Source organism: Trichosurus vulpecula, chromosome 5, assembly GCF_011100635.1.
Source record: "Trichosurus vulpecula isolate mTriVul1 chromosome 5, mTriVul1.pri, whole genome shotgun sequence".
Taxonomy (NCBI): Eukaryota; Metazoa; Chordata; class Mammalia; order Diprotodontia; family Phalangeridae; genus Trichosurus; species Trichosurus vulpecula.
In genome coordinates this window covers 302,976,914-303,042,424 of record NC_050577.1, presented here as the reverse complement: position 1 = coordinate 303,042,424, position 65,511 = coordinate 302,976,914, and the positions used below count along the sequence as shown (strand labels likewise).

The following is a 65,511-nucleotide window of genomic DNA, read 5'->3' as shown; positions in this document are numbered from 1 at the left end:
GAAGAAGGAGGAGGAGGAGGAGGAGGAGGAGGAGGAGGAGGAGGAGGAGGAGGAGGAGGAAGAACAAGAAGAAGAAGAAGAAGAAGAAGAAGAAGAAGAAGAAGAAGAAGAAGAAGAAGAAGAAGAAGAAGAAGAAGAAGAAGAAGAAGAAGAAGAAGGAAGAGGAGGAGGAGGATCCTACAGCACTGGAATGGAAAGGGGTTCAAAGAGGATGTAGGGGGTCCAATATCTCCTTTAGGAAGTCAGAGGGGAAATCAGGCCTGGAGGCCAGGCCTCTGGATTCCCAGCCCTCGGCTCTCTGCCTCTCTCTGGGTGGAGCAGGAGTGTGGACACCCAGTGGAATGTTTCTTCCGGCCTCAGACTTGGCCCCGATCTGCCTTTCCAGGCAATCCACATCATGCCCCTTCACACACTTTCTGCCGTGGCCAAATTGGCTTCCTTGCTGTTCCCTTAATTTGGCAATGCTGCCCCCCATTCCCGTCATGCCCTCCCTCCTCTCTTCTGCTTTTCAGAATCTGCTGTTGTTTCAATCGTGTCTGACTCTCTGTGACCCCATATGGGGTTTTCTTGGCAGACATACTGGAGTGGTTTGCCATTTCCTTCTCCAGTTCATTTTACAAATGAAGAAATTGAGGCAAACAGGGTGAAGTGACTTGCCCAGGGTCACACAGCTAGTAAGTGTCTGAGGCCAGGTTTGTTTGAGTCTTGCTGACTACCCGCCCAGAGATCTGTGCACTTTGGTGCCTCCTAGCGGCCGTGTCAGACTCAGTTGGCTACACAAAGCTCTGCTCAGGCTCGACTTCCTATGGGAAGCCTTCCCTGGTGGCCTCAGGTTTCTAAGTGGCCTTTCCCTCCTCAGACTGCCCTGTCTATACTTAGCTCTGTCTAGGGAGTTCTCTCCTGGGAGAGTGTAAGCTCCCTTTTCTTTGTTTCTCTGTTTCCCAGCCTTGAACTTCCATATAGGAGGTCCCAGATAAATGCTTGGTATATTGGGGCACCTGCTTCCTCCTTTGTAGAATGGGCATGCCTCATTTGGCCACCATTTCTGGAGAGCCCTGGGGTATGGTGCTGAGAAGGTTCTATCTAGGGAGGTCCAAGTGTGGATCTCAAGGGTTCCTGCCCTTGGGATGCTAGAAGCCCACAGCAGAGCCCCCTCCTGCCCTCCCAGGCCATTACCCCCTCCCCCATCCCCCACTTCCTCCGAGGTCTCCTCCCCCAGTTCCTGTTCTTGTCCTTCCTTCCTAGACTGGTTCCACCTTGTGGGGTTGCTGCATGATCTGGGAAAGATCCTTGTTATGGCTGGGGAACCTCAGGTAAGATGTCAGAGGCCAGCCCAGGCACTATCTTTGGGGCTCTGGGTTCTGATCTATGATTTATGGATTCTGGGTTGGGGGTTAGAGGCTGGACTGGTTCTGAACTCTGGGTTCTGAGCAGGGCTCTGGGTTCCAATCTGTGGCTTACAGATTATGGGTTTGGGGTTAGAGGCTGGACTGGTTCTGGGTTCTGAGTTCTGAGCAGGGCTCTGGGTTCCAATCTGTGGTTTACAGATTCTGGATTTGAGGCTGGATTACTTCTGGGCTCTGAGTTCTAGGTTCTGGGTTCTAGGCTAGGATGGGGCTTCAAGCTGAGATTTGGCCACTGGCCATGGGCTTGGGATTCCAAGGGTCCTGGGCTCTCTGCCCTGGGCTGTGAGCTCTTGGCTCTGATCCATTTTGAGGGGTGGCTCAGGGTTTCATAACCTATGGCCACAAGTCCATAACTTTGCCGCCTCCCACATCCCACAGTGGTCAGTTGTCGGAGACACCTTCCCTGTTGGCTGCCGCCCCCAAAAATCTGTTGTCTTTTGGGATTCAACTTTTCAGGACAATCCTGACACCAAGGACCCTCGATACTGGTGACCCTACCCCCTCCCCCAGCCCAGAGATCTCCCCAGTTACATAAGCCCCTGCCCAGGGCCTCCCCTTCTCCCACCCGCAGAGATCTCTTGTACAGCCCTTCCTAGAGATCTTTCATACAGAGGCCCCCCAACCAGAGATCTCTTGTGCAGAGTCCCCCTAACTCCTCAGCACACACACATACAGAACCTTTGCTTTATGTGGCTTTGGGATTAGAGATCTATATGAGCTCTATCCAGGCTCTCACTCCTGAAGAGAGGTCTCTCCTCCAGACCCTTCCCCAAATCTCCTCACCCGGAGACCCCTCCACTTGCACATGAACAAAAGTACACTCCCCCTTCCCCCGGGCCTTTGACCTTCTCCTCATTACCCCTCACCATCTTGACTCTTTCCAGCACTGAGTATGGGATGTATGAGCCCCACTGTGGCCTGGAGAATGTACTGATGTCCTGGGGCCATGATGGTGAGACCTCTCCCCTGCCCTCCACTGCCTCCCCTTCCGCAATCACTTAGGAACTGGTAGGGAGCCCCGAAGTGAAAACAAAGAACCCAGCTCCCCTTTTATAGCTCAGGGTCAGGCCTGCTGTCTATGGGCTCCTGGGGAAAGGGGTTCCAGTTTCTGTAGCATGGAGCCTTGTGGGATCTCTGTCATGGTGATGGCTACTGGATGGGGTCCTCAAGGCTCTGTGGGGTGGTTGCCAGGCCTGTGACCATCTGTCTTTATACAGAGTACATGTATCGAATGATGAAGTTCAACAAATTCTCTCTGCCTCCGGAGGTGAGTGGGGTAAAAGCGTCCACTCCCCAGCCTCCAGCTGCTAAGACTGCAAGGTTCCTAGCTGTCACATGCTAGGCTCTGAGCACCAAGTGACCTCTGAGAGGGGGGATCCATGGGCCTGTGGGGCTGGGACATGCTGGGTCCAGGCTTTCTGGGGACCTAGACCTAGAGTTTGGGAAGGACTGATGATGTATTAGAGCCAGCAAGAGCCTGGCAGATGCTAGGTCCCAGTGGGTGGCCTGGAGGTGGCCTTGGGAACTTACCTGGAGATGCCAGGTCCTGGCTTTCCCAGGGCTTGGTAGGGGCTGAGGCCCAGGATCTGGGCTGGAGAGGAAATGAACTAAGAGACATAATTCCTTCCTCCCTCCCTGTCTAGGCCTTCTACATAATCCGTTTCCACTCCTTCTACCCATGGCACACCGGCGGTGACTACCGCCACCTCTGCAGCCCCTATGACCTCAGCATGCTGCCCTGGGTGCAAGAGTTCAAGTAAGGGCTGGGGAGGGGAACTCAGTGCTGCCCCCCCCCCCCCGGCAGCTCAGGGGACACCAGGGCTATCCTGTTCAGGGCAGGATGTGGGGGATGAGCCTCCTGTCTCTCCTTAGGCCAGAAGAAGCAGCAGGGGTCATTCTGGGCCAGGCTTGGGAGTCCTCAGCTCTGGGCCCTATTCTTCCTCTACCCCAGCCAAGGACCCACTAAGGATTGTCTTCTATAAATAAGTACAAAGGGCACCTTGCTGGGTGCTGGGGATGCAGGAGTGAGGAATGGCATAGGCTCTGCTTCAGGGAGCTTCCAGTCTAGTGGAGGGCTGGTAGTGAGAGTCCAGGAGAGAGGCCTGGCCTTGGAGTCCAGAGACCTGCATCCCAGTTACTTACAAGTGGTGTGATCTTGGGCAAGCAGGGAGGCAGCCTGTGTGATAGAAAGGTCATTCACTGGTCCTGGGGTCATGGGACCTGGGTTCAAATCCAAGGCCGACCAGGGCCATGTGGTCAGAAGAGCTTAGCTGTGACAAATTCCCAGTTCGCCCTATGGGAGGCAGAGCTGGAAGAGATCTTAGGTCAATCTCTTCATTTTACAGTTGGGGAAACTGAGGCAGGTTGCTGAGTGACTCCATGGGTTCATCCCTCTAGAGCTGGAAGGAACCTCAGAGACCCTCTGGTTCAGCCTCCTTATTTTGCTCATGAAGAAATCGAGAATCAGGGAAGGAAGACTCACCCAGGGTCACGCAGGTAGCAAGGGACAGAGGCAGAAAGCCCTCAGTCTCCAGGGCCAGTGCTCTCTGCCTCTGAGCCAGGACAGGGCCTAGAGAGGTGAGGCAAAGCCCCCTGGGCTCCCCCCGCCAATGTCCTGAGTGCAAGGTAGAACCAAGGTAGGTCCAGGTGGAGCCCGAGGAGTCAGCAAAGTACAGGCAAGGGAGACAGAGCCAGAGGCCAAAGGGCAGGAGGGAGCCTGAGGTGCAGCTCCTGAGACACTTCTGCCTGTCACTCTGAGCGCCTCCCTAGGGAAACATGCAGCTGATTCAGGGCATCAAAGGCCCCTATCGTCATTCATTCATTCACCTATGGAACAAGTGATTGCTGGGCAGGATTCTGTGCCAGGAATGTGAGAAGTACAAAGATCAGGGGAGGACTCCTGAGGCCATTATCAGCTATGAACACCTTAGCAGAATTTAGCTGGCCTTAAATTAAATGGGACAGAAGCATGGGGAGGTATGAGGAGCCCCAGGCTGAGAGATCAAGGCAGGTGAGGGGTAGGGGCAGGGGCTGCTCCTTTCCTTCCTGGGGATGCCCGTGCCCACTGCCCCCTTCTCTGTACCTCTTACAGTAAGTTTGATCTCTACACCAAGTCAGAGGACCTGCCAGATGTGACCAAGCTGCGGCCGTACTACCAGGGCCTCATTGACAAATACTGCCCCGGGATCCTCTGCTGGTAATGGCCTCTGCTTGTGTCTGGGCTTGCTCCTTGGCCCTCCTACAGCCTCACCAGGGGCAACCAGCTCCCTCCCTTGTACACAGGCCCCTTTCTACCCTTTCCTCTGGGGGTGGGGGTGGGAATTATCAGCCCAGAGACCGCCACTGGCCATCCCCTCCGCTGACCTCTCCACCTCAGTAGCAGCAGCATCCACATCTCCATTATCTTCATACCCCATTGCAAACTCCATCCCCATCACATTGTCATTGCCAGTCAGCAGGTGCCCATCAATTTCCTGCTGTCCATTTTCACTGTCATTTCCATCCAGCTGAACCACATGCTCCCCTCCGACCATACCTGTAGATTCTTAACACTCCTGCCAAGAAATAAAGAACGCATAGAACCCTAGTGTCTTTTCCTTCATTGTGTCTGGAGAATTAGGGGCCTGGGGGTGAGATCTTGGGGTTCAGGACCTCCTCCTGTAGGAAGGACCTCCTAGGACATTCTCCTAGCTCCCCCCCATATTCTCCTTCTTTCCTCCCTCAACCTCAGAGAGCCTCTATCTGATTGCCACTTCACATTTCTGGTGATGGGGCCTGGCACCCCAAGTTTGGCAGTTAGGAGGGTAGGGACTGGGAAAGGGAAGGCAGAGGATGAGAAGCTCTGAGGATCTTAGAAGCTCTAGACACAGGAGAACGGGATCCTTGAGGACCCCAGCTGATGAACATCCCAGAGACTGGAGAGAGAAGGTGCCTCCCTGCAGGGCCTCCCTCTGCTCCTAAGGGTTCTGGGTTGTTTTCTTTGGACTGCCGATCAGCTCACTTCTTTAATGCTGTCTGGGGACCAACCATGGGCAACCAGATCTCACAGACCCAGGGGGCCCAGGCACATTTTCCCAGCATGCCTGGGTAAGGGCTATGGACCAAAGAAGTAAGAGGTAGCCCTCCCCACCCCACCAAGTGTGCCTGTTCCCTTCATGTTGCAAAGACCTGTCAGTCAGTCAATAAGCACATATTAAGCACCACTATGCTCCAGGCATTGTGCTGTACCACAGAGGGTACAAAGAAAGACAAATGCTAGTCCCTGCCCTTGGGAGCTCCAGTCAATTGGAAAGGACCTTAGGGCTCATCTAGACCGAACCTCTTATTTTACAGAGGTTTGGAGAAGGGAATAGGACTCAGCCAAGGTCATACAAGTAGGAAGTGGTTGTTGGTATGGGAAGCCAGATCCTCTCCTCGGGCTCATGGGCAGCTATGGATTCCATGAAGGCAGCCGGGAAACCTCCCTAAGGCAACAGCAGGGTTTTGTTTTTTAATGAGTTTTGTGCGTCATGACGTCTCTTGGCATCAATCAATCAATTGTCAGGCAACTTAGTTAATAGTCAACAAGCATTTCTTAAATACTTACTTTGTGTGAGGCCTGGTCTTAGCAGGATCAGCCCGATGCTGATTCCTTCCTGCAGAGGAAAGAATGTAGGGCTTTGGGGCATTTCCAGGTTGACTCAGTCAAGGCTAAGTTTTCTCTGCCTCAGTTCTAGTGGAACCTTTGGCCATTCGAAAAAGAAGCAACATTCGTTGTAGAAAGGGTTTACTAGAGAAGTGTCATAGTGGATCATCTAAATCACACACACGCACACACACACACACACACACACACATACACATTGAACCACCAATAAACTGAAGAGCAGCTCATTAAAACTTGTCTGGACAAAATTCAACGGAAAAAAACATCTCTTGTTTCATCTCCTCCATGAATTCTTTTATTTTTTAATTTGCAGAATAAAACAAGCATTTCCACAACATAGTATAATAAAAAAGTGATTGCGCATGAAACTGCAAACCTGTTATTTACAACTTGCTATTCCTTGTAAATATTTAACAAAGTTATTTTGTAAATTTCTTTTTTTCCCTTCCCCTCCCTAGAGATGGCTGCCATTAGACACAGACATGTATATCTATGTAAAATTATTCTATACATACTATTTATCAGTTCTTTCTCTGGATGCAGATAGCATCTTCCTTCACATGCCTTTTCTAGTTAATTTGGGTACTTACGGTAGTCAAAATGATTTCTTTGCTCAAGGTCGGTCTATAAACTGTAAACTGTTACTGTATACAGTGTTCTCTTGGTTCTGCTCATTTCCCTTATTTTGTGCAAGTCTTCCCATGCTTTTCTAAGACAATCGAGCTCATCACTTCTTATAGCATGCTAATATTCCGTCATGATCATACACCACAGCTTATTCAGCCATTCCCCAACTGAAGGGCATTCCTGCAATTTCCAGTTCTTTGCCTTTATGAGAAGAGCTGCTATAAATATTTTAGAACAGATTTTCCTTTTCCCTGATCATCTTTGGAAATAGACCTAGTAGTGGTATTGCTGGGTCAAAGGGTATAGGCAGTTGAATAACTCTTTGGATGTAATTCCAAAGCTCTCTCCAAAATGGTTAGATCAGCTCACAGATCCACCAACAATGAATGTGTTTCCACATGCCCTCCAACATTTGTTACTTTCCTCTTTAATCATTTTAGCCAATCTGATGGGTGTAAAATGACATCTCAAGGCTATTTTAATGAGCATTTCTCTAATCAATAATGATTTAGAGCATTTTTATATGACTATAAATGGTTTTCATTTCTTTATCTAGAAACTGCCTGTTTATATCCTTTGACCATTTATCATTTGGGGAATGACTTGTATACTTCTACATTTTACAAAATTCTTTATATATTTGCAATATGAGACCTTTATCTGAAAAACTGTCTACAATATTCCCTCCCTCCGATTTTTTGCTTTCCTTCTGATCTTGGGTACATTTGTTTGATCTGATCTGTAAAAAACCTTTTAAATTTAATGTAACTGAAATTGTCCATTTTACACCTCGCTCTGCTCTCTATCTCTAGTTTATTCATAAATTGTTCACCTCTCCACAAGTCTGACAAGTAATATGTTCCATGGTATTCCATTTTTCTTGTGATATCTCTCTTTATATGTGGGTCATGCACCCATTTTGACCTTATCTTGGTAAATGATCTAAGATTATTGGTCTATGCCCAGTTTCTGCCAGACTGCTTTCCAGTTTTCCCAATGATTTTTTTTTTTACCAAATAATGAATTCTTATGCCCAAATCTTCATTCTTCACACTTATCAAATACTAGACTGCCACATTTATTTTCTGCTGTAAATTGTATGTCTGATCTGTTCTATTGCTCTACTTTTCTATTTCTTAGCCAGTACCAGCTAACTTTGATAACCACTGCCCCATATTGCAGGTTAAGATCAGGCACTGCTAAACCTCCTTCCTTTACATATTTTTCCCTTAGTTCCTTTGGTATTCTTCACTTTTTGTTTTTCCAAATGAATTTTGTTATTAATTTTTCTAATTCAGTGAAATAAGTTTTGGTAATTTAATTGGGATGGCCTTCAACATATAAATTAGTTTGGGTGGAATTGTGACTTTGATTACGTTGGCCCTACTTACCCACAAACAATGAATATTTCTCCAATGATTTAAATCTAATTTTATTTGTATAGAAAGTTTTTTATAATTTTGTTTCTATAGCTCCTGGGTTTATTTTGGAAGGTGTACTCCCAGGTATTTTAGACTGTTGAATCACTTTAAATGGGGTATCTCTTACTGTCTCTTCTTACAGGGTTTTGTTTGTGATATATAGGAATACCGATGATTTCTGTGGATTTATTTTATATCCTGCTCCTTTGTTAAAATTATTGTTTTGACTAACTTTTTAGTTAAACCTGAGATTTCCAAGTATATCATCCTCAAAAAGAGACCATTTTATCACCTCATTCCCCATTCTGTTTCCTTCTATTTCTTCTTTCATCGCTCTTGCTAGGATTTCCAATACAATATTGATTAATATTGGTAACAGCAGGGGCATCCTTGTTTCACACCTGATCTTACTGGGAAATAATGTTTGCTAATAGTTTTATTATAAATACCTTTTTATCAATTTATGGAAAAATCCATTTATACCTATACTTTCAAGTGTTTTTAATAGAAGTAAGTGTTGTACTTTATCAAAAGCTTTTTCTGCATCTATTAATATAATCATATGATTAAAAAACTTTTCTTATTGATTTTCCACAAATTCTAGTTTATCTGTGCCCAAGCTGTGTTTTTCTTTGAGACTTTTCTTGTGGCTCTTTAGAGTTATTTTCTTCTTCTGGGTTTGTGTCTCGAGCCTCTCTCTCACCATAATAGCTTTTTATTTGTTCCTGTTTGCTCATTTTACCAGCCTCTTTCTTGATTTCAGGCTTTATGTTAGGGTCAGGCTCTTTGTCCTTCTACAGGAAATGTCTGAGCCAGTCCTGCTGCCACCACTACCTTCTTAGTCTGAGCTCTATAAGTTTCTGACCTGGGTTTAAGTCTGAGCCACAGACCTTTGGGCTTACCCCATTTGGAGTTCCAGTAGACTGCTGCTGGCCTCAGCAGTTGTTAGCCATCTAGAAAGCCCTGCTGATTCAGAGAGACAGAAGTGTGGGCTTCCCTTTGGTCTGGGATTCCTGCTCTTATTGTACCTCTACAGGTTTCAGATGCAGCTAGAAACGGGAACTGAGGCCCTGCTCTGCTCCTGATGTCCCAGCCACCCAGCTGCTGCTTACTTTTGAATTCTTTTTCTTGCTGAATATACAGCCCAGGGTCCCCTCCCATTTCTCATCCTAGGATGCCACCTTGATACACAGGTCCCCTCCACAGTCAGTCCTGGATCTTTGACATAGAAGTAGAGAGTAAACAACTGAGCTGCCAGTTGGCCCGAGTTTAGGTTCTTCTCTGGTGGATCTGGGACCACTTCTTGCCCAGGTGCACAGCTCCTCCCTGACCTGGAATGCTCAAAGCACTGTTCTGGCCAGACCCAGCCCTGAGTCCTCAGGCCTCACCCTATGTTGACCATGGATGGCAAAATGATTCATTGTGCTTTTTTCTTGGATTTCCCAACAGGATTTGGTTCAGTGCGTTTTCTAGATCTGCTTGGAGGAGAGTTCTTTTTTTGGGGGGTGGTGGTGGTGGTGGCAGAGCTCTCTATTTCTTCCTGCTACTCTACCATCTTGGCTGGCTGCTAATTCATTTTTAAAAGACATTTACTGAAGATAGGAGCAAGCACAGGGGATGGATGCTGAAAACAAGAGTGTGGCAAAGCACTACGAGGCCAAGGCTGGCAATGGTAAAGCTCCCAATGAGCTGACGCCAGGGTAGAAAGCTTAACATTACAAAAAGATATACTGGATTTAAAGATATAGTGGAGGAAAGAGGAGGTTTAAGGGAGGGCTACTAGGACCACAGCTTGGGGTGGATGGATGATTACCAATAACAGAGAGAAAGTAGGCAGAACCACCCACACTGGCAATTTGGCTTCTCTTTTCTCTGACGTGGAAAATATCCTTTGGACCAGAAAGACAGAACAACAATGGCTCAGAGATAATCTGACATCCAAGACTTCTTAGCCTCAGCTTCCTGATCTGTAAAATGGATGGAGATCACGTGTGGTCTTCCCCACTGGAGGACGAGCTTTGTGGGACACGAGATAGAAATACGGGTAGGTAGCTAAAGGGAGCAGACAAGACAAGCCTCCCAGTTACTCAATGTGCAATCTTTACCTGAGCCACCAGGTGGTGCTCCAAGTCCTGAACTAACTGCCCAACTTCCATGCCCTGGCTTATGCCCTCACCCCACCCGATGCCTATCTCCTTCCCCTGCCCTTCCTTGTGGCCCCAATCATTCACAAGTGGACACATTCACTGACATACAAGTAGGCTTTCACCCCTGATCAGTGCCCAGCTCCCTGTAAAGTTTGAGATTTCACCTCCCTAGCCATAGACTCCTGTCATGAGGCCCCCTCCCTGCAAGGATCTTGGTGGGGAAGAGTGTTTCTCCTTTGCCTTGATTTCAAAGTCTTGAGGGAAGGGGAACTACTCACGTCTCCACTCTCCAGCTCTGGCCCGTCAAGGGAGCAGCCCTCCTCTGAAACTGCTTCAAGCATCAAGAGGTCTCTTCTTTATGGGTCTCCAAGTATCTCGGGCATCACCCAGGGTCACTCCTCCCCCAGGCTGGGGCTGGTGTGTGTGTGTGTGTGTGTGTGTGTGTGTGTGTGTGTGTGTGTGTGTGAGTGAAATCTCCAGGGTGTCCAGCCCCACACCATAAGTGCTCTGTGTTTCTCAAGGGGTGACTGGGATGTTTTGTATTCAGAAGGCGCCTCTTTGTTGCTGTTCTTCATTTTTGCAATTTTATTTGATTTCTCCTTGTTTTGAAGTGTCTCACTGTAGCACAATGTCAGATGGCTTTAGGTACCTTATAGTTCATCCCCAGGGGCTACTCAGTCCCATGCTGCCCACCAATTGAACCCTGACAAAGTGGGAACAGTGCCCTGGGGAGGAGGAAGTGGAGAAAGAGGAAAAGGAAGGAGAGGAGGAGGCAAAGGAGGAAGAAGAGGAGGAGACAAGAAAGAGAAGAGGGAAGAAAAGAAGGAAGAGGAGGGAGGAGAAGGAGGAAGAAGAAGGAGGAAGAGGAGGGAGGAGAAGGAAGGAGAAGGGGAGGAGAAGGAAGGAGAGGGGGAGGAGAAGGAGAGAAGGAAGGGGAGGGGGAGGAGAAGGAAGGAGAGGGGGAGGAGAAGGAAGAAGGGGGGAGGAGAAAGAAGGAGAAGGGGAGGAAGGAGAAGGAGGAAGAAGATGGGAGGAAGTGGAGGGAGGAAAAAGAGGAAGATGGGGAGGAGAAGGAAGGAGAAGGGGAGGAAGGGGAAGGAGGAAGAAGATGGGAGGAAGAGGAAGGAGGAAAAGAAAACTCTTGGGCAAAGGGAGTGAAGTGGGGATGCTGCCCTTAGATTTGTTGGAAGGCTGAAATGAGATAAGGTGTGCCAAATAGGACTCAAAAGCTCTAAATGAGTGCCTATGATGACCATTTCCATTTCTGACAGACTTAGATGAGAGGAATATTGTAAAAAGTTTTTTTTAGCAGGGCATTTACTAATATTAGCAAAGCCTCTCTTGCTTTAGAGAAGATGGAAGGAAGTGGGTTAAATAACAGCTGGGAGACCTCAGACCTACCTGAGTAGCTGTGCCCAAAGAGTAGCCATTAATGGTGTGGTCTCGATTTGGAGGGAGGTCTCTAGTGGAGTACCCCAGGGATCTGAGCTTGACTCTGTGCTGTTTCCCATTTTTATCAATTGCTTGGATAAAGGCAGTGGGGCATTCTTAGTGACTGACAATATTGCAAAGCTGGGAGGGAGAGGCATGCCTCAGGAGGACTGAATCATCAGGACACATGGAGGTCTGGATTAGCTGAAGCATTAGGCCAAGCCTAGTCAAATCAAATTACATAGAGGCAATGAAAAGTCTCACATGTAGGATTTGGAAAATGTCCGCTTAAGAAGTCCGTGCTGGGGGAGGCTGCTGAGACAGCTGTTTGTCAGAAAAAGAGCCGGGGGCACAGAGGGTCTGCAAGTGACATGTGAGTCAGCAGGGAAACATGACAGCTGAAAACTCACAGCAATCTGGGGAAAAAAGAAACTTTATTGCCACCTCTTGTCTCTCCAGTGCCCAAGTTTCTCCCTGGGTGCCTCTTCCTGTCCTTGACATGAAGCCATCCCTTACAACAAAGAAGTTTTTTAAAAAAGAGAAAGGAGAAAAATCAGCAAAACCATTGAAGACACTACAAAACCTGGTGATCGCTGCCATGTTCCGTGATCTCCGTACTCTCATTCCTCTCCCCATCTCGCCAAAGGAGGTGTCTTCAGTGAAGTTGTAGGTTACGTTGAAAGGCACAGAATCCAAATAAAAGGAAACTGCCCTGCTTAGATTTCAGCAGGATGATTGCGTTCCATTCTGGGATCCACACCTTAGCAATGACATTGATCAGCCGGACAGTCCCAGAGGATGGCAGCCTGCCTGTTTCAGGGCCTTGACATCCTGCCTGGGAAGACTGACTGGAAAAAGCAGGGAGAAGAGAGGAGGAGGGATGTGTGATAGCTGTCTTCAAGTGCTTCAAAAGGCTGTTCAGCAATCAGACACTTACTAGCCGTGTGTCCCTGGGCAAGTCACTTAACCCTGTTTTTCTCAGTTTCCTCATCTGTAAAATGAGTCAGAGAAGGTAATGGCAAACCACTCCGGTATCTTTGCCAAGAAAATTCCAAATAGGGTCACAGAGAGTCTGACCCAACTGAAACCGCTGAACAACAACAACAAAAGAGAGAGAGAATAACTTTTGACAGAGAGAAAGATGGGAAGAGGAGAAGGGAGAGAGAAAGAAAGGGAAGAGGGAGGGTGGGAAGAAAAGAGACAGGGAGAGACAAAGAGATAGAGAGAGAGGTGGGAGAGACAGAGAAACAGAGGGGGGAGAGACAGAGAATGAGAGAGAGAGAAGAGAGAGAGAAAGAGGGGGAGGAGGAGAGAGAGATAGAGACAGAGAGAGAGACAGAGATAGAGAAAGAATCTTTAGTCAGTCCTGGAAACGGTGTGCAGTGAATAATCTTAACTTGACACTCAAAATAGCCTTGCTAAAATAAATAAATACATAAAACCCCACTATGTTCTAAAAATTGAAAAGCTGTTCCCTGTAGAGTTGCTCCTCTGTGAACCAGTGGACCAGACTACTCCATGCGGAAACTTCCTGGCTTTGGGATCAAACTGTTCACCAGAACTCTTTGAGTCCTCAGCCACTGACTTTCCCTGCTTAAGACTTAAGACTTAAGGCTTCCTGTCATAGCACGAATCAGAATCTCGGTAAACTACATGGCATTGAAATCCTGGCCCCCTGGGCCCCTCAGGGAACCTCCTCCCCCTCCACCCCCACCCCCAGCTTGGTCTCATGGTCATCTGGGCACATCAGGCCCTCCTGCTCCTCAGATCACCCCCAAAGGGGCTACCTCTGCATGGCTAGGTTCAGCTCTTGTTCACTGATCACAGGTCTTTGAGAGGTTAGGGCTTGGTGGCCCCTGTTTCTTTCTCAGGGAATTCTCATGAGCTTCTCTCTCAAGGTGCTCCCCACAAGCAGCATAAGGCCCATGAATGCTGCTTCATGGCACCTCTGGGATCCTCATGAAGTCACTTTGGCCAGCTCTTAGGTTCTTCTCTTAGAATGACTCTTAATCTTCCCTCTTATGAGTTGCATCTTTTTTTTTTTTAATCAGATTGGGGCAAGTAGGTAGAGTGGTGGTAGATAGAGCACTGGCTCTGGAGTCAGGAAGAGGTGAGTTCGAATCCTGCCTCAGACACTAACTAGTTATGAGATCCCTGGCAAGTCATTTAACCTGTCTGCCTCAGTTTCCTCATCAGTAAAATAGCACCTGCCTCCCAGGGTTGTTGAGAGAATTAAATGAGATAATATTTGTAAAGCAGTTTGCCAAGTGTGCTATAAATGCTATCTATGGTTCTCCCTGTCATCATTACTGATACTAGATTTCATTTGCAGCGAAAATGCCCAAACATGTGGCTTCATTTCCCAGGCTGCAGCGCCATCTGTTGTCTACTAGACAGGACTTTACGTTCAGAGTTATGTTTATACATGGTCTAAAAACTGATTCTTTTGTATTTTATTTTTCAATGAACAAGCATTTATTTTCTCCCTTTCTTACCCTTTCAATTTAAAACAAAAGAAGAAAAACAAAACCCTTGGAATAAATATACATAATCGATCAAAATAAATCTCACATCAGACAGGTCCAAAATGTGGGCATCTGTCTATGTCTTAGGTTCATCTCCTCTCTGACAGGAGTGGGCAGCATTTCTTCAGGGGTCCTCTGGAATTGTGGGTGGTCATTGCATTGAACAGAGTTCTGAAGTCTTTCCAAGTTATTCCTCTTTACGAGGTTGCTACTGCGTACGTTGCTTTCCTGGTTCCGCTCACTTCCTTCTGCATCAGTTCATATAAGCTTTCCCAAGTTTCTCTGAAACCATTCCCTTCATCATTTTTACAGCGTAGATGTAGTCCATCACATTTATACAACACAATTTATTCAGCTGTTGCCCAATTAATGGGAAAATGGTGTGATTTTTAGCAGCCTCTGCTGGATTGTTTGTTTCTCTGCCACCAACCACCATGGAATCAGAAAAAGGCCACACAAGACACACAGCTCATTTAAATTTTTTTCTTTGCTCATGGGTGATTGTGGCCAAGAATTCACCACTCAGTGGCTACCTGGTGGTCCCTCTATGCTTAGCTAAGACAGCAGAGGCAGTATATGGTCAGGAGAGAATGCCCAACCTTTCCAGCTTCCCAGAACCAACCAGAAATTTTGCCCTTATCTGGAGCAGCTTTCCAGATCCCAGGATCACTACCATTCCATGATGGGTCCAACCGTTCCCATGATGGGAAGTGGCAGTCAGGATTAAACCTAAGGTCCTCTGCCTCCAAATCCAGGGCTCTTTCTACTCCCTTCTGAAAGTCATTTTGTGCTGCTACAGTGATGAGGCCCTGGGCATGGTTGAGTGCTGTGGAGACAGAGAAGAGGGGGCAGATGGTAGAGCTTTGCTCTGCCCCTTGCTGCCCTCACCTCCATGGCAAAACGATGGAGGGATGACAACTCTTCTTGTTAACAGGTGTATGCTGGACAGCAACTCCAAGAGCAGAGTAATGGGCTTTCACTGTTCCCAATGTCCCCACATGAAAGAACAGTCTCACACTGTCCCCTCCCAGTGCAGTGACCAGGCTAGTTCCCATTAATGGGGACTCCATTATCATTGAACCATGTTTGGAAGGTAATGCTGGAGGATACATGGCCAATGACTTTTTAAGTGCTCTGCAGTCATTAAGCTCACCCTCATTCTCCCTTGGTGGGGCCCACCTGACTCTTCCGTCATTTTTGTTCAGCCAGCCAACCTGAACTATGGCACCAAAGCTGTTCTGGAAAGTTTAGGAATGGTAGTCAATGGCACAATTTCTCTGAGACTATGGGGTTCCATTCAAATAGACCCCTCTCCCAGATTAGAACAATGGCTTTTTTTTAGTATGGGAGTAACTTGGGATCATTGAAAGTTGTTGTACGATTTCACAAATGCAATCCAACTCATTCTCCCATTTAGTTCTTGTTGAAGACCATTGTCCATCCTGTCCACAGGATCCGTTATAGATATATGTACTAATAATTAGTGTTATAGCCAGGACAATAAGTGTGCTTGGCGTTTCCTGTATAGCTAGTTAGGGCAATCTCTTTTAAATCATTATGTATCTATTGCTGATGTGCTGGAGTACTTTGGGGCCTGCTGCAATCAGCCTGATGTCGTATGTCACCAAGAGCATCTGAAGGACCTTGCCATCTTCCAACTGAATCCTTTGAAGGATGGTGAAAGTAGCAAACACCTTTGGGCACCTTTGTCTTTTATATCTGGTTTGATATAATCAATAGATCCTTATGTTTACGTCATTCAGAAGATCTCTGTGACCATAATGAACAGAGACTCTTCTCTAATCTAATGCATTGAAGATACCTTGGGTGATAAGAGCATTTGAGTGTGCATACACATACACATATACACAGATATTTGTATTTATCAAATAATAAAAATAGAAGGATCTGTTTTTCTCTGCTCCTGTCACTTAATTGTATGTCTATAAAGATGTGATCTCCTGTAGAAGACTGTTCCTAAAGCCTCTGCCCCTTGCTTTCTCCTATTTTTAAAAATCAAGAATATTTTCTTTGTGTGTAGATCATTCCCATAAAGAAGTCATAGAAATAGAAGAGAAAGTATATATGCTTGTAATTGCTTATGTCCTCTCACCTGCCTGCTTCCAGTCATTATTTATCTTTTTTCTTTCCAAGAGCTTGAAAATCGATCCTTAATGTTTTCAAAAGTGTGTGATCTCCAGCATGAATTTCCTTTGTATATAATATGCTTGGTCTGGCTCAACAGAATATGTTGTTTTTTCAGAATATTTACTCTGTATGTACAGTTGGGCTTCCCTTGTTCATCACAAGATGTCTTCAACATTTGGAGGCATTTTCCAACTTTAATAGCTTAAAGCCACACAAAGACATTGGAGACATCCTGTTTTGAATTCCAGCATCTTCTTTTATTTTTTTTTGTCCTCTTGAATTGTCTTGTAGCATCCACCTTGTTAGACTTCTCCAGGGGGATGTCCCCTTAAATTCAACATGCTCAAAACAGAACTTAACACTCTCCTCCTCCTAAACCAGCTGTCCCCTCAAATCTCCATATTTCTGTTGAGAACACCAGCATTTTTCTAGTCACCCCGTTTTGTAATCTCAGATTCAGCCTTGACTCTTCCTTCCCTCTTACCCCAAATATCTAGTCAGATGCCAAGTCTAGCTAATACTACCTCCACAATATTGCTACCATTTATCTTATTTGTATGGCCATCACCTTAGTTCAGACCCTCCTCACCCTTATCTAGACTACTGCAACTGATCCCAAATTGGTTTCCCTGCTTCTAATCTTTCCAATCCACTCTCCATACATTCAGCAAAACAATATTTCTAAAACGTGGGATTATGTCATCCCTCTCTCCCTCCACTCAAAAATGTTCAGAATTTCGTTTTACCTCTGGTTCAAAGTACAGATTCCTCAGTCTGATATTTAACATGCTTGACAACCTCTTTTCTGCCTGTCTTTCCAGATTTATTTCATGTTGTTCTTCTGTAAGCTCTAAATTTTTAATAGGTGGTCTTTTTCTCAGCCTTTTGTGATTTTTTTTTTTTTTGTTGTTTAGTAGTTTTATGTTACGTCCAGTTCTTTGTGACCATTTTTGAGGTTTTCTCAACAAAGATACTGGAGTAGTTTGCCATTTCCTCCTCCAGCTCATTTTACAGGTGAGGAAACTGAGGCAAAGAGGGTTAAGTGACTTGCCCAGGATCAGACAGGTAAGTATCTCAAGCTGGATTTGAACACAGGTCCACCTGACTCCAAGTCTGGCACTCTATCCATTTATCCACCGTACCATCTAGTCGCCTAGGTTTAAGGTATTAGAGTTCAAATATGGCAGAGCCACTGTCACTGATGATGAAAATTGTTTGCTGTATATCTCCAATGCCCCCCCAAAGAGGTCTTCTATGTGCCAAACAGCAGCATTTTTTGTACCAGTAAAGAACAGAAAATAAATAAAATGTCCTTCAAAGAAGAGATGACTAACAAATTGTAGTACATGAGTGTAATGGAATGTTGCTGTGTATCAGAAGCAGTGATTAGGATGAATACAGAGAAGCAGAAGATTTATATGAATCTACGTGAAGTAAGCAAAATCAGGAAACAATATATGCAATATAATTGCAGCTATGTAAATGGAAGGAATATAAACGGAACACTGTGTAATTATAATGTTCAAGCAAGCCCAGAAAAAGAAGATAATGTACTTTCCTGCCTTGTTTGCAGCGGTAGAGAAGTATGACTGTAGAACATTACATCAATCATTAGATTCGCTTTTGCCACACTGCTTCTCTGTCTGTCTCTCTCGCGTCACTGTATCTCTCTCTCCTTTCTCTCTCTCTCCTCTATCTCTTTCTTCTCTCTCTCCTCTCTCTCCCCTGTCCTCTCTCTGTCTCTCTGTCTCTCCTCTCTATGTCTTTCCCTCTCTCACTGTTATCTATCTCTATCTCTCTCTTCTCTCTCTGTCTGTCTCTTTGGGGAGGGAGAGCAATATATTGAAAATGAAGGTGATGTAAAAACAAAGATGTCAATTTTTAAAAAAAAAGAATATAGTTCTCTGGAGAAATGTTGGTCAATCTGTTTCATTTTTCATTGATTTGTTGCCCTCCTTCCTCCTTCCACTTTCATCTGTAAATACTCTTAGCTTGATTGGGTTTGTCATTTGCATTCTGTAGACATGTTTTCTTTTCAACATTCTTCACTGTGTTGTGAAGTGATATGGTTCATAACCTTATTCCCTCTCCTCCTAAAATATAAACCGAGTTTATATTTTAAATGAGTATTATCCTGAGCTGCCACATGTCTGCTTGGCAAGGGGATCAAAGGTTTGTTGTCTGAGGTAATTTCTAGGTAATTTTGGCCTCTTTATTGTGATAATTCTTTCATGTCTCTAACTTCTGTAGGAGATGTTGATAATCAGAACCAATGTCTTATTTCATCCATTTCCCATTTTTCAGCATGAATGACTCACTTGAATAGGTCAGGCTGGAGTTGTTATAATTGGCTAGAATGTTTTCTCCTCATTGTGCTTTCTTCCAGATTAGAGTCAATTTTGTTAAACCTTTGCTGTATTCGTTGATGGTCCAAGTGCATACAGAGAGCTGATTCAGAAGTTATTTTAGCATCAGTATCCAGTTGTTTCCTGTTCAGTCTGCCTTCAATTTCATTACTTTGGTGATGCATGGAACTTGTCATGTCCCAAGAGTGCTCATCCTTTTCAGGAATTTGGCTTCTGTGTGGTCTGGCAACCCTTGGCTCCTTTCATTTCTTAGTCTCAAACCATGTTTTCCAACACATTTGTCAACATCCTTTACTTTGAAGTTGTTGAGTATCTATATATATATATATATATGTTAGCTTGGCTTTGGATGGTGTTGATTGTTTCTTGCAGCTCTATCTTTTTATTCTTTGCAATATATGTTGGTTCATGAGGTTCATGACCTTGATGGTCATCTTCTTACTCACTTAGGGGAGTGATGCCAGATGAGACGGCCAACAGTTCGGTAAGATGATGTCTTCTTCACTCTGGGTGTTCCATCAACAAGTAACATTCGTTAAGCTCCTATTATGCTTCTGACATTGTTCCAGGCCTTCAGTACAAAGACAAAAGTTAATCAGTCCCTGGCTTCAAGGAGCTTACAAGGTAGTAAGGACATACATACATACATATATGTTACATGTAATATATATGTATGTATACACACAGAGAAACATACAAAATAGACACAAGGCAAAGTCCAGCAATTCCATTCTGCTCCTCTCCAAGTAGAACCTTCGGGCCTTCCTTCTGTCTAAGCCACACTTCCTTTTGTCAGCTGGCTTCCCTTAGAGAGAAGGCAATCTGGACACCTCTAGATTCTTTCAGTAGGACACAAACTCTCTGGTTGTTGGACAGGAATCTCACATCTAGAGTGCCACCAGTTATTGTTTATGGTTGATCCAAAGACTGACTCATAGCATCTTTGCTGCCTTCCTACTTCCTCATCCACCGTTCCTCAGAGAAGTGGGGGGAGGGTCACCAAAGTCTGATGACCATGATTATATATTTCTTTGAGCCTTGGGTCACCATGGCTAAAGAATTCATCTACTCCTGGTCAATCTCCTGGTGATGAGCCTTGGAAAGCAGAAGTGGACTATCTGGAAGCCTTTCCAGCTTGGCCACAGCCATTACCCCAGCCTCTCAGGTTTGTAACTTCAGTGTTATCCACAGCTCCCTGCTCGCCCCCTTCCCCCACTCCACTACATCCGATCAGTTGCCAGATTTTGTCATTTTTGCCTCACATCTTTCCCTTTCACTCCGCTCGAGCAGCACTGCCCACTATGTGACTCCCCTGGCCTCTTTTCAGGCCCTCTCTTATTACTTCTTACCTGGACTATTGTAACAGCTGCTGTTTACTGCCCCCTTTTCAAGTCTCTCCCCACTTCGGTCCATTCTCATTCAGGATGAAGTGATCTTCCTAATGCAAAGGTCTGACCATGTTGTTCCCTCTCACTCAATAACTTTCTGTGGCTCCCTATCACCGTTATGATCAAAAACAAACTCCTGCATGTGGCATTTTAAGCTCCTGGCTATGTAGTCCTTCCCTATCTATCTGATCTTCTTATACCTTGCTCTCCTCCACACGCTCTACCATTCATCTTCATCACATGCCTTTCATGACACAATACTTCCACCTCCCATTTTCCACCTCCCATATCCCACCTCCATGCCTTTGCTCCAGGTGTTCCCCATGACTGCAGTGCTTCCTCTTCACCTCTGCCTATTTCAAAGCAGAGCTCAAGTGTCATCTCCTCTAATAGCTTTTCCTGATTCCTCTGCATCTCTCCCCAAGCCACCTTGTATTCACTGGGTCTATTTCTACCTCTATCTGGACATGTTGGCTCTTCCATTTGAATGTAAGCTGTGTGAAGAAGGGGACTGTTTCATTTTGTCTAGGTATGCCCATGCCTAGTGTGGTGCCTGGCACATAGTAGGTGCTTAGTAAGTGCTTGCTTGATGGATGGATTAAAAACTTCCAGTGCTTGTACTTCACTGATGCCATAGCTTTCAAGCATGCAGGGTTACCTCAGGCCATGATGGAGTCCAAAGTCATGTGGCTGGGAAGCAGTAGCATCAGGATTTGAGCCCAAGTCTTCTGACTCCAAAGCCAAGGCCCTCTCCACTGTGCCTTCTAAGCCATTCTATTTAGTTGGAGTAGTGAAGACCTACACTAGAACAGGGGACTTGGGGATGGAGGAGAGGGAACAGATGGCTGAGTGTTCTACACTCCCTCCCACAGTCACCCCCCAGGGCTTCTCACCTGGGAGGCAAAGGGATCATGCCCTGGTTTGTGAGGGGATATGAACTCCCAGTGCCGAGCAAGGGGCTCTCAGTGTTCCCACTCTGCCTAGTCAAGTGAGCCCCTCCCTGGGGTCACTGAGATCTCTGAACTGACTGGAATGAGGACTCCAGGTCCTTGCTCAGGGCTATGCGGGGAGAGAGAGAGAAGAGCTGGTGGAATTAGAGGCACCCCGTATCCCCAGTCTTCTAGCTCCTGTGCCCCCCAGGCAGCTGGTGACCCCTTCCCATATACTGTACCTAGACTTGCCCTTCTGAGAGTCCCAGGCCACCACCTGCCCCCCTGCCCACCACCCCAGCCCTGAGGATAAGTCCCCTCTGAGATCATTTGTCTCTTCTGAAATGTCCCCCCGCCCCCACCTTGGATAATGGGTGATAAAGGTGGAGTCTGGGAAGGCAGAGGCTTCAGCCTGGGGGTGGCAGGGGCAGATGAGGATGGCCATCACAGGAGCCCAGCTCTGGAGCTCAAGGGACCTCAGAGACCATGTAGTATGCCCCCCACCCCATTTTACAGATGAGAAAACTGAAACACAGGGAGGTGAGATAACTTGCCTAGATTAACATATAGGACCAGAGATCTAATGATTAATAATAAAAATAATAATACAGCTAGTTGGCGCAGTGGGTAGAACCCTCATCCCGCAGTCAGGAAGACCCAAGTTCAAATCCAGCCTCAGACACTTACTAGCTATGTGATCCTGGGGAAGTCACTTAACCTCTGTTTGCCTTAATTTCTTCAACTGTAAAATGGGGATAATAAGCATTGGCCTTGCAGGAAGACACGTGTCAAGTCCTTTGCACAGTGGTTGGTACCAGCAGCTGCATATAAATTCTCTTCTCCCTGATGATAACAAATACAATTTATATAGTGTTCTAAGGTTTGCAAAACACCTTGGCACTCAACTGGTGTTTATTATGAAGCCCCTACTGTGTGCCAGGCACTGTGCTAAGTCTTTTACAAAGATTATTTCATTTGATTTTCACTGCAATCCTGGGAAGTAGGTGAAATGATTACTGCCATCTTACAGATGAGGGCACTGATTCCCCCCTCCCTGGGCCTGATCACCACCTCCTCTCCCCTGGCAGACTTCCCCTTCTTCCTTAACATCTGCCTTCTCTAGGAACCCTGCTTCTGAGGGCTCAAAGGGTAAAGCAGTGATGGGCGTGGAGCCAGGGGACTAGCCTATATGACTTCAGATAGGGGATGAGGAACCTGTAACTCAAAGTCAAGGAGACAAAGTCTAGCTCCGCCCCACCCCCCCCCCCCCCCCCGCCCCCAGAAAAGGAGTATTTCTGGGCTGGGCTGGTTTGGGAGACAGCTATCCTTCAGTGAAGAGAGGGAAGGACATTCTACGCTCTGAGAAGGCTCTGGTATCCACTCTCTGGAGGTTCCTGCCCCTTTGCTACCCACTCCTTCCCCCACTGCCCCACGTCCCATCCTCTCCTTGCTGGTCTGCATCAGGTACCCTCAGTGCTCTGTGTAGTCTCAGCCCCACTCACTGCCCATTCTGTCTTCACTGCCCATTCTGTCTTCACTGTCCCATGTCGTTCCATTGACCCCACTCCTCATCCTCACTGCCCCCTAGGATTTCACTCACCCCAGTTCCTTGTCTTCTCTAAGCTCCTTCTGATCTCCCTACTCCTCAGTCCCTCCTTCCCAGTGGGATGGGGGCCACTAAACGGGAGGGGCTGGAGGTCAAAGAGGGAGGGACTTTTTGGAAGTTGAGGGAGGGAGGTTTGGGACCCACTCCTGTGAACCCTTCTGTACCCTCCCATACCCACTCTGGCCCCAAACCTCCCCTCCAGGGCAGCCTGTGGATCTGATACAGCAAGCCTTCAGGCCCCTTTGCCTTGACCATGATACGGCTTCTTCCGTCGTCCATCCTCTTCCTGGGCCTTCTGTGCCTGTCACTGTCTGGAGTCTGGCCCAGGTCAGTCCAGCCCCACTGGGCCCCTCAGGCCTTGAGACCCTGAGACTCACTTTCTTATTCTAGAGACACCAAGAACCTTACCCTGGCTCCAGCACCTCCCAGACCCCTTCTCCTTTTCTCACCCTTCAAATCCATTGCTTCCCCCAAACCTTCCCCAAGCTTTGGCTGCAGAGGGGCCATATACCCATTATCCAGAGCTGAGGACAGGGAGGATGAGGCAGGGATGGGAAAGTAGGGGTGCGGAATATCTTTAAGATATTCCCAGTGATATCTTTAAGAGGCCTACTTGGTTGGGGAGAGGCAGAGAAGTCTAAAGTGGAGATACAGGCCCTCAAAGGATGGAAAGGAGGCTGGAAACTCAGTGAGGATGATGAGGTTCAGAGCCCAGAATAAGGGCCTGTCTGGCCCTGCATCCAATCTGGGATCTGGTCCGCGCTATCCCACTTCCTGAGGGCAGGCCAAAAGGAAGCGGCTAGCTCAGGGCTGGATGGTAGGAGGACAGAACTCATCCCACCGAGGGTGAACAACAGAGTATCAGTAGGTTTGAGGCCACAGTGCCTCCCCTAGTCCTTCCCTGGGGGTCTTATGGGTGGCTGGGGGGGAATGGGGCAGGAGGCTAATTCTGGAGGCTGGGACTTTAGTGGGAATGACCCTGAAAGCCTAGGGGCTGGAGGCCTGACTACAAGAGGCTGGGAGTGAGAGCAGGGAGCTGGGGACCTGCCTCCCTAAGCTAGGCTGACAACACCACACTGAGGGGCTGTGGAGCAGAGTTCAGAGATCTGGGAAACAGCCTTGGAGGCCAGATATCTATGAAGAGGGGGGGAAGCTGATCCTGTGAATGAGGCCTGGCCTGAGGTGCTGATGGAAAGGGCCCGTGGGCCACCTTTCCCTCCCAGCCCTCTTCCAGAGAAGGCACTGGACGATGCTGCTAACTACCTGCCGACAAATGCCCTGGAGTTGGCTGAAATGCCCCCCCTCCCTGAAGGAGGCCGAGAAAAGCGCTCCTTCCAGAAGGGTTGCCTCTTTGAAATATGTGGACCTGAAGATCCAGCCAACAACTGACTGGGGCATGAACCCCAAAGTTCCTGCTCCTGGTGACCTTGGCAACCCCAAGTGCTTTGGCTGAGGTGCCCCCAGAGCCTGGCTCTGGCTCCTGAGGTCAGGTGGGGAGCTGGCCCAGAATGGGTTGAGCAGCTTAGGGCCCACACAGGCCAACCCATCAATAAAGACTGACCTGTGTGTTTGCATAAGCATTAGTGTTTTGGGGAGACTCACCAGCTTGGGGAGGGAGAAGGGCCCAGAGTTCAGAAGGAGCAGGGGCTCAGAGAGCTTGGGGGCTTGGGGAGCAGGGTTCAGGGGGCTTGGCCACTCCAGGCTTGGGGAGCAAGGAATCAGGTGTTTGAGGGAGCAGGGAACCCAGGGCTCAGGGGGCTTGGGGGCTCAGAGCCTGGGAGATCAGGAATCAGGTATTCTAGGGAGTAGGGGGATTAGGGGATTGGGGCTTAGGGGCTCAGGGAACAGGGAGTACAGTGAGTAGGAGTTTAGGGCTCAGGTGGCTTGGGGGGGGTCAGGGATCAGGAGTCTGAGGGATTAGGCGGCTCAGGGATTGGGGGCTCAGTAATTAGGGGTATAGGAAGCAGGGGTTCAGGGATCAGGGGGTTGGGGAGGATCAGGGATCAGGAGTCTGAGGGAGCAGGGGGCCCAGGAGTTAGTGGTCTCAGGGGGCTTACGGGCTCAGAGGGCTTGGGGATTCAGGGAGCAGGGAGTACAAGAATCAGGGGGCTTGGGGGATCAGGGCTCAGGGGCCTCAGGTGCTCAGGGCTCAGAGGGCTTAGAGGCACAGGGAACAGGGATAGATTGGGAGTTTGGGGTTCAGAAGGTCCAGAGCAAAGAGCTCCAGGGCTTGGTGAGTCCTGGGCCAGGAGTCCCATGGCAAGAGAACTTGGCTGGGTAGGTGGAGTTGAGGGCCAAGAAGGGATCAGAGGGAGCTGGTCTAAACACAATTCTAGCTCTTAATTCCTTGAATCAGAAGCACAAAGGAGGCCACTGGGAAGGAAGCCGAGCCTCAGACCATTGGGAGGCCTCTTCAGGGAAGGCTGCTGGCTTGGGGTGGGGGTAGGGCAGTAAATGGAAAGGGAGGCAGAGGTCTTCAAGGTTGTGGAGAAAGTGGACCATCTGGTCAATTCCCATGTAAGTAATTCTCCTTGCTAAGTCAGTGCTAAACTCAGCTCTGTCATTTGCACCTGAAGAAGCATATTGTTTTCAGGCCCCTTTAAATGGTGGTACCCTTCCACAGGATTCTCGGCTGCCTCCCCTAGTTATGTCTCTGATGGGGCTTGATGCACAGGAGGAGGGTTAGTGAGATCAGGGAGACTGGCCAGGTTAAGGCGAAGCAAAGTCAGAAGTCAGGGGGCAGTAGTCAGTCACAGGCTGCCCACTGAAGCCCACACAGGCACAAAGGCAAAGTGGGAGAGAGAATAGAGATTTCAGGGAAGAGGAAGCAGGTTGCTCAGCAGGTTGGGTATGGTATCTGGAGCGGGAGCCAAGGGAGGTACATGCACAGAGGTGGGCTGGGCAACCTGTGGCTTTGAGGCCACATGTGGCCCTCTAGGTCCTCAAGAGCAGCCCTTCAACTGAATCCAAACTTCACAGAACAGATCCTTTTATTAAGGGGATTATTAAGGAGATATTAAGGATATCAGTCTAAACCTTAGACTGATAGATTGCTGGGAAAGTTTGTGTTTTATCCTGGAGACAAATGGGAGTCATTGAAGCCTTCAGAGCAAGGGAGTGCTGTGATCACACCTGGACCTCCAAAGATTATTTTAGAAGCTTTGTGGAGGGTGGATTGGAGAGAAGAACAGAAGCAGGGAGACCAAGGAGGAGGCAATCATCCTAGTCCAGGCAAGAACTCGAGGAGATTGGTCAAGTCTTAGCTATCGGGTGAGGGAGAGGGAAAAGATGCTGAGGTGACCAAGTCATATGACTAGGAGGATGGGAGTATTTTGAATGGGAAAGGCAAGTTGGGGGGGAGGGGGAGGCTGGGGAGCATGACTGCTTCTGGTTGGAACATGCCAGCTGGGAGAGATCTGAGGCATCTAACAGGCACTGAGCACCACTGACCTGGAGGGTAGGAGAGATGCTGTCTGCATTTGCAGACCTGGGAATCAACTCAAACGTAACCTTCTTCAGCCACTAATCAATTTGAGCCATCCAACAGAACAAGCAGCAACGAAGTGCCTACTATGTGAATGGTTTGTGCTAAGCATGGGGGTTACTGAGACAAAACCCAAACAGTCCCTACCCCTAAGAAGTTTGGATTCTTCTGGGAGGAGGGGACGGCCTTCCCCAGTCATGGAGCTTAGTAGGGGAAGTGAGCTCAGATGGCGTCCAGCTGAAACCATCTGCTAAAGAAATCAGTCCCAAATACCCAGCATCCAGGCTCTCCCAGAAGACCTCCTGGGCTGCTTTAGGAAGGTTTTCTGACATCAAGCCTAAACCTGCCATTGGCTATGCTGTCAAAGAGGGTTCAAATCTCGCCATTCATCAAAATTCAATCAAATTCATCATTCAAATCCTTGGGCAAAGGATTCGACCTCCCTGGGCCTCAGTTTCCCTAACTGTAAAATACTGAGACTGGACTGGATGCCTCCTGAGGTCTCTTCTAGGAGCCTATGACACTCGAGGTTCTGACTCTTCCCCGGGGGCCAATAACCTCTTCCACTTCGCTTCCGTCTAAATACTTGAAGATGGCTCTCCTGCCCCCGGTGCTCCTGTGTTGTGGAGACAGTGATACTAAGTAATTTTAGAAGGCCAAGGCTCTACATAGACACATTGTGTTCACCACCAAGTCTCATGGTCACTTTGTATCCTGCCCCACCTCCAGCTAAGGCTCTGTACCTAGAAGGAGCCAATAAGTGTTGGTTATTACATCAAGGCTCCAGCTGTGGGAGGTTCGAGGGGTGCCCGCCCAGGCAGCTGCTACAGCCAAAGCCAGCTGGGCCGCCACCAGCAAAGGCAGGGGTGGAGCCCTGGGGAGGACCGGAAGGAGGGGAGCTTTGTCTCTCCACTCTCCGCCCTCCTCTCCCCTCCCTCCCTTAGCGTTCGGCTCCATTCTAACGTGTCCTGTTCTTTCCTCACCCTACTTCCCTGTGCCAGGCACTGGGCACAGGACCCTACACACAGGGCCCCTCTGCCCACCCCCAAGCAAAGCAGGATGACTGGGGACCCATAACCTCAGGGCAGGCAATGAGTTGGCACAGACTGAGCAGCCAGATTTAGCCCAAAAGGGTGTGTGTGTGTGTGGGGGGGCGGAGGTGGTGAAAAAAAGCTGGGCCCAGGACTGGTGAGCCAAGGTGCCAGGGTAGAATTCCTTCCTTGAGGCAGTCAGAGCCTGAAGGCTCTTAGGCAAAGGCTGGGACTGGGAGCCTGGCCTGGAAAGGAGGCTCTGAACTCTCTGACAGAGAGATTGGGGGCTGAGCTCAGGGTTGAGAGTTGGCATCCGCCAGGCTACTTACCCCTCTTGCCTTGGGGATCAGGCTCTCTGGGAGGGACACATTTTCCACACTTCCTGGGGACTTGGTCCCACTCTCCATCTGGGTCTCAAAGGACACTGACTTTCCTATTTGCTCTGAGACCTACCTTCCCACAGAAGGAGCTGCCCATGAGTCCCACATTGGGTGAAAATGGGTAACTCCTACCAGGGTATGCCTAAATGCGCTCTGGACCAGAGATCCCCAAACTTGAGGACTCTAACCCTAACCTCATGCAGGTGGGGCACCAAGGCCCCTAACCCAGTGGGAGGAGGGCTCAGATTAGAGCCCCTCCCTGGCCCCAGGAGGCTGGCTCTACTTGGGCTTCCTGGGCCTGGAGAGGGGCTTTGCAGAGCCTAGGCTGGACTGTATCAGCCCCACTTTTTCCTTTACCTCTCACCTCTGCTCCTCTACCAAAGCCCACACCAAAGGCTCCTTACTGCCCTGTCCCCAAGCCCCATGCTTCCCAAGCCAGCATGCCTTGGCTGTATTCAGGAAGCTCAGGACCTATGCCCACTTGTGCCCTCCCTCCGTGGAACTCCTGACTTGAGTGTGCATGGCCCAGCCACCCTTGCCAGCTGTTGGAGCTCTGTGTAAAGGCTGTGATGAAGCAGCTGGCTGGGTGCCCTCAGCTGCTAGCTGGCCTCAAGACCTAGGCAGCCTGTGCTTCCCTACAAGGGAGACTCAGAAAGCTGTCCTGGCACAGCCCAGAGCTTTCCCATTTAGGTCCCCCAACAACCCCTCCATCCTAATGGATGGAGATCTGAGCCTCTCTTCTTCATACTTCAGTCAAGTTCGACGGTTCTATGTGTGTGAGAGAAGCAGAAAGGAAAAAGGGAGACAAGCAGGGAGGGAGAGAGGAAGAGACAAACAGAGACAAAGACAGGATGCTCCTCTCCCTCTTTGGTAGCGAGGTGGGCCTGGGAGGATAGACAGAAAGACAGACCAGTGCAGTTTGTCTCTCAGACACGGCTAGAATCTCCCCAGGCCAAAGCCACAAAGAGCACACTCCCAAGGCCAGCATGGGGAGGGTGGTGGGGCATGTGTCAAGCACGTAAGCCACCTTGGATTGATTCAACAGGCAGAAGTTGTAGGTCTGGGTGGTCTGATGGCCCCTTGGCCATGGCCGGGCTACCTCTGGAGGTGTGGTCAGTTCTGGGTGCCACCTTTTAGGGAGGACGCTGACAGGCTGGAGAATCCAGATGGCCAGGGTAGAAAAAGGCCTTCAGCCCATTCCACACAAGGGCATCTGGCCTGGAGAAGAGAAGGCTTAAGACATGAGTCCTATCTAGAGCTTCTGGAAGGGCTGGCATGTGGCAGAGACCGTTTGTTGTGCTTGACCCGAGGGCAGAACCAGGAGCAATGGGGGCGGATGGGTATGGATACAGATTTAGGCTCACGTCTGTCTGAAAGAACTGCCTACTAACTAAAGCTGCTGCTCCAAAACAGGCGTTACCTTGGGAGGTAGTGAGCTCCCCATCCCCAGAGATCCCTTATGGGATGGACACTTGCCAGGGAGGCTGCAGAGTGGATTCCTTAAGTGTGTGTTGGACTAAATGTGCCCTGAATTCACTTCCAGTACCTAACTGTCCTTTGTCTGCACAGAGATGGGTCTCCTGACTTGAGCCTGGTCCCCTTCATGCCCAACTGTGCTGAAGCCTGGGAAGGTGGGTTGTTCGGCTCCGTGAAAACACTGACTCTGAACAGCACTGGCACGTCGCCAGCCTGGACCCCCTCTCCAACCCCTCAGCCCCTCGTGATGGGGGGGGGGATGGAGCCTCATAGCCTCTGCTTGTTCAAAGCCCATGCTCCAAGGCCCTGGGGAGGCTGGCAGAGGGGCCCAGAGGCTGAGAGCAGAGCCCAGGCAGAGGCGGGACCAAAGGGGCTTGCTGTTGCCCCATTCTGCCCCGTTCAGGCAGCAAAGGCCCCAGGCCTAGGGAGAGAGGGGCCGGCTAGTTCCCAGGCCGCTCATGCCCAGCCCCTCACTCTCCTGAGGCCCTACTGTCCTTCTCCCCTCCTAGGTCTATATCCCAGCCTGCTCCACCCTCTGCTGCCCACAGGCCTAAGGATGGAAAAAGGCCAAAGACGTTCCTTTATTAAGAAAACTTGAGGAAGACCTCTGTCCACCCATCTTACATACCAGTAGGAAGGGTGGGTGTCTGGCCTCGGCCCAGAGGGCCCTGGGCATCCCAGCCTTGCCCAGGGGCATCAGACAGTGTCACAAAGGCATTTGAAGCTGGCCCCAAGGAAGGAGCCCAGAGTGCAGCAGATGGGAGGGGCTGAGAAGGTCCTGAGCTTGGTGGGGGCTGGTGGTGGTGCTCCAAGAGCATCCTGTCCTCCTGTCCTCACCCTTACAGCCCCTCAGGCCCCGGCCACCAGGGGCAGGAGAGCCACGCCTGAGAAGAAGCCTGACATCCAGTCTGGCCAACACTATTTCTTTCGCCGGGACCCTTTGGAGCTGTTTCCAGAGCCCTCGGAGCTCTGGGGTGGGGACCGGTCCTTGCCCCCCTTCTCCTTCTGGGAAGGTGGTCTGTTCTTCTCCCCACCTGCTGTTTCAGGCCTCTGGGGCCTGGGAAGCAGCAGCGCCTGGAGGAGGTGGATGGCCCCCACTGAGCAGATGAGGCCCCAGAGCAGCATGGGGGCAGCCAGGGGGGTCAGCTGATCCCGAAGCCAGCGCAGGGCTCGAGGTAGGAGGCTGGCCGAGTTGTGAGGGGGTCGGCCTGGGCTCTTGTCCTGGAGGGGGAGGGAGATTGATGTCCTGCCAGTAGTGGCTAATGACGGCACCGATAATAATGAGCACTTGGGTAACATTAGAAGATTTACCAAAACTTTCTCCATTCTCCATGTGGAGGAACTGAGGGGACCTGCTCAAAGGCAGACTGTAAGGGGTGAAGACACAGTGCCCGGCTAATACTCCCTGCCTGCTTTTGTTGGGCCCCAGCTCTGGCCTTGTCCCACAGAGGGGTGCCTTCCCAGGTCTCCTGCCCCACTCCCAGCCCGGCCAAGGCCGTTGGCTCCCTCCCTACCTGGAGGCCAAACTGTGTAAGCAATGACTCCAGCTTTGGGTCCCCCAGGGACACCGAAGGAAAGAACTCCTCGGACCATTTCCGCCGCCACCATTGGCTAAAAGACAAAGAAAGAAATGGAGGTCAGCAGGGGGCTGGGGGCCACTTCATACCCTGGCCTCTTCCCAGCCTGCACCTGCTTCTGCCACTTGACAGTATGTGGCTGCTCTGTCACTCTCAATGCTCCCTCCTCGGACTAAGTCCTCACATACGCTCCCAGGGTCTCACCCCTGCCCCCGGTCCTGCTCCCCTGCCCCCCACCAGGGCTTCACTCTTGCTCCCTGGTCCTGTCACCTGCCCCCACCAGGGCCTCACTCCTCATCCCCGTACCCCACTAGGACCTCACCCTTGCTCCCCAGGCCGTGAGAACCAGTACTTGTACAGCTGTGCCCGGATATATGTGGGTGGCTGCTCCCAGAATGGGTACCTGGAGACCTCCACTTGCAGCAGGCGGATCACTGATGGAGGGGAGGGAAGCTACTGAGAATGCTGTTCCCAACCCCAGGACCTCTGCTCCCTAGACTTAGCTCCTTCCTCACTCTGCAGCAGAGAGAGGCCTTCGAGGAACAGGGAGATGCTGAGGACCCCTCCCTGGTCCATCTCCTGCAGCACAAGGAGCTCTCCTCAGCCCTCACCCCACCCCTCTCCAGCAGGGGGCCCAGGACCCTTCCCTGTGCCCCTTGCTTCCAGCACTAGGAGCCCTGCCCCCTCCTCCTCACCGGGTACTTTCCCCTGAAGCAGGCGGTAGACAAGACTGGAAAACCAGGGGCTGTGGGTGTGGTGGCCCAGGGCAGCAAACCACATCTGCCAATCTAGGCGGGGCTGGTGGGGGACCACGATGGGGGGAGCCACGCTGACATTCCCCGGCTTATACATGAACTCGATCTCCTTGGGGAAACCGAAGGGGCAGGAGGTGAGAATCCCAGCGGGCACGACAGCCTCCCCCCCTCCTCTGAGGGTTTCCCTCCTGCAGTGTCCTGTGCTAGCTGACCCAATGTGAGACACACAGCTCCTCTCACGCTGGGAGGACAAGCTATGGAGTTATGGGGAAGAAGCATGAACCAAGGAAAGGAGATCAATGAAGCCCTAAGAATTAGGCATGCACCTTCTTTTGCTGGGGAGGGGGAGGGAATCAGAGAGGGCTTCACAGAGGTGGCAGCAAGCGTGTCGGGAGGGGAGTAGCCAAAGGGATCCATCCCAGGGGTGTGTGGTGGGGAGCTGGGAGGAGGACAAGTGGAGGGCTGGTGGTGCCCCTGACATAAATATGGCTCCGAGCCCTGACTTCTTGTGTGCTCTCTGGTACCCGCCTCCTGACTCTGGGGCCAGGACTGCCCTGCAGGACTCCTGTCTGCAGCGATTCGGTGGCACCTCTCGTTCCCCCTCTACCCTCATCCCAGCACTCAGCCCTGTCCCTGTTTGAGGCCCCCTCACCGTCCAGCTCTGCCCATCATAGCTGCCCTCCAGGACCACCTCGGGCCGCCCACCTAGGCCTGTCATGCGGCGGAACAGGCCGTAGGAGTTAGCCAGCTGCAAGTGCTCCACAGCGCCAAAGAGGCGGTAGGCCCCAGGCCAGAGCTGCCTGTTGGTCCCCGGTTCCAGGTAGGTGTAGGGCACCTGAAATGACAGCGTTGGTAGCCCCCAAGTCTGGCAGTGCCAGGCTGGCACAAAGGCCTCACCCCAGCCCACCCCCCACTCACCAGGCTGATCGTGAACATGGCCACAACAGCTGCACCTACGATGGCCAGCTGGACAGCGGCCTTGAGCTTCCCCAGCCATCTGCGGATCCGGGCACACCTGGGGGAGGAGGGGGGGCACATCCTGACAACCTTCTCCTGAATCTTTGCAGCCCGTCCTGCCTCATCTCAGGCCAGCCAGACTTAGGCATTAGTAAAGGAGGACACCCTTGGGTCACGGGCCAACATCAGGGGATGAGCTCTCCAAGTTCCCTGAAGGCCCAGCACAGAGACCCGCATGCTTGAATAGGACTTTGCTCAGCATTTACTAAAATGGATGGGGCTGGAGAAGGAGCCCAGGCCCTACCTTGGCTCAGTACCCATACAGACCAGCTCCCAGCCCCAGCCCAGTCTGCTTAGTACCTGTAGAGGGCAGTCAGCAGCACCCAGAACAGGGAGGCCATGCCCAGCCACACAGTGGGCATTGTGACCACCTTCAGCCACTGGGAAAACTCATGGAAGGTGAAGGCTGCGGAGGAGGAGGAGGAGGAGGGGGATCAGGAAGGGGAGTGGACAGAGAAAGGCCATTACTTGGCCTGAGGGGCCTGACCGAACCCTACCATCTCCTCCGCCATCCCCCAAATCTAGAAGCTTGACTCTCTGTCCTACCTGTCTTGGCCTGAATGCTGCCCCATTCCAGGTCCAGCTCCAGACCAAAGTAGTGAGCTGTACCGTAGGCCAGGAGCCCATAGACAGCTAATTCCAGAAGCAGGGACAGGGCTGTCAGCAGCTGCCGGGCCCGAGCTGCAGAGACAAAGACAGGAGGCAGAGTGTGGGGCCTTGGGCCTGCTGGGCCAAGGTTCCTGCTGTCCAGGGCCCAGCCAGCACTGCCAGGGGGCTCGCACTTACAAGCAGGAGGCTGCTTCATCCGACCTGTGCCCAGCCACCAGGCCACATGCTGATCATCCAGAAGGGATGTGGTGAGCACCAGGGTGAGCAGGTTGAAGAAATTGTAATTCCCCGTGAGGATGATCAGGACCTGGAGCAAGGCCTGGGGAAGGGGGAAGGGAGAAGTCAGGGGGCAGCGACTCCACAAGGAGTGGGGGGAGCACAAGGCTTCAAGCATAGCAGGCCCCTAACAAATGCTGGATGAGTGGAAAGCTGGGGGAAAAAGGCAGGGGGCTGGTAGCCTCCACCCCTGACCCTGCTCTGCTCTAAGTGCCAAAGGGCCCTCTGCCTGGCTTACCTGAGAGTAGAAGGCAGCAAGGCGAAGCCGGCGGATGGGGGCAAAGAACAAGACAGGCACGGCAATCTCAATGAGGAAGGTGGCCACCACACTGAGCTTGTGAAGCCAGACAGGCAGGTGGTGGGCAAACCAGGCGGCAGGTGTCGGCAGACACTGTGTCTCATAGTGGTAGGTCAGGGCTGGGGGAGGTAGAGCTGGGGCCTAAGCAAGGTTACTCTGGGCAGGGGGTAGGGCCAGGGCTCTTCAGGCCAGGATGGATGGCGGGGGTGGGGGGGTGGGGAAGGCAAGGACCCTTCATGGGAAGATTGCAGGGCTAGGGCACAGGACAGGTCAGGACCTCTGATGCCAGGGTGTCAGGGCATGATGGGGGCTCGGGGTCCCTTGGGGTGGCATGGCTGGGTCACCTGTGAGTCCCCACCAAGTAGGGCAGCGGCTGGTGAGCTTGACCACTCCCGAGGCAAACATAAGGCGGAAGAGAAGCCACCGGACCAGCCAGAAGGGGACATCTGCGTGTGGCAGGGCTCCTGTCTCCTTGCCCCACGGGGGCCACAAAGGAGCTACCAGCACCGCCAGGAAGCCTGTCTCCAGCAACAAGGAGTCCCTGGAGGGGTCGGGGGTGGTTATCACTGCAAGGGCTGCCAGGGACCAGGCCATACCCTACCCCTTGCTCCTTCATCAGGAAAGAACCCCTCTCTGGCCCTAGCCTAAGGTCTCAGGGTACCTGGCCAGGGTGGGCTGCCTGCAGCTTGAGTCCTTAATGGAAAAACAAACAGGCCCAGTCTTCTGGCACCAGCTCCCCACAGAAGCCCTGGCTCCCAGCTCTAGCCTTCTCCATCAGGCAACCTCTCTCCTGCACTGACCACTATGCTCCTTGGAGCTAAGGAATTCCCGATCTGGTCTGCTCCATCCAAGGACCTTGCATGGCTGGCCCAGGGGCTGTTGAGGTATGGCCCTCTCCGGGACATATAACCTCTTCAAACCCTGGGATAGAAGGGCATGGCCCGTCTGGCCACTTACCACTGGAAGTACAAGAACACCTGTCCCACCTGCAAGAAGACAGGAAGGTCTGCAGGGTGGCCAGGCTGGCACTGGAGGCAGCTCCCTCCCCTCCTCTGCCCTCCCCAAGGGGCTTTTGCTATGGGGAAGGCAAGGGGTCCCCTAGGGCATGGGGAAGAAGCAGGAGAAGATTTCCTATGCTATTTCCCAAAATCCCAAGGGAAGGGAAGGGAAGCCTGCAGAGTCTGGAGAGCAGGGCAGGAAGTGGGCGGGCACAGCTGGCCAGTGGCTTCCCTCCAGAGCAAAAGCGGGGGAGGAGCAGGGCCAGAGTCCGCCAGGGTCCCTTCTCACCTGGTAGAGAGAGAGGTAGAGACTCCAAAGCAGCAGGTAGAGTAGGCTATGGCGCAAGGAGGGCACCAGCAGGGCCCCTAGGCTGCACAGTGTCCCCAGGAGGCTCAGCAACTCCATGCCCTGCTCTGTGTCCAGCCCCAGCCTCGGGGACAGCCAGAGCAGTGTGGGTACCTCCCACAGCTGCTGCCACAGACCCTTCCCCAGAGGTCGGAGCATCTTCCGGGCAGGCAGGATCCCATCACGCCCATACAGCCCTGGGGGGAAGGCTGATCAGGAGGGGAGCTGGGCCCCACTGAAGGTGATGGGGGGAGGCTGATCAGCCTGGGTGAGGGTGAGAGGCCAGGAGGAAAGAGCAGGACTGTGCCCACCCGTTATCCCAGGAGAAAAGAACAGGAGCCGTCTGTAAAGGACCTGGGCTGACTGGGGGGAAGGATGCCAAGTGGAAGGAGGCAGGTCCCTGGAGAGGAGCCTAGGGAGAAATTCCAGGGGAAGGGAGAGGGTCCTAGTACATCAAGTCTGGGGGAGGTTTCTTCAGGGGGCAGAGGGGCAACAGATGGAGAGGGGTAAAAGGAGAAGATGCCAGCTGGGCAGGTCTGGTTAGGGGTCCCTAGGAGGAGGGGAGGATTCCTGGGGGATACAGGGAGGGTCCCCAGGGGGAGGGGCTGGGGAAGAAGGATCGCAAGGGAAAAGGGGAGGTCATGTGGGTAAAGGATTCCCTGGGGGATGGGGAAGGGCTGGGGAGTGTCTGGAGGAGTGTATCTCTGGGGGAGGGTTTCGCAGGGGAGGAGAAGCGCCCGAGGAGTGTTCAGAGGGGAGCGATGCAAGAAGAAAGGGGGGGGGAGTCAGGCAGGGGAAGGAATGAGGTGGGGAGGGGTTGGGGAGTATTTGGAGAGGGGTCCCAGAAGAAAGGGGACAGGTCCCCAGGGGGAGGGTAGGGAAGGGGGATTTCAAGGGGAAAGGGGGAGGGTCCCTAGGGGGAGGGCCTGAGGAGTGGGATTCCAGGGAGAGGGCCCCCCAGGAGGAGGGCCGGGGGGAGGATTCCAGGGGGAAGGGAGGAGGGTCCCCCAGGGGGAGGGCCGGGAGGGGGGAATTCCAGGGGGAGGGTCCCCCCCGGGGGAGAAGGCGGGGGTCCCGCGGCCTCACCTGGGATCTGCGCGTAGAGCGAGGCGAAGGCGAACATGAAGGCAGCAGCCACGCCCTGCAGGAACAAGCGCCGGGGCTGCCTGGAGCCCGCCATGGCGGGACCGTCCTGGTCCGAGCTGGGCAGGAGCTGCCAAGACACGTCGGCCCGCCCGCAGCTGGCCCCGCCTATATCCCGCCTCCGAGTTACGTCACGGACTCCCGACCCCGCCCTCGGGGAGCGAGCTCCCTCCCGCTCGCTTCGGGCCCGCCCCTCCAGTTACGTCACCGCCCGGCCTAGCATTCGTTCAGGCCCCGCCCCTCGCGGGGGCGTCAGTCAGCGTCCTCCTCCTTCCCCGGGGCCTCGTCCGTCCGGCCAAAGCCCCGCCTCAGGCGTCCGACGCCCCTCCCGAGGAGGAGCCTCCCTCCCCGTCGCGGGGGCCCCGCCCCTCGGTGCCTCCGGAAGGAGCCTCCCGGAGCCCGGATTCTTCTTGGTCCCCACCTCCTAGGTGGAGGTGCCGCCAACGCCCCGCCTACCAGACACCGCCCCCCCCGCCTCCCTCGCGGCCCATTGGCCTCGCCTCGCGTGACGTCACGGACGCGCGCCGGGCGCCGCCTTTGATCGTCACCGAGCGCTCTGAGCGGGAAACGCAAAAATGGCGCCAGACCGAGCGGCCTGCGCCGCGGCCTGAGCAGAAAGCGGAGCCCGGAGCGGGAGCCCCGGCAGCCCGTTCGTCCATGGAGGACGTCGAGAGCCGCTTCGCCCACCTCCTGCAGCCCATCCGCGACCTCACCAAGAACTGGGAGGTGGACGTGGCGGCGCAGCTGGGCGAGTACCTGGAGGAGGTGCCGGCGGGGCGGGGGCGGGGGCGCGGTGACGTCGCTGAGGGCCGGGGAGGGGCCCCGTGGCGGGGGCTCCAGCAGGGCCGGCCCGGGGTCGGAGCGGAGCTCGGCGGTCGTTAGCGCGCACTGTTTAAGCGCCCACCGTGGGCCTCAGTTTCCTTGCCTGTAGGACGTGCCTAATACTTGTAGTAGCCACCCCGCAAGGTTGTCCCGGCCGGCGGGGCAGCGCCCAGTGTGCCGGCAATCCCTCCCCCAGCACCCCCAGGACCAGGCCTTGCTTTCTGGGCCCGGGTTCGCTTAGGCACTTGCATCCAAACGGGGTCCCCCACCTCTGGAGAGGGGCGGGGAAGGGAGACGGGAGAGCCGGGGCTTCCGGGAGGGCAAGGTAAAAGCCTCGGGGCGGCCCGGGGACTGACGGCCTTTGGGTCTAGCTCGTCAGGTTCCACCCTCCCCGCTGACTTGGATCCGCCTCCCTGCTTGGGAAAGTCATCGAGCGCCGGTTAGGCACCGACTAGATGCCAGGCACTGGGGATAGAGAGAAGTGGGGTGAGACCCCTCCCCTCCCGCTGCGGGATCCCCCTCGGGAGAGGAAGGAGAGGGAATGAGGCTCGGAGCGAGGCTGCGCACCCTCCGGCTCAGGCTCAGGCATCCCAGCCCCAGCTGGAGCTTTGGCCTTGGATAGAGCAGTGGACGTGGAGGCAGGAAGAGGCCAGTGGGAATCCACCCTCAGACGCTTAGGAGTCGTGGGACCCCGAGCAAGGCCCTCAGCCCCCTCATCTGTCAGTCGGGGATAATGCTAGCCCCCGCCTCCCGTGGCCGTTTTGAGGACCAGAAGGGTTAACGCAAGTAAGGAGTTTTGCTAGCTTGAAAGGCCAGCTCAATTCTAGCTGTTATTATTAGCCACAGAAGGACCTTGGAGGCGGCAAGCCAAGAGTTCAGTGAACAGAAGGAAATATGTTTTAAAAAGGGAGCGTTTGGTCCCTGCAGTTTTTGCCTGCTGGCCAGTTACCACTCACGGGACCATCTTTTGTTGGGTTCTTGCACATATGTTTGTCAGTGGAAGTAGGAAAATTACTATTTTAAAAATAAAAAGTCCCAGATGTGGGTCTCAAAGGCTGAGCACGGGCCAAGGCGGGGCTGAAGGTCGATAATTGTCCTTATTCGCTTGGGTCAGGGCTAGCTTTGCTGACCAGGACAATAGGGGGCTTCTGGTGTGAGTGAGGAGGGAGGTCAGGAGGTGCCAGGTCCCTGAAGCCCTCAGTGTTTCCTCAGTACCATCACCTCAAGGGCCCCCATTGAAAGTCTCCTCAGCTTGCTTCTTTCTTACCTGCCTTTTGACCTTCATCTCTTGTTCGTTTTGGGCATCCTGGGCAGGATGTGGACAGGAGATAGGGTGAAGGGGTAGATATTCCTGGCGGTAGGAACAATGTGAGCAAAGGACCGGAGGTGGGACTGAGCATGGTGGGGTAGCGTCCTGCTCACTTCCCTTTTTTCTGCAATCCTTCTCACATGTTCTGAAGCTGGACCAGATCTGCATTTCTTTTGATGAAGGCAAAACCACCATGAACTTCATAGAGGCTGCACTGCTGATCCAAGGGTCTGCCTGTGTCTATAGTAAGAAGGTGAGCCATTGGCCAGGGACAGTTGGACTCCTGCCTTTCCCCCGCAGCATGGCTAGGAGTGGGATTCCAGGGGATTGAGTCTTTGGGGGTCAGAGGGAGGCACACAGAGGGAGGTTCTCAGGGCTGGCCCGCAGGCCTTGCTCATGCAGGGCTCTTGGGCGCCTTCTGGGCCCTTTTTGGGTCCTGGTCACATTAGTCCTTTGCTGTGACAGCAGACAGGAGGAGTCTCTGCTTATTCACCAAGGCCTCTCCGAGAGGGACCTGCTGAGCTTCCCTCCTTCACCTGAGTTTCCCTTAAGGTGGCAGCCCTGGGGGTACGTTCTTGCTTGGAGTCAGCCCATCCGCATGATGGGTCAGTCACTTCAGCTCCTTGTCCTTGGCCCACTGAGCCCCCAGGCCCACCATCTCACTGCCTATGGGCTGTCCCAAGCCTTGCCTGCCTGCCTTTGGGACCCAGCTGGCCCCTGGCAGTGCTTTGTGTAGGGGAGGAGGTGAGGTGCTTGATAGGTGGGTGCCCCAAGGCAGAGAAGCGTCGCTTGTTACGTTTGCTGGTGAGGCGTGCACATGTTTCTCAGACTCGTGGATGTGTTCCTCGTGGGGGGCGGGGGTGCAGCGTGCACACACATTCTCAGGCTCATGGGCATGTTCCTCGTGCTGGAGGGGACCAGCCCCAAGCAGTTGGTTGTGCCTCCTCGGCCCCTGGCACGCCGGGTCACTGGCTCCTCTCCTCACCCTGTGTCTCCCTCTGGCAGGTGGAGTACCTCTACTCGCTGGTCTACCAGGCCCTGGATTTCATCTCTGGCAAAAAGTAAGGATGGGAGGAAACCCAGACAAGCAGGGAACCTGGGAGCGCCATGTGGGGTCTCTTGTGCACTACATGAGCCACCAGTGCTCCTTCTCTGCTCTGCCTCGCATATGGAAGGGCCCCTCCTTGTTGGGGTTTTTTAACAATCAGAAAACTGAGAAAATCTGTGTGGACGGGAAGGAAGGCCAAGGAGGCTGGCGGGGCCTGGGCCTGGGACCTAGCCGGCATGCTTCTGGAGCTTCCCCAGCTGTTTTCTGACACCGATCCCTGTTTGTCTTTTCTCCTGCAGGCGGAACAAGCAGGCCACATCTGTGCAGCCAGAGGGGCAGAGTGCCGAGGACAGCCATGAAACTCGCCCAGAACCTGAGGAGGAGGTGAGGCTTCCAGGGGCCCAGCCCTTGTTGAGCATGCATGCACGCCCCAGGTGCAGCCCTGCGTGGGCCTTCCAAGGTCGCCACAGGCCATGCCAGCTGTCGCCTCTGTCTCCTCACAGTTTCTGTCCCTGGATGACCTCCCAGACTCCCGGGCAAACATAGACCTGAAGAGCGACCAGTCTCCTAATGTATGTGGCACTTTCTCCTCACTGACCTCCCTGGTTCTTTTGGACAGCCAGAGATCTTGGGTGCAGTGGTGATGGGAAGTGGGGAGAGGGACCAGGGAGGCAGCCTCACTCTGCACTCAGTGGCTCTCTGTACCCCCTGACAGGCCGTGCCTGTCATTCCCTTGGTGCCCATGGCCCTGGTGCCCCCTGATGAAGAAGAGAAGAAGAGTAACCCGCTCTACAGGTACAGGTGACCCCTGCCCAGGCCCCCAGTTCTCTTTCCTGCCTCCCTGGGGCTCTCTGTTTGCCCTTGTGCCTGTGGCCTGCACAAGGCTGGCCAGGACCTCCAAGGCCTCTCCTCAGAGCTCGGTTGTTTGCCAGCACAGCCGCCGAGGGGAGGTCCTGGCCAGTCGAAAGGATTTCAGAATGAATACCTCCACTCCCCACCCCAGCGGGGCCTTCCTGCTGGAGCCAGGAGGCCTGTCCCCAATGGAGCAGATACTGCCGAGGACCCAGCAAGGTGAGAGGGCCATGGAGCCCGAAGGAGACGGGGAGGGGGGCCCACCCGTTCACTGCCAGGGAGTTTGTTCTACACCAGAACTCTGGATGGTCACAGTCAAGGGGTGGAATTATTTTCTTCATCCAGTCGCATTTATTAAGCACCTACTGAGTGCCCCGCACTGTGCTGGGTACTGGGGAACCTGAGAAAGGCAAAAACAGTCCCTACCCCAGAGGAGGGGCCAGGGAACAGCTTCTGCTCAGAGCTAAGTAACCACAACATGAACAGCAGGCAGGCTGGCCAAGAGGAAGTGGGGGCTGACACCCTCCCACTGGGATTCCAGGTGAAAGTGAGGAGGGAGGGCATTCCAGCCACGTGGTCAGTCCAAGCCAAGGCCCAGAGAGGGCAGCTGGGATGCTGTGTTTGGAGACAGCGAGCAGACTGGGATGACGAGGGAACCTACTGGACTGTGGTCAGCCTGGGAGACGGCTTCCCTGCAGGCAGCAGAGGCCCTTGGCCTGGGTACATGGTCTGACCTGATGAGTACCTGTGAGCCCAGACCCAGGACAGCAGATGCCAGCCTAGAACCAGGCCACTGGGCCTCGACACTTGGCCTGACTCTCCCTGGATGGCACTCAGCCACACCTTGAAAGCCCTTTTCTCCTGGGGCGTGCTCCTTGTTGCAGAGACCAACTTGAAGAAGGGTGAAGGGGTGGGTATGCATGGCACTGCGCTGGGCATGAGCTCAGCCCGTCCCCTTCTCATTCTGTTCCTCACAGATGCCGAGAGGCCTGAGGCCATGGACGTCTCTGTGTGCATGTCTCCAGCCCCAGTGCTCGACTTCTCCCAGGAGGACGATGAGAAGCCAGGTGTGGAGCCAAGGCTTAGGAGGGGAGAGTGTTGGGCCCTCCCTCCCCCCAGAGCATGGCCTGGCTCCCAGCACTCTTTGTGCCCAGACCTGGCGCTTGGATCCTCAGTCTCCTTTCTTCCATTTTCATTGTAGGCAAATCAAACTTCAGTTTTACTTTGAGAGTTCTTGAGAGGGCCTGGTGGTCCCTTCTCCCTGGGTACCTGGGGGGGGGGGGGGGAATCCCTGGGGAGTTTCCTGTCCAGGCAGCCCTGGACAGTCTGGCCTTATGGTCTCCTCCCTGCCCTCTCTAGAGGCAGCAGTACTCGAAGGTGAGGAGGAGGCGGGGGTAGACCTGCTCCTTGACCCAGAGGCCCCTGAGGCGTCTCCAAAGCCCCCAGAGCATGGGACCCAGCAGCAGGTAGGGGGTATCTGAGCCGGGTGGGGGGGAGGGCGGGGAAGTGACTGCCTCGTGACCAGGTCTTACAATGCCAAGCGAGCGTACCTCACAGGCTTCTGGGAATAAGAGCTGTAAAGGGCTCTGCAGCATCAGCAGTTACTTCTATGATTCCAAGACCAGTCAGAGGTGCGGGGGCCCTTTGAGGCTCCCAGAGGGTGTCCCAGGGCTCAGCTCCCCTGGGCTTCTGCCTGAGCTTTTCAGCATATCTTAGCCCCAGTTCCACGGGGAAGGACGGAAAACACATGAAGGGCAGTGTGATCACAGGGCCTCCCCTGGGCTCAACTCTGCTCACAGGCAGGCCCCAGGAATCTTTGCTCCCCTGCCCGCCCCTGCTCTAAGCAGGGCGGCAGGGATCCCGACTGTCACTCTTGGGCTCTGGGCTGAGTTTGGAGGAGCTGGTCTTGTGAGAGCATCTGCTCGTTTGCTTCAGCCTTTGGGGGGCAGGTGACGGAAGAGTGGGGTATACCAGGCAGCTGGGGTGATTGCCTCCACTCTCCCCCCTAGGGTGCCCTGGAATCGAGGAGGTACACCCTGCGGGGCAGAACCCCAGCTGCCACCCCCTGCCCATCATGGCACCAAAAGGCAAGAGGAGAAGCTGGGGCTGAGGGGGGTGGCCCTTCCTGGGGGCCTTTGGGAGGTGGGGGAAGTGAGCCATCTCAGAATTTCTCTGTTTCTATCCATCTCCTTTCTTGGGGCATCCTGGTGGGCAGAGCTCCCTAATTCCTCCCTGTGAGGCAGGTAGCCCAGCATCTGGCCTGACAGGGGGTCCCTAGTGCATGGTCCCTGCTCAGTGTCTATTCTCTGTCATGTGCTGCAGGAGCCCCCAGATCCCTGGCAGAGCCTGGACCCCTTTGACTCCCTGGAGGGCAAGCCCTTCAAGAAAGGTAATGAGTAATGAGGAATGGAGGTGGGCGCTGTGGTAGGAGCCGCCTACAGGACTGAGGGAATCTGACATGGAGTGCTGGGAAAATGTTGGCTTTGGAAGCCATCCCCAGGTCTCTGGCAGCCTGGTGTGGTGATGGCTGGGGCCCGTCCTGACTGCTGGCTTTCTAGGGAGGCTGGGCTTGGTACCCACATCTCCTTCCAGTGTCCCTCCCTCTTGGGTGGCTGCCTCATCCCTGGGGTCGGGTCCCATGGTCTAACTTCCTGGCTCTGTCTCTCAGGTAACCCCTACTCTTTGCCACGGCATTTGGAGGAAACTACGTCTGGCAAACGCAAAAGGAAGCCCTCTACCAGACTCCAGGGGTTTCATGAGTGGTACCTAGCTGCTTGTGAGTCAAGTCCTGGGTGGGTGGAAGACACCCTAAGGGCAGGGGATGATGGGGTAAACAGGGCTGAGCTCCCAGAATGCTCATGTGACTAGCTGACCTCTGACCTCATTCTTCAGATAGTGGCTGTGGTAGCTCCCAGAAACCTCGGCACAGAGGCCCCACATTTGCAGGTGAGGCAGGAGAAGGGTCTGAGCCCCTATAGGTAGGGGGAGGGTACCAGGCTTGGTGCAGCATGGGGACCTTAAGCTACCCCTGGGACCAGAACCAAGGGCCCTGGCAATATCTCTTTGTGCAGACCTGGAAGCCCTCTACTGGAAGCGCGTCAAGGAGCAGGTGGATGCCCTTCGGAAGCTTCGGAGGGGAGAGGTGAGGGCAGTGGGCTCGGCAGGGACCCCCCAGGCTCTTGCTTGAGAAGCTCCAGAGGTGCTGGGGCCCAAAGGCTGTGGCTACTGCCAGACCCCTTGAGTCGTCTCTCTCCGGGACGGCCTTCTGCCTCATTTCCCCTGCCCAGGGCTGGTGTTAGTAGGATACTAAGCCATCCATCCCTGTGCCCATTGTGAGTAGGGCAGGAGGGCTTGGCCCCCACATAGCTGACCCCACCCTGCCTTCTCCCAGGTAGCAGAGCAGCAGCTGTCCAAGGCCCAGGAAGGACTGTGGGCCCTTGAAGAGGAGCGAATGGAGGAGTCCCCGGAGCACCTGGGAGGAGGAGGTAACCCCTGGGACCCAGGCTGTTTCCTGGCATCCCTGGTGGGGAGGGGGGACTGGGGCTGGCAGGGTCTGTGGTTGGGTCTAGCCTCCTCTGTCCCACTTTCCTCAGACAGCTTCTTGGAGCTTGAGGATGCGGAGCCTGAGGAGCCACTGGAGGCCATTCCAGGTAGGCCTGGGAGAGGGAAGCTCGGCTCACCTGGAGCCACTAGCAAGGGGGGAGGGCTCTGAAGCTTGGCCAGAAGCTGACTTATGGTCCTGCTTCCTCCCACAGAGCCAGAGGCCATGGCTCCGCTGAGCTACGAGGAGCTGGTCCAGAGAAATGTGGTAGGTTCTGCTCGGGAGCCAGGCTGAAGGGTCAGCAGGGTGGGGGCACCTAGCGCAAGGACATCCTGAGCCCTCTCTTCTCTTAGGAATTATTTATCGCCAACTCTCAGAAGTATGTGCATGAGACGGAGCTGTCTCAGCGCATCAGGGATTGGGAGGACACCATCGGGCCCCTGCTCCAGGAACAGGTGAGGGCGAGCTCGGGGCCCCCCTCAGCCACTGGTGGGTGGCAGAGGCAGGTGGCAGTCAGCCTTGGCTCCCTCCTTCCAGGAGGAACATGTTCCTTTCGACATCCACAATTATGGGGACCAAGTGGTGGCGAGCTTTCGGCAGCTCAATGAGTGGTGTCCCTTTGCGGATCTGGTGGCCGGCAAGCCCGCCTTCGAGGTGTGCCGCTCAATGCTGGCCTCCCTGCAGCTGGTGAGTGGGGCAGGGGGAGGGGGTTGGGACCTTGAGGAGGCAAGAAGGGAAGAAGCTTATTCCCACCCTCTCCTTCCTCCCACAAGGCCAACGACTACACTGTGGAGATTGCCCAGAAGCCAGGGCTGGCCGAGGCTGTGGACACCATGTCTCTGAGGCTCCTCACCCGTCAGCGAGCACACGAGCGCTTCCAGACATACACAGCCCCCTCCATGGCCATGCCCTGATTGTGGGGGGCAGCTGCTTGATAGTGTGCATGCGTGGGTGTGTGTGTGAGGCTTAGTCTGTGACTGGGCTCCCCCTTACAGATGGGGTTTTTCTGTTTTCTCTAAAATTTTGTGCCTGGCCTCCCTTGGCAATCCTGAAGCAAGAGTGGCTTTGCTTCCTGGCAGGTGCCTAGGTGATGCCAGGGGACTTGGGGGCATGCCCTTCCCCACCCCTGGTGACTAGAGCCTATGGCCGCAGGGGGCAGTGTGGCCGCTCCCCGCTACCCTCATACCTGGGCATCTCAGCCCTAGTCCAGACCCCTACAGGCCCTTCAAGTGTGTTGTGTTTGTACAACAAATACGTTTATTTCCCACTCCCTTGTTGAGCGAAGTGTAGAGAATCCTCATCACAGAATAAATGTATCTGGTGGACCAGAGAATGGGGTGCAGAACCGCGCTTGGTGCCAGCCTGGCTCGCTGTCGCCCGCGGCACTCAGCGCATGCTGCGGAAGGCGGCCATGTGGCGCCGCACGCTGTCCGTGATCTGCTCCTCGGTCTTACTGCGCCCGTAGTAATCCGTGAAAAGGCCGTCGGGGTTGAGCAGGTAGATGATGATGGAGTGGTCCACTATGTAGTCCTGATCCTCGTCCCGCGGCCCGGCGCTGTAGTAGACTCGGTAGGCGCGGCCGGCCTGGCTCACCTGCTCCGGGGTGCCCGTCAGCCCCAGCAGCCGCGGGTGGAACTCGCGCACGTAGCGCCCCACGGCGGCCACGTCGTCCCGCTCGGGGTCCACGGTGACGAAGAGGGGCTGCACCGGCGGCAGCCCCGGCTCGGCGTCCAGCCTGCGCACCACTCCGGCCAGCTTCTCCAGCTCCTCGGGGCAGATGTCCGGGCAGTGCGTGAAGCCGAAGTACAGGAGCACCCACTGGCCCGCGAAGTCGGCCTTGCGGCGGGGACGGCCGGTGTGGTCCACCAAGTGGAAGTCTCCCTGGCCCACCGCTGCGCTGCGCAAAGCCTCCATCCGCCGCTGCTGCCCCCGCCGCTCCTTCTCGGCGCGGGCCGACAGCCACGCCACGGCCAGCCCCGTCCCGAAGAGCCCGGTCACCAGCAGGCGGGTGCGCAGGCCCGGGCCGCGCGGGGGCCCCCCGCCACCTCCTGCCCCCTGCGAGCTGGCCCGGCGCAGGTGGGCCAGGGCCAAGCGCCAGGGGCCTGGAGCCCGGAGGGGCCACATGTCACTGCTGAGCCTGCAAGACACGGGAGCAGAGGGTGGGAGCGGGCGGGGACGGTGTGGGGCAGGGGGTGGGGGGCTGGAGGAGCAGAGTGGGGGTGGGCAGAGGGTGTGGCAGGGATCAAGGAGCCGCGGGTGGGAGCAGGCAGGGAGGAGACTATGGGGGAGGGGTTGGGAGGGGCCCCTGACAGCGCATGGCCTTCTCCTTCGGTCCCGCGGGACCCCCCTCCCTCCCGGGTGGCCGTATGCGGGGCTCCGCCCACAGAAGCGCGAGGGGGTCTCTCAGGCTCCCATCTCTGAGCCTTTGCCCAGGCCGCGTTCCCCACCCCCGCCATCGGGTCCGGCTTCCCCGTGGTCTCCCCCCTCGTAGACTGCGAGCACAGGCTTGGCACACAGTAGGCGCTTAATCAGTGCTGTTTGGCTCTTGGAATCTGACTTGGGACTTGGGCTGGGGATGGAGGTGCGGACACCAAGGTGCGGCCCAGAAGTACCCCCCCCCCCACCTTGGCTAGTTCCGTCTCCCGCCCCCCCCCCCTACGTACACGCAGGGGATAGATGGCGGGATGGGGGAGGGGAGGAAAAAAACAGAGGGGGACGCATGCGCTCACCTCTCCCACGCTGCTTGCCCGCCGGCCCCGAGTCCGGAAACTCGTTTTTTGTGATCTCGCGAGACGAATACACGCGTGATCAGGTCCGGAAGTTTGGTTCGATGGGCGTCGGACTCACGCTCAGCCGGCGGCAGACGAAGCCACCTTGGACGGGGCGCCAAAGAGCCTGCGCAGCGCGTGGGCGGGGCCAGGGGCGAGTGATCGTGCTGCGCCTGCTCAGGGACGGAGTGAAGGTGCGGAGCGTCGGTGATGAGACTGCGCATGAGCACAGCCGGATCTCCGTCCAAGCACGCGAGCGCCCCCTGTTGCCCCTGGGGCGTGCTGTGCTTAAGTGGGCAGGAAAGGAGCAGTCTCTTTACTCCCAATTCTGCAGCTCCCATCCCCACTTTACAGATAAGGAAACTGAGGCCGAGTGAGGCGAGGTGACTTGCCCTGGGTGATTCCCAGAATCTGACGCAGGATTTGACCTCAGGGGTCCCAACTGTACCCATTACTATGTGCATGTGGCTCCCCACTTTCTTAGCACGAAGCTGCACGCACCACCATACGCACAGTGCTCCGCCAGGTCCCCCGCCCCAGGCTGGGGTGAAGGGGAAGTGGTGGGCCGCAGGAGAGGAGACCAAACCTCGAACCCAGGAGGCGCTCCATCAGGGCTCTCAGAGTGCCCTGGAACTTGGGGGCTATGACGTCACCGCCCCGCTTACGTGGGATTCCCTGCGCCTGTCCGACTGTGCGGGGCTGTGCGGGGCTGTGCGCCGCTGTGCGGAAGCGCGGAGAGATACGACTGGTGGGGCCCTACCCCCAGGAACAAGTAGAGTTCATGCCGAAAGGGACAGTTTATTCCCGGGGAGAAGACCCCCGAGCAAGGGGGCCAGGAAGCAGCAGCAGCAGCAGCAGCAGCGGGGAAAGACCTCTGGGGAGCACCGGGCGGGGGACAGAGAGACGGACCCAGGGGGCCTGTTTGGGGGCGATGTCAAGTCAGGAAAGAGGGCGGGGGGCCGGACCGCGGCAGGCACTGGCGGACATGGTTTGACCGGCTGCCCCTCGAGAGTGGTCCGGCTCTGCTCTGGCTCAGCCCTTCATGGAGGGGGGCAGGATGAGCTCCCGAAGGCAGGGGTCTGGCGCGAAGGGCTTCCTCCTGGACAGCCTCAGGGCCTCCTGCAGCTTCTGGTGCTGGCTCCGACTCAGGCCTGGGCCCCTGTGGTGGATGCGAATCCAGGGTGTGCCTGGGTAGGTGATGGGGGCACAGCTGTCAGCCCAAGCCGCCGGAAGGCAGGCCACAAGCACTAAGAAAGACAGTCCCTGCCCTCTAATGCGGGACAACAGCCCACGAAAGGGGACCGAAAAGGAGGGGGTGGGGGAGGTGCACACTTAGGGGCCAAGCTGACCCAAAGTCCCTCTGAAGACTCCAGAGCAGGCGGAGATTCTGAGACTTAAACAGGATGTCGGGACCTGCTCAGACCAGCAGGCTTCCTCTCTCCCCGTCCCTGGGGCAGGGAGTTGGAGCCCAGCCCCCTCCCCTCCAGCCTCTTTCCTTTTTGGCCTCAGATCCTTCCTCTCCACATGCTGCAATGGACTCAGACCTCCCTTGTCTGCCCTTGACCCTGGTGCCCCCACTGGCTGCTGGCCCCCCTGCTTCCACCTCGCACTCCCCTGGAGCTGCCAGGTCACACACGAACCTCCTGAGCCTCCTGGCCCTGGCGCCAGCCCTCCAGGGCATACTCAGTGACCCTTCGCAAGTCTCTTGCCCATTTCTTCATGGGGAAGGGGGCATCAAAACACTTTGCTCCCTGTCTCAAAGGGCTGGGAATCCTTAAAGTGCCAGAGACCTGGGAGTTATTTTGATTATTTTTGGTCCTTGGGCTTCAGAGGTGCCAGGCTCTCCTGGTCCTCCTGCCCCTTTCAAGCCCCTTTGGGCAGGCACATGTCCATCAGGGTTGGCCTTGGCCCTTTTCTTTTTCTACTCTCTCCACTGACTCCCCCCACCCGTCAAAGACCACCCCAGTGCAGATGACTCCGAAGGTTGAATCTCCTGTCCTGGTCTCACTCCTGAGCCCCCAGGCCAGCATCTTCACACAGTCATCCCGCCAGCCCCATGTGACACTGAGCTCATCCACTCCAGGAGTGGCTGCCTGTGGCCCTGACATTCACTCTCTCCCTTAAAAACAGTTCCTTTGTGGTACCAGCCCTGTGCAACCACCCACCCCCACCCCCTGCCCTCTACTTGGTGTGCACTAAAAGCCTAGCCTCCATAAAGACCCTCTGACCCCCAGAACTGGACAAGAAGTTACACATCCTCCATAGCTCTATCGATGTCTGAACCCTCCCCTCCTCTACTGGGAGCTCCTGAGTCTGGGCCTGTCTCCTCTCTGCCCTGGCTCTCCCTCACCGCGCAGTGCAGGGCGCTGTATGCAGCAGGAACTTGATATGTGTGTGTTGAGTTGAACTAGTGCAGAGTTCTCTTCTGAGGATTGCTTAAAAAAGCCAAGGAAGGCAGGAAAAGACCCTGAGAGAGAGAGAGAATCTGGGGGAGGGTGGGGGGCAAAGAAGGGGCAGCCAAGCCTAGTCACAAACCAGAGGGGTTTGGGAGAGGATGTGGTCATAAGGAGGTGGATCCCGGATCCTTCCTGAGGGGAAAGAGAGGCTTTCTGGTCCAGAGAGCAACACCAGACTTGAGCAAATAGAAAGCAGTCTGTCACAGAACCCAGAGGTACAGAAGGAATGCATGACTTGGGACTTGGGACTCAGTGGGGAGGAGGGTCAGTGTCATAGGCCAGGAATTGAGGAATGGCGCCAGACTGGCCAAGAATCAGCAACCAGGGGCCAAGGTTGTAAAGGGAACTGTTTCGCCCAGATCCCAGAGGCAGGAGGAGCCAAGTAGGCTGGATGTCAGTTGCTTGGGCCTCAGTTTCCTCATCTGAAGAATGAGGAGGCTGGGCTCGCTGGGCTCTAAGGGCTAGGCTCCCAGGATCCCCATGACTAAAGGCGGTCTGGAGGGAGCAGGGCTGGAGGGAGGACGGATGGGAAGGACCTCGAGGAGGCTGCTGAGCAGTCAGGACCACGGAGAAGGCCTGAGAGTCTGAAGCCAGAAGTGGTTTGGCTCAGGTAGCACGTGCCAAGTGTCTTCTGTCTCTGAATGTGTGAGTGTGAGTGTGTGAGGCTGAGCACCAGGTGTGGTGTTGGCAGAGCACGAGCTATACCACTCATGGTCTCAGCCTCTCCTGGAGTGTGAATGTTTGGGAGGGGGGTGGCAGGGACACACCTGGGTACCTCAGCTCCCCAGGTAGCGGCATCATCTTCTTTGTCTTCGAGTACCCTGTCCCCATCACCCCAGCCTCCAGGGAGGGACTGGAGCCTTTGCTCATGGGAGGTCTTCTGTAGGAACCCCCCTCCTCCCCCCGCAAGGGTCTCACCTGCACTGACTCTTTGTCCTATGCTCACTAGGAGCTCCAGCCCCACATCATGGTAGAGGGGCTCTCCTGCTTTGTTCCGGCCCGCCCCCAGCTCATGGAGAACCTGGGCCAGGGGCAGTGCCTGGATCTTCTCCACGGTGCCTGAGGAAGAGTTTTAGGGGTGTATGTGTGTGGGAGGAGCAAAGGCAGTAATGGAAAGGGGGATCAGGAGTGGGGGTGGGGCGGGGGGCATCTGGAGGAGGCGGGTGGGGAGTGATGGGACATGAGGGTGATCCGCACAAAGTACGGGGGGAGGGTGTGCTTGTTATGGAGTACCTGCAGGGGGCAGGGGTGAGCCAGACCTTGGTATTGGGGTTCTCCTCACCCTCTGAAGCTGTCCTCAGCTCCTCCTTGGTGGGGGCTGTGGGGAGCAGGCCTTGGCGCTGGGCAGGAGATCCTGAGCACAGCGCTTGGGCCAGATCAGGGGCCACCCCCTGGGCCTCCAGCATGGCCTGGAACCGGCCCAGGGCAGAGCCATTGTCCAGTGTGGCTCCCACCAGGGCTGCCCCCTGGGCCAAGGTTGGGGCTTGTCTATTCAGCCAGAGCAGGGATCCTCCTGGGGATGGGGGTTAGGCAGGGCCAGTGAGCAGGGGGGACAGAGAGAGCCCTTCCCTCTCCCCTTTTCCCTCCCTCTCCCAACACACACCTAGCTGGGTGATGAGGTCCCGTAAGTCCGGGGGACCACCTCCCTCCAGGCACCGTAAGGCCTCCTCTACTTCGAGCCCATGGCCCACACAGCAGCCCAGAGGACTGTCCATGGCAGTCAGTGCAGCTGCCACCCGGATCCCCAAGCGGGCCCCCACTCCCACCTGCAGAGACCCATCCCATGGTCATCCTCAGGGGAGAGACCCACTTCTGGTTCACCGTCTGGGCTGACAGTACCTGCTCAGCCCTTAACGATATCCCTGGGAAATATGGTCACCAGTCTGCCTGCCCTGGACCTCACTTACTTCCCCAAGTCTGTTGCTCCCACGCCATCTTCTCAGCCACCCAGGCTAGAAACCTCCCAATCACATTGGACTCTTCTTTTTCCTTTATTTGCCACATCCAATCAACCATTAAGTCCCACTGATTTACCTCCACAAATCTGGCCTTTCCTTACTTCCTTCCTCCCTTCTCTTCTCTTTTTCTCTTCCTTTCTCCCTTCCCTGCCTTTCTTTCTTCCTGCCTCTCCCTTCCCCTTCCCTCCTCTGCCCTCCCCTCCCCTTCCCTTCTCCCTCCTTTCCCCTCTCCTTCCCCCTTTTCCTCCCCTCCCTTCTTCCTTCCCCTCCCCTCCCTTCTTCCTTCCCCTCCCCCTTCCCCTCTTCTTCCTGTCCCTTCCCTTCTTCCTCCCCTCCCCCCTTCTCCTTACCCCTTCCTCTTCCTCCTCCCCTTCCCCTTCCTTCACCACCCTGTCTCACACCTCCTTTCCATGCCCTTTAGAGTCTACAGCCTCTTAACAGGTCTCCATGCCTCCACCCTTCCTCCTCTCCCTGGTCACTCTTCACCATAATGCTAACCTTCCTAAGACACATCTCACTTCGTGCCAGCCAGTGCCTCAGTCTCCTTTCTCTAACTGGCCAATCAACAAGCATTTATTAAGTGCCTACTGTGTACCAGATTGGAGATACCAAGACCAAAAGTGTGACGAGTTCTGGTCCTCACAGAGCTTAGATTTTTGGAGGAGGGGAGAGGAGAGAGCATGTATATATATATGCTTTGTCTGGGACTCTGCTGTGGAAGAGGATCTTTGTGAGTGACTGCTGACAATATTTCTGATGTTTTTCCCCACCTCATGTCTTTTTTTTCTCTTTCTTAGTTAAATGCCTTTAAAAACCCAACCAGAACTCATGCTGTTGTTTTTTCTGGGTAATAACTGAAGACCTAGTCCTAAAGTGACTTCAGAAGCCCTCAGATTCATGCTGGGCCATGAGTTGCCTATGATGGATGCACAGAGTAGAATTTGAGTCTGTGAAGGCTGGCCCACAGGCAACACATTTATTAGGCACCAGCTGTGTGCAAGAGTGCTAGACAATGCTTTCTTCCTCCTTTATAATCCATCTTGACAAACTGGGCTGAGACTAGAACTTCTGCTTCTCCCTGGTTTGGAAAACTCTATGGTCAAGAGATGTCCAGATGTCATCAATTTTGGGGCCACTGATTTCCTGTTAGGAAAAATCTGCAGACAATTTCATTTTCTGAGTTCCTGCCCACAGACCCACATTCCTTTGGATATGAATGTATGGGGGGTGAGAGGTCTTCCCAAGCCCCCTTGTTTCAGATTCAAGGCAGTTTTATTTTGCTTCTAGATTGGGACCAGCATGTTTAGGTCTCCCCATGATCTGTGCTAACCTTACTACCAATCTCAATCCAACTCTCTGTTGCACCTGTAGCTAATCGCCTACTACCTGCTAAGTTGGGTAGTGAGCTCCCTGTCACTGGAGGTATTCGAGCAATGGGTGGCTAGCCCCCTTGCTGAGAGATGTAGAGGAGATTCTAGTTCTTATAGTGGTTGGTGCAGAGGCTGCCGAGGTTCCCCCATCCAAGTCCAGGTGCACCCTGGATTCATACCGCACTGCAACATGGCTTTCAGCCTTGCTGCAGGTCTCTCGGAGGTGATGGCTTTTCTCTACTTGCTGGTCTCTCTGCAGCTTTGGGGCCCATTGAGCATCTGTTCCTGGATTCTCTCTCCTGCCTCGGCCTCTGGGGCTGTTTTCTCACAGTCTCCTCCTCCCTCTATCTTGTTCTCTAAGCCTTGTTCTCTTCACCCTTTAATCTCTCTTTCTCTTCTCTCTGGTGGCTTAAACTGTTAGCCTGATCCCAAAGCACACAACTTCCCCCACCTGCTGGCTGGACCTGCCCACCCAGGGGTCCCAACAGTGCCTCCAGCTCATTGTGCCATGACCCAGGGGTTCTTAACCTGGGGCCATAGGCTCCCAAGTGGACCTGGGGATAGATTTCATGGAAAACAAATTGGAAAACAATAACCTCCTATTTTCTCATTAACCTTTAGCTGAAATGTAACACCTCCTTCAATTATGGATTTTTAAAAAGCCTCATTCTGAGACAGAGCCCAGAGACTTCACCAGATTGCCAGCAGGGTCTGTGGCTCTGCTCTGCACTGACCTCCTCAGCCTCCCTCCAGTCCTGCCTCCTCCAGTTGCCACGAAAAGCTCTTTTCCTACTTACAAACTGGTCCCCCAACCCTTGCTCCTTCTCTCCCACATCCAGTCAGCTGCCAAGTCCTAGGACTCCAACATGCTTTGTGCCATCTCTGGAATCCGTTGACTTGGTATTGTCTAGTATTGCATAGTTGTCGGCATGTTGTCTGAGAGTCTGAGCTCTTTCTGAAGGCCAGGATGGTGTTTTTGCCTTTTTTTGTATCCTCAGAGCTTGGCACAGTGCCTGGGACATCCATGTTTGCTGACTGACTAACTGACTGTCCTGCCACTCCTCCCTTTCTACTCCCATTCAGGCCTTCATTGCCCCTTCCCTGTGGGTAATGAGCATCCGGTCTCTCTGCCTCTCATCTCTCCTTCTCTCCTCCATTCTGGGAGTGATCATCCCAAAGCACCACTTCAGTCAGATCACTCTGCTGGTGTAGAGCTGGAACCCACGCATTTCCACCTGGCATTCAAGGCCTTCAACACTGGTGCCAGGCTGCCTTTCTAGCCCCATCTGCCACCATTGCCCTTTATTCCTTCTGTCCATGCCCTGCCTGACCATTTCATGCCCTTTTCCCCCTTGGTGCCCTCCTCATAGTCCCATTCCTGGGGATGCCCTTCACTCTGCCACTGTCTAAGTCCTATCTGTTGCTGAATGTTCGGGGCGGAGGAAGATAAGGAGGAGGAGGGTGAAGAGACAGAGGGGAAGGAGAAAGTAATAAAGGAGAGGGGAATGGGGAGGAGGGAAAAGTAGGAGAGGGGAGGGGGAAAGGGAAAGGGAAGAGGGGATGAGGGAAGGGGGAGAGGGGAGGGAAGGGTGGAGAGTGGAAGAGAGAAGAGAAGGGGGGAGAAGGGAGGGATTCTATCCCTCACCCACAGATGGTTTTTACTGTTTTAGCTGGTAGTTATGAAGTGAATAATAAAAAATAAATTATAAAAACTCTCTGACTTCCAAGGCCCACCTCTCCTAGATCTCTGGCACCCACAGTGTTGAGAGCACTATCTCCCCACCCCCACCCCCGCCTCTGCCTCTGCCAAGGATTGGGTTGGTATTTCAGTGGTACAGGCAGCTCCTGAGGAGGAGGGACTCTGCAGGTGTACAATAAACATTTGTGGAATGAAGAAGCGTCTGCTGCATCCACTCACCAGGGCCTGGGCCAGCTCTCGAGCTCTTTCTTGGCTTGGGAAGATGGCTGCTTCCCCAAATTTCACATCCACCACCAGGGTCGAGAGTTGCTCCACAGCCTTCTTACTAAGGATGGAGGCTAGAGGGGGCAGAGAAGGGCACTGGGGCTAGAAGTCCAGCTGGAGGCATGGAGGCATGGTCAGGCTGCTCCTAACCAAGGTCAGAGTGCCAGTGACCAGACTCCAGCAGGGGGTGGGGGCAGGTCACCTGTGATGAGGGGGAGGCTGTCCACTGTGGCAGTCACATCCCGAATGGCATAAAGGACTCCATCTGCAGGGACCAGCTCCTGACTCTGCCCTACAATGCAGCAGCCTACATGCTCGAGCAGCTCCCGCATCTAAGCTCTCAGTCAGAGAGGATCCCCGTGAGTGACTGCAGGACCCCAGACAATGATGCCCCCTCAATCAATGACCCCCAGTGATTTTGGATCAATGATTTCTCCCATCAGTCATTTGACCTTCAATTAAGAGTGCCCCACTCATTAATGACTGTTCATTAGGTTCCCCTAGTCAGGGTCCTTTGCCCAATACCTGCTTGGGACTTTGTACCACTGAGAAGCCTGGGATGGCTTCCAGCTTGTCCAACGTGCCTCCGGTGTGCCCAAGTCCCCGACCACTGATCATTGGCACCTGTGTGGATGAGACCCCAGCCCCATCCCACCACCAAGGGTTGAAACCTCCCTGACCTCCCTCCTCCAGACTTCTGCTCAAATCCTTGGTCTGTGACTTGAAGGAAGTGTGTAATTGTGTGCTCAGCCCCATGGGTTCTCAGTCAGTCCACCCCCAATAATTCAGGCCCCTGCCTTGAGGCAGCTCAGCCTGCTCTGAAGGGACAGTGTCTGCCTGAGACAGGGCTGATCTGAGCTGGAGTTGTGAGCAAAGAATTTAAGTGGACAGTGGGGGAGAAGACATAACAGGAAGAACCCTCATTTATATCTTCCCCTCTCTCTCCCAGCCACCCCAGAGGGAGCTTGTGCCCACTCCTTCAGCCCCTAGGGACAGGGGGTTGGGGCTGACCTTGCAGCCGCAGGCAGCCAGAGCAGGTGCCAAGACCAGGCTGACTTTGTCCCCCACGCCTCCTGTCGAATGCTTGTCTACCAGCAGTGGTCCCCAGGCCTCAGGCCACCGAAGCTGCTGCCCAGACTCAGCCAGTGCTCGGGCCAGAATTTCTGTTTCACCCAGGTCCATGCCTTGCAGTCGGATAGCCATCAGCATGGCGCCTGTGGGCACAGAGAGAACCCAATGGGGCGAAATGCTGTGAGAGGCTGGGGAACCCTGCCCAGGGACTGGAGAGGTTGGGGTCCCTGGGAAGGTGTGTGGGCCTGAGGCCAGGGCTGGGGTGGTGGCTCTCGGTCTTGGGGCAGGCAGAGTCAAGGGCGTGTGTGTATTACCTATCTGTGCTTCCTGTATGGTCCCCTCTGTCAACCCTTGAACAAAGCTCCGAATCTCTGCCTCCTCTAGGCGATCTCCATCTCGCTTCTTCCTGATCAGCTCCGGGATGGATCTAGGCTTCTGGAGGCTGGAGTCTGGGAGAGGAGAAGGCTGAGTCAGAGGGGCCACTGGGCACAGAGGAGTCACCCCAGGGCCTAGGTTAGGGGCTCCCAGGAGGGGACATGGAAGATCATTGCCCCACTCACCCATGACCTCTGAGACCCCCTCACCTGGCCTTGTCTGGTCTGTTGCTGCCATCCTAGGGTTCTGCTAGGAAGGAAAGTGGAAGATGCAGCCCCACCATCTGTCTTTCCTCCTTCTCTGTCTCCTCCCATCACCAGCTCAGTCCCTTGCTACCTAGTCCCTCTTACCTTCTACCCCCTCCAATCACAGTTACTTGTGTCTTCTCTAGGTCCCTGACTTGGCCACTACCTCCTGATCAGTCCCTGAGTGGCTCCCCCCTCCCACTCTCAGTCTCTAAGTCTCTCCTTATCTCTAGTTTCTGTTCCTGTCTCAGTCTGTTTGTACCTCCTTCTCCCGTCCACCCCTCTTCCCTTTCTCTTCGGTGCCTTTGCTTTTCTCTAGTCACTGTTTGGGTCTCAGTGAGGATAATGGAGGGGGTGTGCCCTAGTCTGGACCAATCCTGGTGCCTGGAGTGTGGGTAAAAAGGGGAAGTGTCCCAGATTCCCAGAATTGGGAGGGGCCTCAGAGGCCTCTGCTTACACTGCTCACTTCTTCCAAGAAGACTTCCTTGCTAACTTTTCACTTAACATTGAACTTCCTTAGTTTTTGGTGAAATTCCGAGATGTATGGTCTAACAGGGAACTCAGGAAAGTGTCTGAGCAGTTCTTTCTGCAATAATTTTTGCCTTTACATCTTGGTTTCGTCTCCTGACTTCCCATGCAGGTTGAGCAATGGACTACCTGTGTCTGTTGGTAGAGGACTAGCCCAGCCCGGCCCAGTCTAGAAAGCCACTGGTAAGGCATTAAAAAAAAACTATTCATTCATTCAATAGATATTCATTTAAGCTCCTATGATATACAAACAATCCTGTGCTCAGCTGGGGGGCAGGGATGTGCTGGTAAATGTTTAACAACCAGCAGGGAAAAATGCCTTTTCTCTATATAAAAAAGTCCTCATATCATACTTTTTAAAAGAATGTTATTATATTTTTTCTCAATTACATGTAGAAATAATTTTTATTACCCATTTAAAAATAATTTTTGAGCTCCAAATTCCCTCCCTCTCCTTCCCCCACCTCGAGAAGGCAAGCAATTTGATATGTTACATGCATGTGCAGTCATGCAAAGCATATTTCTGTATTAGCCATGCTGCAAAAATGAACACAGGCCAAAAAAAAGGCATAAAAAGAAAGAAAAACAAAGTTTTAAAAGTATACTTTGATCTGCTTTTAGACTCCATCAGTTCTTTCTCTTGAGGTGGTTTGCATTTTTCTCATAAGTCCTTCTAAATTGTCTCAAATCATTGAGAAGAGCTAAGCCATTCACGGTTAATCATAGTCCATGCAATATTACCATCACTGCGTACACTGTTGTCCTGCTTCTGTTCACTTCGCTTTGTATCTGTTCATGTAAGTCTTTCTGGGTTTTTCTGAGAACAACTCACTAATACAATAACATTCCATCAAAATAATATACCACAACTTGTTCAGCCATTCCCCAATGGATGGATATCCCCTCAATTTCCAATTTTTTTGCCACCACAAAAAGAGCGGCTATAAACCATATCACACTTTTAAGTTTCATGTGAATTACCAACATTTTCTCAATCACTTTCTTTAGATGATGAACAAAGCAATAAAGCAAGGCTTCATTTGTAGCATTTACTGATTACTGATTTCACACTGAAAATTTCACAATGGGAAACTCTAGGAGGAGCCAGGCTGGCTGCGGGGGCGGGGTGGGGGGGGCGACAAGGGGGAAACCCAATTTACCCAATACCATCCCTTCCTTCCTGGAGCTCACAGACCAGTAGCAGAATGGGGCACAAAGCCAAAGGACCAAAAAGAAGAAGATAAAAGGGTTCTGCAAGGGGCATAGTTCCAGCATCATTACAAGCCAGAAAGGCACCGAAGGACGGCTTCTGGGAGGTGGTGGTAGTTGAGTAAGGATTTAAAGGAAAGCCTGGAATTCAACAAAGTCCAAACATTCTGGGCATAAGGAACAGCCTGAGCAAAGATGTAGATGGAGTCTTTGGGGGGTTGGACTATGTGCAGAGAAATATTATGAGATAAAGCTAAAAAGCTGAGAAGACAGGGGAATTTGAAAATTTTCTGAGAAGACAGTAGAGAAGCATTGAAGGCTTCAAAGCTGATATGATCAGGTGATACTGTCAGAGTAAATTAGTCCCAGAGGAGCAGGAAGAGAAAGGACCTACTGACAGAAGTAGCCTGAGTGACTAATAGATGCTTGGGAGTATAGCCTGTGTGGAAAGAGTGAAGACCTCTCATAAAAGAGGACAAATTAAATAAATAGAAATAAGTAGGATAGTGAGTCCCATTTCTCTACTTAGATATTTTCCTTTCTGTAAAGCCATTTCTCTACTTAGATGTTTTCCCTTCCATAAGCTAAACTAGTGACCGTAAGGCCCCCAAGGTTAAGAACAGGACACAGGATGCTCACATCCTGTGTATTTACCTAATGGCGAGAGGCCTGAAAGAAAGAAGGGTTGAGGTGAGTAAGTCAGCAACCATAAAATTCTCTGAGGGTACGGATGGGACACAGGATGCTCATCCCCTGTATATTGACCCCAGGATGAGGGAACCTCCATTTGGGAGAAGAATGGATGAAAAGCCGGAAAGCTAGGTGCAATGTAGACGTGCAAGACCAGTTAGGTATAGGAATGATGGGAGGCAAGGTGTAAGGGTACTGGGGATATCCATTGTAGCCATAGATGTGAAGATGAAGTAACCAACAACTGGCTTCTGCCTGTCACAGATAACCAAACCATTTGTTCATTGTTATTGTCATTAAGATAGATTTATCACTTCAGGTTGATTGGAGAATGGGATAAGAATGGTGGGAAGGTTATGTCCGTCACCTGCTTGTCAAAAATAACCATACTGTTTGTTCCTTGCCATTGTCCCTAGGATAGATTTATCGCGTCCAGATTGTACCCTCAAAGCTTACATCTGCAAGCTGAGAGGAAGGAGGATTGGGAGGGGGAATTGCAGTTAGGGACCTATATAAACACCCCAATTTTCTGTGTCCAGCGCGCTCTGACACTGAGAGAACCCCGATCTCCTGGTGTCCGAGTTGCCCTTTCCCGCGGAATCGTAATAAGTTTTCCTTTCTACTTTCACCTTGAGATGCCTCTGTTTTCAATTCTTGGATTCATAAAATCCATCACAAACAGCCCTTGCTTATAGGATCACAGATCATACATAATACTGACAAAGGGATAATCCCTCAAAGAAATTCTACCAACCCTGGTGTTTTGCCTTGTCTGAATCATGGCTAGGATATTCATTGGTGAATAGGCTCCGTCTAGATTGGGGCACCCAGTTCCTTTGGTTTACCGGAGTTAAAGCCCAACGCCCTAGCATCTGGGGGCCATCTAGAGCTAATCCATTTCCTGGGACTCTGGTTCAAAGGTGTGTGGCTTCATTTCTATGCTCCGGAGCTGGCAGGGAGGTGCAGGGAGCCCACGGCTCATATGCTTTTTGGGTGAGTGTGTTCTCATGGTCTGTAAATGATCAATAAACCACATGCTTAGATTAACTTAGTGATCAACAGGGTCTCAGTTCCTCAAAATCACTCAACTGGACAGTCAGTGACCAGATCTCCACAAAAGACCATTCATTCTAGCAGCAAGAGAAGAGTGAATGCTCTTGGATGGTCTGGCCCAGCTGGATCTTATGGGCACCTCTTTGGGGACTTGGCTTGTCCTTTACTGCTTCTGTGGGTGTCTTCATTTGTTAGTGGTTTGTTTGCTTTTTCTGGAGGTGATTTTCTTCATAAGCTTGTGTCATTCTCTTCCACAATGTTTTGTAAATGAACTTGTATTCTGCAGAGTGACGTTGGCTGCCACATCACCCTTTCTTAGGGGGAAGATTCTTTGTTTGCCAAAGCCTTTTCAGGCTTATTTAGTATCCTTCAACTGTCAATTGATCAGTATTTATTAAGTGCCTACTATGTGCCAGACACTGTGTTGAATACAGGGGATACAAAAGAGCACTTCTTGCTCCCTAGGAGTTTACAATCTTTTTTTTTTTAATTTTAAAATTTTTACTATCAGTTCCAAATTTTTTTCACTTTCCATTTCCCCCACCCAACTAATGAGAAGGCAAGAAATACAATACCCATTATGCATAAGAAGTCATGTAGAACATATTTCCTGAATTTGCCCTGGTGCGGATTGGGGGTGGGGGAGGAGGAGGGAGAAGAGGGGGGAAGGGGAAGAGGGAGCAGGGAGGGGAGAAGCAAGATAAATAAATAAAGAAAGAAAGAATCTTATTCAATCTGTTCTGAGTCCATCAGTTCACTCTCTGGAGGTGGGAAGCACTGTTCCTCATGAGTCCTGTGGAATGTTGTGGATTACTCAGGGGACTTAAGTCTTTCCTAGGTGATTTTTGTTGCAGTGTTGCTGATACAGTGACTGGAGCTCACAATCCGATAAGGGATACAACATGGAAACAAATACACACAAAGCCAGCTATATACCGGTTAAGTAGGAAATAATTAACCGCGGGAAGGCTCTAAAATTACGAGGGATTGGGGAAGGCTTCCTGCAAAAGAAGGGATCTCAGTTTTTTTCTACCCATAAACTTTTCTAAGGAAAAAAAAAGAGTCTGAGTCAATGTCCTTTATGCCCATTTTTCTTTTAGGGTTTATAGTTTGTTTAAAAAAGCCAATGTGCTTGTGATACTGGAGCAGCGACATTGTATTATCTCTTACCTTTCTGCTAATTCGGTATTTACTCTGGTCTTTGCTCTCATTGATTGATGGTGTAAGGTGCACGCATCCAACCGATGCTGGAAGTGGGGCAGCTGAGCATAGCAGAAAGCTCATTGCTTTGGAGACAAAGGACCTGGCTTCAAATGCTGTCTCTGCCACTTGATACAGGTATGACCCTCCACAAGTTGTTTCACCTCCCTGTGACTCACTTTCCTCATAAATAGACAAGATGACCTCTGAGGTGCTTTCCAGCTCCAGACACAGGATCGGGGAAAGGGTCACTACAGTGGGTGCTTCGTGGTGACTACAGTGGTGAGCTCAGAGTTCCTCTATCTCAGTTAGAATCCTCAAACAATATCATGTCACAACTTCTCAGAACCTCAGTTTTCTTATCTGTGATTTGGGAATAATGCAGCTAACACTACCCTACCTCACAGGGCTGTGGTGAGGAAGATTCGTTGTAAACCTTAAAGGACTTTGAGACATAATTATTACATGTCAAGCTACCTCAAACTAATATTTATGCTGCCTGGGGACAGAATCAGTTTGAGGGCATTGCCTTTGTATCCCCAGTACGTGGTGGGCACTTAATAAATCTTTATTCAATTAAATTAGTTTAAAATGTCTATACACAGAGATGCCCAAAGTTCAGGTGACCAATAGGAGCCACTGAGGATATTAATAGAAGGAAAGCACCGTAAGGCTTACTGGGATGAAAAGAAAGAGGATGGATGTGAGGGAGGATTAAGAAGTTATATGACCCAAAGATCCCAGCTTTGGGGGTAAGAACTCATCATATGACAAAAACTGCTGGGAAAGCTGCAAATTACTCTGGCAGAAACTCCAAGATGAGCTCCAAGTAGGTCCAGGATTTAGACATAAAGTTTAACATCACAAGCAAATTAGAGGAGCTTGGAAGAAAACGCCTGTCAGATCTATATAAATAAAGGAAGAGTTCATAACCAAACAAGAAATAGAGAAGTTCATAGGTGGCAAAATGGCTAATTTTGATCACATAAGATTAAAACATTTTTGCATAAATAAAACAAACACCACTAAATTTAAAAGAAAAGCAAGAAACTGCACGGGTTGTGGGGGAGTCTTCACTCTCTTCAGATTGACAAAGTTGTCAAAAATGTAAAATGACAAATGCTGGAGGGGATGTGGAAAAACAGGTACATTAATGCATTGTTGGTGGAGATGTGAACTGCTCCAGCCATTCTGGAAAGCAATTTGAAACTGTGCCCTGAAATCTATTAAACTGTGTATACTCTTTGACCCAGTGATACCCTTACTAAATCAAAGAAAGGGAATCAGCATGGCTTCATAAAGAAGACCCAGACATGCCAGATGAACCTTTCTTTCTCTTTGTTTCTTTGTTTCTTTCTTTTTCTTCCTTCCTTCCTTCCTTCCTTCCTTCCTTCCTTCCTTCCTTCCTTCCTTCCTTCCTTTCTTTCTTTCTTTCTTTCTTTCTTTCTTTCTTTCTTTCTTTCTTTCTTTCTTTCTTTCTTTCTTTCTTTCTTTTTTCCTTCCTTCTTTTCTTTCTTTCTTCCTTCTTTCCTTTTTCTTTCTTTCTTTCTTTTTCTTCCTTCCTTCTTTTCTTTCTTTCTTTCTTCCTTCCTTCCTCCATCCCTCCCTCCCTTCCTTCCTCCCTTCCTTCCTCCCTCCCTTCTTTCCTTCCTTCCTTCCTTCCTTCTTTCCTTTCTTTCTTTCTTTCTTTCTTTCTTTCTTTCTTTCTTTCTTTCTGTCTTTTTTCTTCTTTCTTTCTTTCTTTCTTCCTTTCTTCCTTCCTTCCTTCCTTCCTTCCTTCCTTCCTTCCTTCCTTCCTTCTTTCTTTCTTTCTTTCTTCCTTTCTTCCTTTCTTCCTTCCTTCCTCCGTCCCTCCCTCCTCCCTCCCCCCCATTTCTTTTTCTTTTTTTGGATAGGGTTACCAAACTGGTAGGTGAAGGCCTAGTATAGGTATAGTTTACTCAGATTTTTCACCCAGCATTGGCTGTGATGGTGCAGAAGCTAGAGAACTAGTTCTGAAGCCAGGAAGACCTAAGCTCGAATCTGAGTTGATCAAATGACATCATATTTGTAAAGTGCTTAGTACAGTGTCTTGCACAGAGTCGATGCTTAACAAATACATGTTCTCCCCCTCCCATTGTGGATCTCATACTGTTCTTGTAGAAAAGTTGAGGAGATGAGTGCTATGGTGTCGAATCCAAACAGAAACATACTGACTTAGGAAACTCAAGAAGCCATAAATTTCCATTATTTTTGATGTACTGTTTTTATTTTGTTAAACATTTCCCAATTATCTTTTAATCTGGTTCTTCAGAGTTGGGAAGGCTCTGTAGGCCACTTGCAACCAACAGCTGTGAATCTGACACCTCTGGGAAATAGAACAGTGAGAAGGACTTGGACCTGGCTGAATGATTGGACTCCAAAGAGTGCCATCGGTGAGAGCACAAGGCTGAGTCCAATGAGTTGCAATTTAACAGGGATAAATGGAATGTAACCCAGCTTCCAGGATCCCCCAGAAATGGCCTGGATAAGGGATCAAGGGTACTAGGAAATTGTTCTGGCACACGACTCTAATTTCCTTTGCTTCTTAGCATCTTCTGTCCAGTCCTTTTACAGACTTTGGGAAAGAGACACCTTCTCCCAAACTCTGAGTTGGGTGTTCACCTCAGGCTGCTGGAAGCAGACAGGGGAGCACAGCGTGAGAGCTGGCACTGTCTATGAGTCTGTCCATGAGCCTGTCCACAGCTCTAGAGCAGACTGGGAGAGGCAGAGACAGATCAGGGCTGAAGACTGAGGCAGAGGAGCAGAAAATGAAAGCTGCTGCTTTGTGGACCTGTCGGGAACAAGACTAGCGGACAAAGAAAAGCCAAGTAGGGTCATGGTGGGAGAGCATGTCCAACACCATCTGCTTTCCTACTGTCTTCTCTTTGTTTCTTCACTAACTTTAAAGCTACCCAATTCTTTCAGTAGACAGACTGGGGAGCCGACTCCACCAAGCCGCCTGATCTTGAAGCTTGCTTTGGGAAAGCTCTCCTCTTACTGCTACTTTGACTTCTGTTTGGGCTCTGCTACAGCTTCTCTGTGTGAAGTTGTCTCCATTGGATTGGGAACGCCTCAAAAAGGGACTAGAGCTTTGCCTTTGTGTGCTCTGTGCTAGCACAGGCACATAGCAGGCACTTAATAAATGATTAGTGACTTGTTTTAATATGGGGCTACTTTAATTAAATTATTTTAATGGGGTGGCTAGGTGGTGCAGTGGATAGAGCACTGGACCTGGAGTCAAAAAGACCTGTGTTTAAATGTGACCTCAGAAACTTCCTAGCTGTGTGACCCTGGGCAAGTCACTTAACTCTGCTTGCCTCAGTTTCTTCATCTGTAAAATGACCACTCCAGTAACCTTGCCAAGAAAACCCCAAATGGCATCATGAAGAGTCAGATGCCACTGAAATGACTGAACAACAAGCAGTAACTTGATAAGCTACATGGCCAGTAATAATGAATTGTCAAATCCTATGAATTAGTAGGATTACTAATGAATGATTAGTATGAATTAGTAGGGCTGGGTGGGGGCCCCTGCTGGAAGACAGTGCTTCTCCCTCTCTCTTCTCCCCAACTTGGTCTCCCCTTCTGCCCTAACCCTGTATCTGGGTTTCCTTCCCACCTGGGGCCTCCTCCCTTCTTTTTCAACAGGGGGGGAGGGGAGGGGGTAATTCATTAGTTGGGGGAGATCTTGTTTTTGAGGGGTAGATTACGGGAGGCAACAAAGCTGGCTTCAGAGTCAGGAAGACCGGGTTAGTCTCTATTCTGACCCGTACTGGCTATGTGACTCTGGAGAAATGGCTAGAGTGCTGCACATGAAGTCAGGAAGATCTGAGTTCAAATCCTGCCTCAGATACTTACCGAGTGACCCTTGGGCAAGTCCCTTAGCCTCTGCTGCCACAGTTTCCTCACCTCTAAAATGGGGATAATAACAGTGAGGATCCACTGAAATATCTCTGAAGTGCTTTACATGCATAACAGGAGTGTGGAAGTGCTAGTTACCACAACAGTACTAATCTTCATTGCATCACTTCACCTGAAGTTGCTGAGAAAGTGCTGCCCTGTGTTGGCGGAGAAAATCCCTCGGCAGAAGCTGTGCAGACCGATGAAATCATCGACCACATTCAAAAAATAAATGCTAGATAAGGGTTTGTATGATAATGACTATATATGGTGTGATTATATATGATTTACATATATATATATATATATATATATACATATATATATATATATATCGGTCAAAGGATATGAACAAATCGTTCTCCAAAGAATTGCAAAGTATTGACAACCACATGAAAAAAATACTCCAAATCACTAATAATAAAATAAATGCGAATCAAAACCACCCTGAGATTTCACATCACACCCTGCAAATTGGCAAACACGACACACAACGGCAACCATCAATGTCGGAGGAGTTGTGTAGGGATAGGCACACTAGTACATTGTTGGTGGAGCTGTGAAATGGTACAATCATTCTGGAAAGCAATGGTATTATTCAAATAAAGTAACTAAAATGTCCATTACTGAGCTTATACCCCAAGGAAGCCATTGATAGGAACAAAATTCGCCTATATACTAAAACATAGCAGCACTTTTTGTGATAGAAAACAAGGAACTGGAAATCTGGCAGATGCTCCTCAACTGGAGAGTGGCTCAACAAATTGTTGTACATGAATACAGTGGAATACCACTGTTCTGTAAGAAATGATGTGTGTGATGAATGCAGAGAAGCATGAAAAGACCTATATTAACTGAGGCAGAGGGAAGTTAGCAGAGCCAAGAAAATAATCTACATGGTAACCACGACAACCGAAACGGAAGGAGCAATGACACACCAAAAAAAAAATCAAAAGGAAATTAATGAAATTCTAAAGCCCAAGCAGGACTGGAATGAAGAGAGAGGCCACCTCCAACCTACTTCTACATGGAGATAGGAGGTCCACAGGTGTTAAACATGGCACGTGTTTTTGGACTTTTCTGTGTATGGATTAATGGTGCTG

The 65,511-nt window shown here is 52.2% G+C and overlaps 5 protein-coding genes across 8 annotated transcripts; 2 read left to right on the top strand and 3 right to left on the bottom strand.

Moving 5' to 3' along the window:
• Positions 1-1,245: 1,245 nt before the first annotated feature.
• MIOX (myo-inositol oxygenase) lies at positions 1,246-4,992 on the top strand (the record flags this gene model as incomplete). Its single annotated transcript, XM_036761840.1, is given in 6 exon segments — positions 1,246-1,313; positions 1,785-1,894; positions 2,291-2,358; positions 2,624-2,673; positions 3,050-3,162; positions 4,498-4,992. Coding segments are annotated over 6 exon segments (518 nt in total), but the record flags the coding sequence as incomplete, so codon positions are not given.
• Positions 4,993-29,571: 24,579 nt separating this feature from the next.
• Positions 29,572-36,511, bottom strand: LMF2 (lipase maturation factor 2). Its single transcript, XM_036762177.1, has 14 exons — positions 35,973-36,511; positions 34,830-35,083; positions 34,500-34,528; positions 33,887-34,083; positions 33,483-33,661; positions 33,146-33,287; positions 32,906-33,040; positions 32,660-32,765; positions 32,261-32,357; positions 31,995-32,177; positions 31,283-31,451; positions 30,910-31,021; positions 30,525-30,621; positions 29,572-30,231 (listed from the first exon to the last, which is right to left on the bottom strand). Exons 1-14 carry the CDS (start codon positions 36,064-36,066, stop codon positions 29,929-29,931), a joined length of 2,097 nt encoding a protein of 698 aa, XP_036618072.1. The 5' UTR covers positions 36,067-36,511; the 3' UTR covers positions 29,572-29,928.
• A 63-nt stretch (positions 36,512-36,574) lies between these two features.
• On the top strand, positions 36,575-44,934 carry NCAPH2 (non-SMC condensin II complex subunit H2). Its single transcript, XM_036758964.1, has 20 exons — positions 36,575-36,794; positions 38,312-38,413; positions 39,166-39,221; positions 39,508-39,592; positions 39,712-39,780; positions 39,924-40,003; positions 40,146-40,279; positions 41,038-41,127; positions 41,420-41,526; positions 42,070-42,147; positions 42,383-42,449; positions 42,729-42,836; positions 42,953-43,006; positions 43,132-43,202; positions 43,452-43,545; positions 43,654-43,710; positions 43,816-43,868; positions 43,955-44,056; positions 44,139-44,288; positions 44,375-44,934. The coding sequence occupies exons 1-20, from the start codon at positions 36,687-36,689 to the stop codon at positions 44,513-44,515; spliced, it is 1,806 nt and encodes a 601-aa protein (XP_036614859.1). The 5' UTR covers positions 36,575-36,686; the 3' UTR covers positions 44,516-44,934.
• LOC118849888 (protein SCO2 homolog, mitochondrial) lies at positions 44,836-47,050 on the bottom strand. Its single transcript, XM_036758972.1, has 2 exons — positions 46,331-47,050; positions 44,836-45,738 (listed from the first exon to the last, which is right to left on the bottom strand). The coding sequence occupies exons 1-2, from the start codon at positions 46,831-46,833 to the stop codon at positions 44,988-44,990; spliced, it is 1,254 nt and encodes a 417-aa protein (XP_036614867.1). The 5' UTR covers positions 46,834-47,050; the 3' UTR covers positions 44,836-44,987.
• A 101-nt stretch (positions 47,051-47,151) lies between these two features.
• On the bottom strand, positions 47,152-56,142 carry LOC118849887 (thymidine phosphorylase). Of its 4 annotated transcripts, none has more exons than XM_036758968.1 (11): positions 56,070-56,142; positions 55,772-55,808; positions 55,502-55,636; positions 55,128-55,330; positions 54,642-54,740; positions 54,319-54,448; positions 54,072-54,190; positions 50,429-50,591; positions 50,108-50,338; positions 49,744-49,884; positions 47,152-47,556 (listed from the first exon to the last, which is right to left on the bottom strand). In XM_036758968.1, the coding sequence occupies exons 2-11, from the start codon at positions 55,797-55,799 to the stop codon at positions 47,402-47,404; spliced, it is 1,404 nt and encodes a 467-aa protein (XP_036614863.1). In that variant the 5' UTR covers positions 55,800-55,808; positions 56,070-56,142; the 3' UTR covers positions 47,152-47,401. The 4 variants fall into 4 exon arrangements, with proteins under 4 accessions (XP_036614863.1, XP_036614864.1, XP_036614865.1 ...); XM_036758969.1 differs by lacking the exon at positions 56,070-56,142 and adding an exon at positions 55,913-56,058 and having other exon boundaries at positions 55,772-55,811; XM_036758970.1 differs by having other exon boundaries at positions 47,413-47,528.
• Positions 56,143-65,511: the final 9,369 nt, after the last annotated feature.

What these genes read in the sequence shown, in the direction of transcription:
- LMF2 (XM_036762177.1), bottom strand. Translation starts at nt 36,066, where the DNA reads ATGGCGGGCTCCAGGCAGCCCCGGCGCTTGTTCCTGCAGGGCGTGGCT. An exon ending in TCACGGCCTGGGGAGCAAGG is followed by an intron (nt 30,622 to 30,909) that starts GTGAGGTCCTAG and finishes TTTGTCTTTTAG; the next exon opens with CCAATGGTGGCGGCGGAAAT. An exon ending in TTACACAGTTTGGCCTCCAG is followed by an intron (nt 30,232 to 30,524) that starts GTAGGGAGGGAG and finishes CTCCCCCTCCAG; the next exon opens with GACAAGAGCCCAGGCCGACC.
- NCAPH2 (XM_036758964.1), top strand. Translation starts at nt 36,687, where the DNA reads ATGGAGGACGTCGAGAGCCGCTTCGCCCACCTCCTGCAGCCCATCCGC. An exon ending in GATTTCATCTCTGGCAAAAA is followed by an intron (nt 39,222 to 39,507) that starts GTAAGGATGGGA and finishes TTTCTCCTGCAG; the next exon opens with GCGGAACAAGCAGGCCACAT. An exon ending in GGCCCCTGCTCCAGGAACAG is followed by an intron (nt 44,057 to 44,138) that starts GTGAGGGCGAGC and finishes CCCTCCTTCCAG; the next exon opens with GAGGAACATGTTCCTTTCGA.
- LOC118849888 (XM_036758972.1), bottom strand. Translation starts at nt 46,833, where the DNA reads ATGCACATAGTAATGGGTACAGTTGGGACCCCTGAGGTCAAATCCTGC. An exon ending in GGGCAAGCAGCGTGGGAGAG is followed by an intron (nt 45,739 to 46,330) that starts GTGAGCGCATGC and finishes CGTGTCTTGCAG; the next exon opens with GCTCAGCAGTGACATGTGGC.
- LOC118849887 (XM_036758968.1), bottom strand. Translation starts at nt 55,799, where the DNA reads ATGGCAGCAACAGACCAGACAAGGCCAG. An exon ending in CAGCCTCCCCCTCATCACAG is followed by an intron (nt 54,191 to 54,318) that starts GTGACCTGCCCC and finishes TGCCCCCTCTAG; the next exon opens with CCTCCATCCTTAGTAAGAAG. An exon ending in GGACCTCATCACCCAGCTAG is followed by an intron (nt 50,339 to 50,428) that starts GTGTGTGTTGGG and finishes CCCCATCCCCAG; the next exon opens with GAGGATCCCTGCTCTGGCTG.